This window comes from Schistocerca cancellata, chromosome 5, assembly GCF_023864275.1.
Source record: "Schistocerca cancellata isolate TAMUIC-IGC-003103 chromosome 5, iqSchCanc2.1, whole genome shotgun sequence".
Classification (NCBI taxonomy): Eukaryota; Metazoa; Arthropoda; class Insecta; order Orthoptera; family Acrididae; genus Schistocerca; species Schistocerca cancellata.
Genome location: NC_064630.1, coordinates 717400014 through 717472102, shown reverse-complemented (window position 1 = coordinate 717472102; position 72089 = coordinate 717400014). Strand labels below are relative to the sequence as shown.

General features: G+C 38.3%; 1 protein-coding gene across 2 annotated transcripts; it reads left to right on the top strand.

Annotated features, from left to right (window-relative positions):
• The first annotated feature begins 21023 nt into the window (after positions 1-21023).
• On the top strand, positions 21024-62211 carry LOC126188276 (esterase OVCA2). Of its 2 annotated transcripts, XM_049929858.1 has the most exons (6): positions 21048-21330; positions 34888-35059; positions 47099-47296; positions 54375-54515; positions 61544-61799; positions 62007-62211. In XM_049929858.1, exons 1-5 carry the CDS (start codon positions 21253-21255, stop codon positions 61744-61746), a joined length of 792 nt encoding a protein of 263 aa, XP_049785815.1. In that variant the 5' UTR covers positions 21048-21252; the 3' UTR covers positions 61747-61799; positions 62007-62211. The 2 variants fall into 2 exon arrangements, with proteins under 2 accessions (XP_049785816.1, XP_049785815.1); XM_049929859.1 differs by lacking the exon at positions 47099-47296 and having other exon boundaries at positions 21024-21330.
• Positions 62212-72089: the final 9878 nt, after the last annotated feature.

Here is a 72089-nt window from a genome sequence, read left to right as displayed (position 1 = left end):
CTTAGGAACAATACCATAAGGATTATCAGCCTCATAAGAATACATGTCGAATTCTTTACCATGTCACTTAATTACTTCATATGGATGGCAGTTCTTGATCCAGTAGATAAAGCTGTCTGTATCCATATAAAGCAACTTTGGATCTACGAAATGAGGTCTCGCAAACTCGTAGTGGAATCGGTACATGTAGAATTTTGAGATATCCTCTATGCACATCCTAAAATAAATAGGCTTCATAAACTCTACTGCAGTCTTCGACATCTCCACAGCAACAAATTTTTCATTGAAGATTGTGGCACGCTTAAAATTTGGCCTGCCAATACACTTTCTCACGCCATAACGCCATTCCCATGCAGTTCTAATCAAAATATCACGTTCATCTCTTACATTCTGCATAGTTTTCCCGAAAATGGAATTGTTCATTAATTTATAAAAATCTTTTTAAAAATCATTACTAGCGACCACCCTCGTTTCGGTATTTAGTTCAATATACTCCTTCAGCCAGGGGGATCGCCTGAAGGAGATAGCCCGGGTGATTCTAACAAGCTTCATCCCTAAGCTGAGGCACTGCTGGAGATTACAATAAGGAATGCTATACCTCTGCTTATCTCCAACAGTAGCCAACAGTTTAGGGACAGTGCTTCCTTGCGGAATTTGTTGCACTGGACATAATGGCAAGTCGCTTGTCTCTCCATGCGAATTATTAGGATATGTGATGTCTGCCTCAAGTACATACCCAACATCAGAATTGGCAGCAAGACCCATTGTTTTTCCACCTAATCACTTCAGTTCGTCTTTGGGCATCCATTGAAACACATTAACCGGCAGTGGCTGCATCATGGTGTGGTTATTGACATCTAAGTACATAATGTAACTCGAATCAAGGGATGAGTTAAACCCGACACCCACCATGGGTTATTTGCCTTGGCATGCCTGTGGACGCATTGACAAAGTTCCACATGGATCTCAGGCTCAAAAAATAGAAGCACTGCAACATCAGTCAAAAGTTCAATGCTGCGCCCCATTTTTTTTTAGCATATTGTCCCAGGACAACCCAAGTGCCATGTAATAAAAGGCAGGGTCCAGAGAGTACGTTACTATACATATACTCCATAACTTTTCGAAAACATCTGCAAGCAAACGCACGTCTGTGTCGATGTATAGTCTTGCATATTCTCCCGAATTGGGGATGTTGAATTCCCGCCAGACATTCACGGCATGCTCATAATTTTCTGTAGTTTCATCATTTCCTGTGAGAGTACTGGTAAATGCAGATATGTCGGGAAGCCTGGTTTCATCGAGTTTTTCCATACTATCAACTTACTCGTATGGGAAAACTCCTTTCCTAGTCACAAGTTAGAACTTTTCCTTATCAGGAAATGGATATCGAGTGATATGCATGTCATTCTGAGGTAGAGTTTCAACGAGTTTCTGGAGTGAAGTCTGCATAAATCGTAAAGAGTCAAGGAAGTGGAGTGTAATTTTTGGCGTCATTCGTTTTGAGAAAGAAATGTACTTCTCAACACTTTCAGGCAGGACACTGACCTTATCATTCTTCATAACGAAATTAGAAGTGCTCAACGAGGAAACAAGCGTCATACCCACTCAAATTATGAGAAAAGACTGGTATGTACCGTGTTAACTTATACTTCAAATTGCATGCATTATGAGCTGTACTGCGAAATTTTCCCGTAAGGTGGTAATGATCTCTATAGGGAGTTTCCGCTTTTCTATCTAAAGACTGCCCACAAATATGTGAATTAACCGCCTTTTCATACACTTCATCATCTTCCTTTGATTTGGTCATGGGAATGTTGGTGCCGTAGAGTTTGTCAACTTCCCATGAAAGTTTTTCAAGCTCAGTGAGAAGCCAAACCGCAGGTTCGCCCAGGCATAAAACTCGTAGCTGTTAATTTTAGAATCATATCCACATATAACTTCTAACGCTGCCACATAATGTACGTGTTTTTGTGTGAAGTTTGTGTGTGAGGCTAGGGGATTCCCTTCACAGCGAGTAATAGGGGCCAGCAGACATTCAAAGTCGGCGTACACTACAAAAGGACATCGCTACTGGTGGCGAGCATTTTGAAATTTGATGAAGTTGTTTTCCTCTGTGGGCATAATAACACGTACCAGGTCCTTGGAAGCACATTCCAATAGATGTATTTCTAGTAACTCGTTTGATGAAAAATAATTCATGCACCTTAAACATACATACTTTTTATCGTTATTTTTTGATAGTTAGGAGGAAAGGAGTCTGTCTGATTCAAACATAGTGATGATTATCACCTTCAGAGAAGAGCAGCATGTTTGCATACAGCTCACCCTCACCTGCAAATTTTGAGAAATGGAGGGGGCTGACGAAGGTGTGCTTGTCTTGCTCATCTGACTTGTCGTTATTCTTCTCCAGGCCACAAACTTGAATCGATATTTCGGTATTCTGTGCCTCAAATTTAGGTATGTCCTGGATCTTTATGGGGAACTATATACTATCAAAGTTATAGTATATCTTAATACCACAGACTTTGTAACTGTTCAGATGTTCAGGATGATCTCTGTAACTGTACTTTCATTCGCAAGTCAGGATTGAACATGCAAAAACAAGCATTATCATATCGATTTCCGACATTAATGCACGCCTTCTTGTTAGCTATATCTTAGGGAGTATGATATACCACGGTGTGGTGTATTGCTGAGCGCTTTAGCAGATCCTCGAACTTCCATCTCAGAAAACTGGGCCATAATAGCACTCAAGGTGGATTCATGATACCACTCAGCAATGGAAACGCTCCGAGAAATGATGCCATTATCACCCCATATATAGTGCAGAGTTGTAGCCACTGCAACACCAGGATGTTTAGGTGAGTGATTCAGCTCACAGCAGAGTACTGCGCTGCATTTAATGGCGTTAAATCTCAGATCGTCTAGGACTTTGAGGAGATCGGTCTCTAAGACAGGGAGGCACTCTTCAAAAACCCGCCAGGGTCGCGATACCTCCCTCCTGGATTCTCAATCCATGTGAGTGAGACACGCCCCTCAAAAGTCCTAGCAACAGCTGAGTATTCTAGAGGAGTCATTATACTTTATTCTAATGTCCTTCACTATCAATAGGACTACCAGTAGCCATTGAATAATCAATATTACTTCTATCACTACTACTACTATTAATAATAATAATGCTACAACTAGTGGTCCATCCTGTCGAGGACTGGGCTGGTGAGAGTGCATCTCTGCAGGAAGAGGTATGCGCCGTGGTACACATCTTTCACTGACAGAGAGGACGTGATGTCTTTTCGGTGGACTTGCGCTGCTGACACTTAGTCCGCAGCCACTTGCAGAGGTTCTTGCAGCCACCTGCAACCTCTGATGAGCAGTGATCAATGGAGTGCGAACCAGTGATGCGTGGCGGTGGGGACCTGTCACTTTCCCAATCCTGTGTGCATCTGGTGAGGCTGCAGGAGCACACACCTTGTGCTGAGAAGCTGGTTCTGTAAAGATAAGACAGAGGCGATAATTAGTAAGATCGATATTATATTAGGAATAGAACACTTGTTCATATAATAATAATAATAATAATAATAACAGTAATAATGTTAATTACCTAATTCAGCCAGCCCCCAGGACTGCATCTGCTCCTTGGGCATTTTGTGCAACAATTCAGGCAGTTGTGAGGAGGATGGACGAGGATCTACAGACTGTGCAACATGAAATGACTGAATTAAGGAAAGGAATTTCATTAAACAAACATGCTATAAAGAATACTTGAGGAGGTTATGCCATCTCCATCAGATGTCTATACATATAATATAAAGTAGGATGCGCAGACAGAATAACAATATAAGAAGATAAATAAATTCAAACTCATGGTTTTGAAATGATGATGAAGACTGTTGTTGTTTTTCCCTCATCTTCTCGATAACCTTCGGATTTATTTCTCCTGAAATGTCTAGCCTGAATGCTGAAACGAAAGGGGAGAATATAGTGTAGAGGAGAGATAAATAAAATTTGAGTGAGATGAACACACGAGAACTGAAACAATTTCGAGTTCGAAGTGCAAAAGATTAATCACACATAAAAAAAGATAATGGTAACTTATGGTGTGCCTCGGATGAGTGGACGCGCTTGATCTCATGGGAACTGTGAGCAAAACCATTCCATTCCTCTTTGTCTTTGCAGAGATAAAAGAAATAGTGAATACACACAAGTGAAAAAGTCTGATGGAGAGCGGTTCCTTACATAGATGTGATGATGTAGTATCACATGATCTCTGTGTGAGCCAATGGGTGTTGAACATTTTGCGGGTGTGGGGGTGAGCTCACTAGCACTCCTAGTGGCTGAAAGCTGAACTAGCCAGATGCTTCCAACCTTGAGGAGACCTGAGGCTATGATAATTTATGGATTTACACCAAAATAATTCATACTACGAGTGAAATTGCTATTTGGAATGCAAGCTGGATTATATTTCAATTCAACGTCTGAATTTGGAGCTCATTTGCGGAGAATGAAATTAGATACATTTTTGATCATGGATTTATGCATCTCGCTCTAAGTCTGTGAGCTTAGAGATTTTTTCGAACGTGAATGCTTTGTAGGTGTAATTCTAGGTTCCTGGCATTAAGACTAGTGTTTGTTACATTTAGCTTAGCTTTGTAAACGCTGAAGCATCTCATTTAAAAAGTCTTGAGATGATAGAATGGGTAGTTTTTTTAGTATTTAGGAATTGTGTACAGCTGAAAAGATGAAATTTTGAGCTATTTTGATAAACAGGTAATGTTAGGGCGTGATTTTTTTATGTAGACAAGCTGAGATGTCAAGGAAGTGGACATAAAGAATTTCTGATGCAATATACAATTTTGGAGATTTCAATTTGGTTTTTGTTTTAGATAGCAATGTGAGTTTAGTATAACACTGAGAACGTTGCTGGATGTGTTTGCAGTGGTACATAGCTATGAGCACACGATGAGTCACGTGTACCCTGTTTCAATCGCGAGGGAGAGGAACAGATTTCTAGAGCATGATCTGTGATGTCAGCATGCACACGCAGGCTATACACATCACATGGGTTCCATTAGAATCGTGAGGGAGAGGGACAGATTTCTTATAGAGCACATTCTGTGACATTAATATGCACATGCGGGCTATACACTGTGATGTCAGTATGCGCTTGCAGGCTATATGCGTCAGACATGTTCCGTTAGAATCGCTAGGGAGAGGAAGCAGTCAAACAGATGAGAGGGATGATAGCACACTCTGGTGGTGGTAATATGTACTAGACCACATGGGCCTTGTGGTGAACACACTGTTTCCCGCTATCTTGAATAATGGTACTCACATCATCCGCTGATGTCATACCTCTCATCTTGGACGACAGTGCCCTCTGCTGGTGGCAGCATATACTAGGTCAGTTGGAGTCCGGACCTCGTGGTGAACACACTGGATGGCTGTACTGCATGATATTGTTTAAATAAAGACTGATGCATGCAAAATAAAGACTTACGTCCAGCACTCGTTGAGTCCTTTTCCCACGAATCCCTACTAGGTGCAGGTGGTGGTTGGGTGACTTAGGTTAGTGGAACTGCCCTTTCGTTCCCGCCATTTTATTAGGTTAGTGGAAGTATCCCAAATGACCTATTTCACAGCCAAAATTCAAACTTAGCATCAATTCATATGATGAGGTGGCAGTCGGATGACTGAGGTTAGTGGAGGTAGCCCAATTGAACTATTTACCCACCATTTACTCGGGTTAGCAGAGATAGCCCAAGTGACCTTTCTTTACCGCCAAAATTCAATCTTCGCACCATTTCCTAGGATGAGGTGGCAGTCGGATAACTTAGGTTAGTGGAGGTAACTCAAGTGACCTTCTTTCCCTCGATTTTCTTAGGTTAGTAGATGTTCAATTGTCCTGATGGAATTTGAACTACCCGCCAGAGGGGGAGCATGGATATCGGTTCTTGCGTCACCAGCTGTCGTCACGGCCGCCATATTGCATAAAAAACAGCTATCAACATGAGTAACTTAGAGGTAGATATCCTCAGAGTAGTGAAGCAACTTAAATCATTTAATAAAAGCAAGTCTTCCACTTCAGACTGTATACCAGATGGGTCCCTTTCAGAGCATACTGATGCTCCATATGTGGCAATCATATACAACTGCTCGATCGACGGAAGATCTGTAACTAAGGACTGGAAAGTTGCACAGGTCACGCTAATAATCAAGAAAGTCAATAGGAGTAATGCACTAAATTACAGGCCCATGTCATTAACCTCGATATGCAGCAGTTTTTTGGAACATATATTGTATTCCGTCATTACGGGTTACCTAGTAAAGAATGGTATATTGACACACAGTCAACATAGATTTAGAAAACATTGTTCTTGTGAAACACAACTAGCTCTTTACTCAAACGAAGTGTTGAGTGCTATTGACAAGGGATTTCAAACTGATACCGTATATCTAGATTTCCAGAAGGCTTTTGACACTGTACCTCAAAAGTGGCTTATAATCAGATTGAGTGCTTATGGAATCTTATCTCAGTTATGCGACTGGAGACGTGATTTCCTGTCAGAGAGGACACAGTTTGTAGTGACTGGCGGAAGGTCGTCGAGTAAAACAGAAGTGATTTCTGGAATTCCTCAAGGTAGTGTCATAGGCCCTCTGCTGTTCCTTATCTATTTTAAACGCCTTAGGAGATAATCTGAGCAGCTGTCTTAGGTTGTTTACATATAAGGCTGTCGTTTATCGTCTAGTAAAGTCAATTAAAACAAATTGCAAATCGATTTAGAAAAGATATCTGTAAGGTGTGAAAATTGGCAGTTGACCCTAAACAATGAAAAGTGTGAGGTCATCCACATCAGTGCTACGAGGAATCCTTCAAACTTCGGTTATACGATAAATCAGTCAAATCTAAAGGCCATAAATTCAGTAAAATACTTAGGAATTACAATTATGAACAACTTAAGTTGGAAAGAACACACAGAAAATATTGTGGGAAAGGCTAACCAAAGACTGCGATTTATTGGTGGAACTTTTAGAAGATGCAGCAGGTCTACTAAAGAGACTGCCTACACTAAGTTTGTGCACAGTCTGGGACGCTTACCGAAAAGAATTGATGGATTACATCGAGAAAGTTCAAAGAAGATCAGCACGTTTTGGCTTATCGAGAACTAGGGGGAAAGTGTCACCGACATGATACAGGGTTTGGGTAAACATAATTAAAACATAGGCGTTTCTCGTTGCGGTGGGATCTTCTCACGAAATTTCAGCCACCAACTTTCTCCTCCAAACGCAAAAATGTTTTGTTGACACCAATCTGCACAGGGAAAAATGATAATCATAATGAAATAGGCTAAATAAGATAGGTGTTACTCTTTAGTGTTCAGTGTTTGAGAGTGTAATAATAGAAAATTACTGTGAAGATGGTTCAATGAACCCTCTGCCATGCACTTAACTGTGATCTGCAGAGTATCCACGTAGATGCAGATGTAGGCGTCATTCCAATAGGGGATACATCAGTGGATATGTCAGTAGCGGCATTCATTACTATGTGGATTTCTTGATCTGTTTGTCCTGCACGTGTCACAACAGACCAATGGCGACAATCTGAATCAAAATTATTTCTATAGCTGTACAAATTAGGTGGATTCCAGCCCCACAATTCCACAAGCTGTGAGCCCTCAAGCGATGGAATGGTGGAGAGATGGCATAAAACACTGAAGGCTGCACTTACATGTCAACAGCTGCCATTAGTTTTGTCAGTCCTACAAACAGCAGTTAAATTGGGCATTAGGGCGTCGACCACCGAAATTGTTTACAGAGAAAAGTTGTGTGTGCCATTGGAATTCTTTTCTGGGAAACAGACGTCTATAACCAGAATTGCCATACATTTTACAGCAAGTGAAGATGAAAATAGCCAAACTACGCCCCACCACGGTATCACTTCAAGGAGTTTGTAAGGTATTTGTACCCAGGGACATTGAAATATGCTTGCATGTGATGTTGTGAAGCAATGCTGCATGATTGCCACGGCAACGTCCATACTCGTGACATCCTGGATGTTAAGACACAGTGAACACGTGATTCAAATAGACTACACGGACTGGCCTCTGACAGTAACATGGGAACGGTTTAAGCCTGCATGTGTGCTTTCTACAGACACAGCTGCTTGCTGTGGAGTTATTTTCCCACTGTAAACAAGAGTATCATAAACATCATATAGTAACAGATATGGAGAAGGTAAATAGAGGTGGATATAAGCTTTCAGCACTTGTAAGTAGAGACACTATGGAGAGAGGAGGAATTGCTATATATGCTAAAATTTATCATAGTGTAAAAAATTTAGAAATTAAAAAATGTTGTGTAGAGCAATATATAAAAGAATGTGCATGTGAGCTTAAACTAATTAGTGGTACTTTTACAATTACAGCTGTGTATATGTCCGTATTGGGAAATTTTCAGCAATTTTTGAAAAATTGGATTCTTTGTTGTACTGTCTGTCAGACAGAGGGAAGTAAATTATTGCTAGTGAGGATTTCGGTGTAGGTTTTCTGGATGAGTCTGATAGAAAGCTTGACCTTGAAGTATTATTTGGTTCTTTCAATTTGATGACAGTTACTGATATTCCTACTCAGGTAGTAGAGGAAAGCAGGACAATGATAGATAATGTTTTTATAGACCAAGATAAATTTAATCAAATAAAAACTTTTTTGTTAAGAATAACCTGTCTGATAATGACGAAAAGCTAGTTACAGTATATGAAAGCTCCATACAGTAACACAAAACAATCCTCCAAAATAGTGCATACACTTAATGATTTAACAATTGTAAATTTTAGGGGTAAATCTTGCAACAGTTAGACTGTGCTGAGGTATACAGGGAACCTGATGATAATTTAAAATTTAGTCTGTTTCACAATACCTTTGTGGGTATATTTGAATCAGTTTCACAAACGATACAGTGAAACATAATTGTAAGAAACTCTCTAAAAGGTCATGGATTGCTAAAGGGATGAAAAATCTTCTAAACATAAAAGGGAAATGTATCTTACAGCTAGAAGGAGTAATGATCCAGAAACAGTCAAACATTCTAACAACTATTGCACTGTATTAAGAAAAGTTATTAAAAGGTCCAGAAGTATGTGCATTATGTCTGAGGTCAGCATGCCTGATAACAGAATTAAAACAGTTTGGAATATCGTTAAAAGGGAAACAGGGCAACCAAGAGTACAGGAAGACTGTATTTCTATGAAACTCAGTGAAAAGTTCGTTAACAAAAAGTCAGGAGTAGAAAATATTTTTAATAATCATTTTTTAAGTATTTTAGACAAAACAGGATCCAGTTATTCATTAGAAAAGCTAGGCTGTATGTGAAAGAGGCAATAACTATGCAGTTTGATGACAGTGAAATTCAACCCATCTCTCCTATTGAAATCAGGAAAATAATAAGTTCACTCAAAAGTAAAAGCTGGAATTGATGGCATTTCCAAGCAGAGTACTAAAATCTTGTTCCCAACAGATAAGTAGAATTCTCAGCCACATATGCATTAGCTCACTGAAATATGCCATTGTTAAGCCATTGCATAAAAAAGGGGATGGATCCGATGCTAACAACTACCATCCAATCTCGCTTCTGACAGCGTTATTCAAACTTTGTGGAAAATTAATGTATTCAACAGTAGCATCAAATATTTGTAAAAATGAACTACTAACAAAATGTCACTTTGGTTTTCAGAAAGGCTATATGTACTTTCACTGATCAAATATTAAATGCTCTGAATAACTGAACATAATCCATGATCTGTGAATCATGAAATTCTTTTAGATAAGCGTAAGTGTTGTGGTATGAGTGGGATAGAGACCAAATGGTTTAATTCATATTTATATGGACTAATGAAGAAGCTTAAATTAACATTACAGATAATAAAACTATAAACATCCGACCAGTTGCAATGGATAAAGAATTCTTTACCTAGGTTTCGACAAATATAAATTTGTCTACTTCAGAAGGTGGCCTAAGGACAATGAACATCATAGCTTACATTAGAAAAGTATGAAACTTAAGTCAAGAGTAGATTTTAACACAAATTAGAGAGCTCTTGCATTACAGAAATATGAGAATGACGACTGGTACTTACAATTTTGCATTAGTAAGGACTAATGTACCATCGCCGTTTTTACAGATGTCGGCATAGATCCATTTGTCAAAATTGAAATATAGCCCTAGAATTAGGGTTTGTCACATAAATATAAATTAGTACTTGGATCTTGCAGAGCTCACAACCGACTGAGTGTAATCGGCGAGCGTAATTACTCTGGGACCAGGGCAGGTGGCGCTCATGGCGCGAACCAACTGCCAACTGGCGTACAAAGGCAATGTGTAAATTATCAGTATTAATAACGTCCTTAGATAAAGTAACAATAAAAAGAAGGAAGGCGTTTAACACTCCCATTATAACAGTATGGGAGCATTGGTACAATTAATGTAGTTATACATCAAAAAGGCAGGTGGCGCTTACGCCGAGAGAATTACACACAGTGGCATATACAGCCAAAATATAAAAAATTACATTACTATATTAGTGAAGCACACAAACGGTATATGTGTCAGAACTTTAAAATTGACAATAATGGCTCTTAAGACAGAATTACGAACCCTGGTACACAATACAGTTAATACACATTCTCAGGGAACCAACGTTTTAAAGCCAGCCAAACTCACACAAGGGCCGATGTAGTGGCAACCATACATCGTGAGAAAACCGCATTACATAAAGGGTAGTGAGCTTAAAGCATTGAAGGTGCATCATAGCTTCCTGAGGAAATAGACCACTTAGGTTACTAGCATTAATGTTATACCATAAACAGTACAGGTTTAAAGCCTTCGAAAAATTGTCTACAAGCAAGGTTCAACTGGTCGTTCAGTATATTACCGTCCTTGAGCTCTAGATGTCTGAAAATTTGTAACTCTTCCCACAGATCTAATCTACGTCCTTTGACTTCTCTGTGTAGGATAACAGTGTCTTCTAACTGTTTAGGCATATGACCGGCTATCAAGAGGTGTTCAGCAAAAGCAGAGCTGTATATATTCGCTCCTTTTTTACCTAATAGATGTTCTTTGTATCTTGTTTTCACTGCTCTGCCTGTTTGACCAATATAATATGAAGGACAGTTATTACAGGTTAGTTTGTTTACACCTGAATTGGAAAACCAATCGCTGTCAATCTCTACTGAATGTACAAGATTTCTTTTTAAACTGTTATCTGTAGAGGAGGAGACGTTACAGTTATATTTTTTCCTTAGAAGACGTTTAATCCTATGCGATATATTACCCAAGAAAGGAATGGAAATAAATTTTTTTAGCTTCTTTGCTATCAGTGGGAAGGTTGTTGCTCAAAGTCGAACAGTTTTGGGAAGTTTTCTTACTGAACAAGTAATCAATCATATTCTGATTGTACCCATTATTAGCCACAATCGCTTTGATGACATTCAATTCTTTTTGTTGATCGGCAGGTGATAAACGAGTAGTTACCATACAGTGAATGGCAGAATGAAAAAACGCCAGTTTATGAGCTTTTGGATGAGATGAGTCAGCAGGGATCACATTATCTGAATACGTTTCCTTACAGAAGATATTGAAATTGAAGGAACTATTTTGTATAGAAATTGTTAAATCGAGGAAGTTAAGTTCACCTTTTTCATTCTGAAGTTCTTTTGTGAAGGAAATCTTTTCATGTAAACCATTGAAAGTATTGAAGAGAAGCTCTAACTCATGATCAGTACCATCAAAAGCAATGATAATGTCGTCAACAGAACGTGCATAATAGCGGATTTTGTGGCGTAATTCTGAACTTGAATTGAAGAACGTTGTTTCCAGGGCATTGATAAAAACTTCTGCCAAAATACCGCGAGGGGGCTACCCATTGCTAAACCATCTGATTGCACATACATTTTCCCATTGAACGTGAAATAATTGTATTTTAAAACGACCTTATGCAAACCAATCAGTTCCATAATCTGAATTTCACTCACTTTTTTATGGTTTAGAAGATTCTTTTTTACAAGGGCTATGGTTTCATCGACTGGGACGTTTGTATAAAGACTGACGATGTCAAAGGAAACCAGTCTAGTGTCAGGTGTACATCTTACACTTTGAATATTGTTAATTTATTCCTTGCTATTTTTAACAGAAAAATTATTTTCAAATATGAAAGTATCTTTAATTTTAAAATGGAGGCGCCTAGCGAGTGTGTGATGTGGACTACCTATTCCATTCACTACAGGGCGAATCGGGTGATTTTGTTACAGATAATCTACAAAAATCAGCAGAGTCCATTAATTTGGGAAGTGTCAAGAATGGTGCCCCACAGGGTTCAGTCTTTGGTCCCTTTCTGTTTTTAATATATATTAATGACTTTTCACTCTATATTCATGAAGATACAAAGCTAGTTTTTTTGCTGATGATACAAGTACAGTAATCACACCAATCAAACAAGAATTAGCTGAGGAAATTGTAAATGTTTTTCAGAAAATTAATATGTAGTTCATTGCACATGGACTCTCATTGTATATTGAGAAAATACAGTTTATACAATTCTGTACAGTAAATGGCATAACACCATTTATAAATATAAACTTTCAATGTAAGTCTGTTGTTAAGGCAGATTATTCAAAATTTCTAGGTTCATGCACTGATGAGAAACTGACCTGGAAGAAACACATCAATGATCAGCTGTTAAGATTAGGTTCAACTACTTATACTTTTAGAGTTATAGCAAATTTTGGTTATAGGTGTATCAGTAAATCGACTTACTATGTCTACTTTGATTTATTGCTTTTGTGTGGCATTATATTTTGTGGTAATTCATCATTAAGAAAAAAGTATTTTTTGTAACCAGAATAATAGCTGGAGCCCATCCAAGGTCACCTTGCAGACACTTATTTAAGGAAATCAGGATATTCGTAGCATCTTCGAAACACGTATTTTCACTTAACGAAATTTATTATTAATAAGGCATCCCATTTCAGAAATAATAGCAAAGTGCATAGCTACAACACTAGAAGAAAGGATGAACTTCACTCTGCTGGGTTAAATCTGACTTTGACACAGAAATAGGTAAATTATGCTGCCACGAAAATCTTTGGTCATTTGCAGAATAGCATTAGAATTCTCACAGACAATCAACCAACATTTAAAAACAGATTTTAAAAAATTCTGAGTGATAGCTCCTTTTACTTAATACACTCCTGGAAATTGAAATAAGAACACCGTGAATTCATTGTCCCAGGAAGGGGAAACTTTATTGACACATTCCTGGGGTCAGATACATCACATGATCACACTGACAGAACCACAGGCACATAGACACAGGCAACAGAGCATGCACAATGTCGGCACTAGTACAGTGTATATCCACCTTTCGCAGCAATGCAGGCTGCTATTCTCCCATGGAGACGATCGTAGAGATGCTGGATGTAGTCCTGTGGAACGGCTTGCCATGCCATTTCCACCTGGCGCCTCAGTTGGACCAGCGTTCGTGCTGGACGTGCAGACTGCGTGAGACGACGCTTCATCCAGTCCCAAACATGCTCAATGGGGGACAGATCCGGAGATCTTGCTGGCCAGGGTAGTTGACTTACACCTTCTAGAGCACGTTGGGTGGCACGGGATACATGCGGACGTGCATTGTCCTGTTGGAACAGCAAGTTCCCTTGGCGGTCTAGGAATGGTAGAACGATGGGTTCGATGACGGTTTGGATGTACCGTGCACTATTCAGTGTCCCCTCGACGATCACCAGTGGTGTACGGCCAGTGTAGGAGATCGCTCCCCACACCATGATGCCGGGTGTTGGCCCTGTGTGCCTCGGTCGTATGCAGTCCTGATTGTGGTGCTCACCTGCACGGCGCCAAACACGCATACGACCATCATTGGCACCAAGGCAGAAGCGACTCTCATCGCTGAAGACGACACGTCTCCATTCGTCCCTCCATTCACGCCTGTCGCGACACCACTGGAGGCGGGCTGCACGATGTTGGGGCGTGAGCGGAAGACGGCCTAACGGTGTGCGGGACCGTAGCCCAGCTTCATGGAGATGGTTGCGAATGGCCCTCGCCGATACCCCAGGAGCAACAGTGTCCCTAACTTGCTGGGAAGTGGTGGTGCGGTCCACTACGGCACTGCGTAGGATCCTATGGTCTTGGCGTGCATCCGTGCGTCGCTGTGGTCCGGTCCCAGGTCGACGGGCACGTGCACCTTCCGCCGACCCCTGGCGACAACATCGATGTACTGTGGAGACCTCACGCCCCACGTGTTGAGCAATTCGGCGGTACGTCCACCCGGCCTCCCGCATGCCCACTATACGCCCTCGCTCAAAGTCCGTCAACTGCACATACGGTTCACGTCCACGCTGTCGCGGCATGCTACCAGTGTTAAAGACTGCGATGGAGCTCCGTATGCCACGGCAAACTGGCTGACACTGACGGCGGCGGTGCACAAATGCTGCGCAGCTAGCGCCATTCGACGGCCAACACCGCGGTTCCTGGTGTGTCCGCTGTGCCGTGCGTGTGATCATTGCTTGTACAGCCCTCTCGCAGTGTCCGGAGCAAGTATGGTGGGTCTGACACACCGGTGTCAATGTGTTCTGTTTTCCATTTCCAGGAGTGTAGATAAATTTTTAGATATGAAGTAGTAATTGCAAAAAAAATTAAATTGTGTAGATATAACTTATGTTAAACTGACATGTTCCACATCATTACAAAATGTCTATGGAACAAGTATTTATGTAATGTAATGTAATTATTCAGCATTCAATAGTGTTTTATTTACAGGCTTAATTATGAATTAGCCTATACCTATAGGATGTTGGACAACCACAAAAATTACTTGTCTTTGTATCTGAAAGGAAAATATCAAATGTGGCTTATAAGATATACTTTGAATAAATAGGATGCTATACAACTGAGAAGATTAGCTGTAGATTTTTTACTATTCACCAAACAAATGGAAAAAAGATGAAGTCAGTCAGATCTTGCAGGCAGTAAAATTCTAAAAACTTGATATAGTGAAGCCTCTGCAGAGGCTGGTTACAAATCTCGTGACATGTAGTTTGCCATAATATGCAGCAGTCTCATTTTCTTGTGTTATTTCTGCAATAAGTGTGTTTCTTGCCTGCATTTTAGTCCTGCTTGAAATCCATTTTTGGATTCAGTATTTCAGTTTTCTGGTCCTTGTGTTGAACTTTTGCCTTAGTTGAGTTCTCTGGTCCTTGTATTGAACTTCTGCCTCAGCTCTAATGCCACAACTTGCATCATAACATTAGTACCAGGCCGAATAATTTGAGGCATATTAAACAGCCTATACAGATAATAGCGGAAACTCTGGCTGAGGGTGTGTGACAGCGATTGCAGCATGCCCTGGTGGTTGGAAACGATTACTAACAGATTGGAGTACGTAAACAAACGTAGGAGAGGTTACTATTATGAGAAGTAAAACTTCACATGGGGAGCCCCCTAATTTTGGATCGGAAACTATCGACAGCAGTCGGGAGCTTTCGTGGCGTAGCAGTTTGTACATGTTGCCAACTGTGCGGCGTAGACTGCATTTGTCGTCTGCTTTGTTGCCTGATATGTCACTCGCTTAGCTGTGCTGTTGCTCTCAGTCTGTAGTAACTGTGTTTTCACTGTTTCGAAAATGAGTGATGATCTGGTTACAGGCCCATCGCGGATGTTACTGTCGACTCCAGTTCGGAAAAAGAATCCGGTTATAAGGAGTGTTTGTCGTAAACTGATGATGAATGTAGCGAAGTTCTGCGATGATGGAAAAAAACCTCACTGTTACACCCGATTTGCCAATCTTCACTCAGAGCTGCGATGTACACTGGAAGAGCCTGCACAGTATTGCGAGGGTTAGAGAATTTGTCAGGAATCACCTGGACATATCCCCAGGAACTCCTGGCAAAAAGAGGTTAGTTTCAATTATAATCCTATTATAGAATATTTCTAAATAGCTCCACATTTGGTTGTAATTAATTTAAAATGTGTGCTCTTTTACTGATAGAGCCAGTAGAAATCCATACGCTTATAGTAATGACTAATCGTACACTTCAACCCATTTCTGAAAATATTCGAATGCAATTTCAGTTCATAAAAAAGCGTTTTATTTCCTTCAGCTTAGGAGAAAAAGCAGGCAAATTGAAGCAGTTGTTGATGACTTTAAGAAAAGATTCATCAGGGGCGCAACAGAAGAGTTTTACACTGTGCAGAAGGTTGTGCCCACTGTGCGAAAACTTCTGCCAGTTCTTGACCAGAAGATTGGTTGGATGGAGTACCACATCTCTCAGAAAAGTGTTGAAGTCCATTGGTTTCGTGTGGAGAAAGGCTGAAAACAAGAGGACTTTATTATTGGAAAGTGGCGACATTGTGCATTGGCGGTCCCAGTTCCTCGTCGAGTTGAAAAATATGAGGGAGGATGGCACAGAAATTAATTTGGACGAATCCTGAATGGACAGGAGCCCAGCGGGCGGCAAATGCTGAAAAAAAAAATGTTGTGGGTGTTACTGCATTGGGAAGCGTCTCCACAAGACTAATAGTTGGAAGTGTGTGTTCTAAAAACGGATTTAAATTTCTGTGCCAAATCAACCCAGGGAGATTACCACTGGCAGATGATTCTGCTAATTTAGAAAAATAGTCCTCCACACTCTGTAATAATCATGGACAATGCACATTATGACAGCAGACAATTCAACAAACGGCCCACCAAATACGATAGGAAAGTATCTATGATACAGTGGCTGCAGAATAGAAAAATCCAGTGTGATCAGAGTATGACAAAGGAGGCTCTGTACTCCCGGTTTCGGAAGAATAGGGCAGCAACGAAGTCATCGCAGTTGACATAACTGACAACAAGAAAGGGCCCCAAAGTAATTCGCTTACCACCAAACAATTGGGATTTGAAAGCCATTGACAGAGTGTGGGCAAAAATAAAAAGACTCTTTTGGGAGTGCAACATTACAGGTGACATGTCATCTGAAAATCTGTTGACTCTTTCAAGAGCTTGTTTTCAGGCTGTTACTGAGGAAGACTGGAAAGGTTACTGCAGAATGGTACAACGCTTGAACAGGAGTGATGGAAATAGCTACTGACAATCTCATTGTCGACGTCGGCATTTCAGATACCAGTGACGAGTAAGAGAAAATGATTATGTGTGAAAGTGAAACTGTTAGTGCATCGGTATTATCAGAAGCTTCAGCAAAACTGGCCTGTTTCTTTCTTGCTTTATTATACATTTGTGTTGAACGTTATTATAGCTTTGCTGAAATGTGTGGCATCCAATAACTTAAAAAACAAAAACAGCCAGTTATCTTCCATTCCTAGGGTCGTAAATTGTTCTCTTACCTACTTCTAATTCCGTGTTTATTTTAATACTGTAACTGATAATGTAGGACCTTAATGTCCTTATTTAATATGTCAGTACAAACAGTTCGACGCGCAAGTCGCCGAAGTGGTGTCAAATCGAAAGACTTGCACATGGCGAACGGTCTACCCGACCTGAGGCCCTAGTCCCACGACATTTAATTTAGTACAGACAGTGTTCTCAATTTCGGTAACATCAAGAATTTAACTGACGATTAACTCTGTCCTACACATAGCTGCTTTTGTGGAAGTTAAAGAAACACGTTTGTGTTGCCTGCACTGTGCACTTGCAGTACATGGAGACTGAGCTTGTTCCCTTCCCTACCCCACCTCTCCCCTCAGCAGGCATAGTGCTCGCTCCTCGCTGCCCCCCCCCCCCCCACCCTGCGCTGGGAGATGATAGTAATAAAGTAGTTCACGTATAGTACTTGAAAGATAGATTTTGTTGGTTTGTGAGCTGCAAAAGACTAGTTGTGACATACATGACTGCAATAATTACGTGCAACAAAGTGATGGAAAGTCTTTCTACAGATTCCTGAGAAAGAAAGAAATGCAAGTAGTAACGTAAATTCTGTCTTTCAGTGAGTTAGTTGTACTTATTACAATTGAGAAACTTATTATTTCTAACTTGGTTATTGTTATGTTTAGATATGAACAGTGTTTATTCGTGGTATGGGGGCAAATCAGACGAAATATTTAGAAAAGAAGGACCAGAGCATTTAAATAGGAGTCATGTAGTATGCTCTGATCATTTTGTATAAAAGGTCTTCAGGAACGAGAATTTACTAAGCTAAGACTAAGAACTGATTGAAAAGCAATGAAACGGTCATATTTAACACCTGTCCAGTGATTTGTTACAGTACTGCTGTTACATATAACATTTTTTTACTCCTCATTTGAGTATTTGGCCTGGCTCTGTTCCTTCAGTTTTGCCCAATAGAAAGGAAAGTAATTTCAGACCAAGTCCAAAGGAGAGAAAGCGAGAAGAGGAAGTGGAGCAACAAGAATCAGTCCCTGACATTCATGAAAAAAAGTGTGAAAAATGTTTTCCATTAATTTTAAAGTGTAGAATGTTGTAGAAAAGAATATTGAGACAGAAAGGAGTGATTCGTGCTCTGAGATCCAGGTGGTGTATTTTAAAATGCAAAGTAATGAAGTGAAGCACTGCTAAAAGCAATGTTTCTCATGTTGTGGCAAGCAAGTTTATCAATCTACAGGAAATTATGAAAAACAGGAAAGCTAAGGGAAGGAGGTATACAGAGCAAGACAGGAGCTTTACTTTGGCTCTTCAGTTGTGTTCACCAAAATTGTACAGGTTTTTGCTGCTCCAAGAACAGCGAGGATCTGGTTGCAAAATTCAGAGGTTAAAGTAGGTATTAATAACTTAGTGCTTGTTCTGTTACAACTAAAATTAGAGGAAAAACTGTATCAATAGTATTTGATGAAATGTCACTGTTGATCTACAGTGCACAAAAAGACTTATTCGAAGGTTTTAGGGACACTGGGGTAGAAATTGGCAGGGATTCAAAGTTAACAGAGCGCCAGTTATGTGACGAAGCCATGTTAGTGATGGTCAATTTTAAGCAGATAATTGATTATTATTTGTCCCAAGAAGTCATGTCAGGGGAAATAATAAAAGATATGTTGATAAACATTTTGGTTCAAATTCAGGGTAGTGGTCTAATACCTTAAACTGTAGTTTGTGAGCAAGGCACAAGTAATGTAAAACTGTGAAAACTCTTAGCGAATAGCTCAGAAAATCTATTAAAGTGAATGGAGAAAATGTATTTTTTTCTATGATACTCGCCACTTACTCAAGTCACTGAGAAATAATCTCAAGAAATACGACTGTAAGTGAAAGGAAACATCTGTAGCTGGACTCACATAGGAGAATTTCATTAAAAAGACTCAGTAGTTATACCTAGACTTGGCCCCAAGCTCACAGAACTATGCAACACACTCAATCTATTCTCACCTATGGGGGTGTGTTTAGCAGTGAGAACCCTAAGTCAGTCTGTTCCTTGTGGTATTCAAGTACATATGAGATTTGGTTCTTTGCCACCCTCAGCTCCTGTTACATCTGATTTACTGAAATGTCTGATAACTTATTTGACATTTTCAATTCATCAAAATGTAGCAGTACCAAACAGTATAGAAACCCACTTTGCAGTGGTTCTAAACATTTACAGAAACTGTAGGATCTTAGGGAAAATTTAAAGCAGCTATTTGTGCTTAATGATGGAAAAAAATCCACAGTGGGTTCAAGGTTGGATTGATAACATCACTTCTCTAAAGCCCTTGTGGTCAGAATAAATGAAAGGTTTAATTTTAAATGTCTTTGTACCAGAAGACTGACACAGGAATGTATTGAAAATGCATTTGCCATAGCGAGAGGTAAGGCGGGGAGGGGGCGGGGCAACAATGCTCCCCAGATGAATCAATATTTTGCGTGCTCTTAGGACATTTGTGATAAACAGCTTGTAACTGTCAATTCGATGTTGCAGCGTTTCTTATTACACAGAAAAGTCTGCAGATGAGGAACCTCACAGTTTGTGTCAATAATAGGTCTACCCGTAATTTAGGCGCTGACAGAGTTAAAGATGCAGTAGATGCTGCACTAAGAAATGCAGATAATTATGTTATTTGTTGGGTCATAAGCAGAATTGAGCACAATGAGTGTAAAATTGCGTTAATATCAACTGAACAAAATTATCGGGGCCCAGACATCTTTCATATGTCTGTGAAAAAGTATGAAACAAGCCAAATGTTTATTCGCAACGAGAGTGCAAAATTCTTGTCTACTACAATGCCTGACATTTTCAGGGAGCATTTCAGTAATTTTTTATTGAAAAAAACTTGTGAAGTTACAAACAAATTAGTCCATAGACTGATGAGTCAGCGTCCTGCTGTAGAGAGTGTTTGCAAAAATTGTTTCCTGTTATTGGCCAACAAATACTTTTTGGTAATGATTAAAGCATATGTAAATGAAATAAACGACTCTTCCGTGTCTCGGTCATCGAAAAATAATGTCAAACTGCAAAAAATAATGCATGTGTGATACAATAACTTTCGTAAGACGTCAATTGTAAGTAGTGATACAGTCTCACATTCAGTTCTCTGACGAATAAAATTGTTTATTCTACAGCAAAAATATTTTCTTAATGCCAAGAGTCCCAACTTCTGATTCTTTAAATGCCTTGTTCTGCTCATTACTTTACGTATGAGAGCCAAATCCAAGACATCTCGTACTTCATTTCATGCGTGTATTAAGCGCTAGCAGGCGATCAAAATATAGATATCAATTCGAGTTGCTAGGTGTCACCGCTGCGCGCTGTCTCGTGCGAAACTAATGCATTCTTACTATTATATTTATAGGCTATGAGGGCATATTGAAAACTTTTCCACTACAGAGTTTGTGGCGTACTGTGCGGTAAATGGCATCACTTCAATTACGAATATAACTCGTTTTAGTAACCATGTATGGCTAAATAAACTTACCGAAGAATAACTTATGTATTCTAATCCTACCAATTTTGTAAAATTATGCAATAACAATTTATTTCTGTTTGTAATTCTCTTTCCCTTAAAGCCTTCAGAGGGCTTTCCCGTTTTTGGTGCTCCAGTTTTCTTGTCACAGTAAGGGACAACATAGCTTTTGTGGAAGTTCTTTGCATAGTTCATGTTATTTGTAAACAAAAACCTTAAAAACATTAGGACGAAGATAGCATGAGATATCAGGAGTGTAACAGACACATTTAGTAAGAAATTAAACTGTTGTATAAGTGCGCAAGGCGTTCTTTTTTACGAATTTGTAGTGCTGACAGTTGTTTGTATGGCAAACATCGAAGGATGACGGAAGAGTCAGCCACTACGCACTCTCCGAAAAAGAAGCAGAAGATGTCACAGGAAAACACCAATAAATGGAAAGTGAGTCGTTAAAATGCGTGGTATTTACTTGTATCTGTAGAATTTTCAGTAGTACAGTGGCATTTGATTTTGAGGAGTCCTGTTTGCCGTGGTATTGCCACTTCCGAAAAATTTATGTTCCAGTTCAGTTTTGTTGAAGGAAAACCAACACCATTTCTCATTATTTTAAATTACAATATAGATTAAATGTTTGTTTATAGTTGTAAATCTGATTGTCACACAAGAATTAACATTTCATTAAATCCGAATATCTCAATTAGATCCTAGTGTAGTAAGTGGTTATTCGATGTAATTTAAGTACCTTTATTTATTTATGTATTGACTATTATCCACGTTTAAGCATTAAAAATGCAACTGATGTCGTCTTTGGTATGCATAAACGCCTACATATATAAAGTAAGCAAACAACATACATGGTGTAAAAGTTTAGATCATTCCTGTCTAACCAAGATGCAAAATTGACGTTCGTACTGTACATAGTATTGCCGAGTGAAACAGTATTAGTGTGTAAGGTGGTCTTTATGGCACATTTTGAATTCTTCAGTGTATAAAATGCGTTCTCTCCAAGCCATTTGTGTGTGACGTTTTTGAACATACTCAGTGACATATTGTGTGCCTGTACTGGCACCATGCAAAATAGTTTTACACCCATTTATTTGCAACTATTTTGAGTTATCTTCAGTGTAGTAATTGTGATGTCGATATGCTGTTTTAGGTGTGTGTCATGTTGATGGACGGTTTATCATAGTTTATGACCTTTTTTTTTTTTTTTTTTTTTTTTTTTTTTTTTTTTTTTTTTTTTATGTGTTAGACAGCATAGTATAAACAGGTACATAAATGTTGTTATTTTTTAAGTTTTTTAAAATATAGACTAAAAGACTCATTATTTCTGACTCCACAGATGCATCTGATTGCCTGCTGTTACCATATGAGAACTTTCTTTGCCTCATGGGAATTCCCTCATAACAAAATGGGGTATGTCAAATGGGTGTGGAAGAAGGGATAGTATGCATTGAACTATAGCTTATCACTAAAACATGACAAGTTTACCTAATAAATATGTAACACATGCTAACATGGTCCAGATGTAGTCAGTATGACTGTTTCATATTAAATTAGTCAAAATGGGTGCCAATAAGTTTAGCTGAAGCACAGTCATGGCTTTCTTTAAAACATAATCTAAAAAGCTGCTCTGTTCTTCCATGAGATCCATAGCACTGTAGATAACAGCACTCAAGTTGATGTCATGTTCCATGACTACAGGAAAGCATTTGACATAGTCTTGCATTGCTGTTTAGTGAGGGGAAAAAAAGAAGAGTTCACTGAGTATTGAACCAGATTTGTGACTATATTCAAGACTACCTTGCAGATAAAACTTGATATGGCATTCTTAATGGAACAAAACCAATAGACCTTAAAGGTAATTTCTGGAGTTCCCCAAGGAAGGGTGAGAGGACTGTTACTGTTTACAGTGTAGATGAATGGTCTAGAAGAAAATGTTTGAAGCTCCTTAAGACTTTTCACGGGTAATACGGTTGTCTGTAAGAAATCTGAATTGCCCAAAGGCAGTATCGATTTGGAGAAGGACCTACAGAGGAGTGATGAAGGCTGTGGCAGCTGACTGGAAAAAAAAGGGGGGGGGGTGACATTCAGCACATACATAGGAAAAGAAATCCACTACCATACAATTACACTGTTGATGACAAATTGCTGAAAACAGTATGTACTGTAAATTTTCTAGGAGTAGATATCCAGAGTGACCTTAAATGGAATGACCAAATAAAACAAATATAAAGGAAAAGCAGAGGCCAGACTGAGATTCATGGGAGGAATTTTAAGACTAAGAGGACTGGCATTAGCGAACTATGTAGGACTGCTACCGGTCATTCTGACCGTTTAACTTTTTCTTTTTTGCTTTCAGTTTTACATCTACATCGGTACTCAGCATGGTGGAGGGTACCCTGTACGACTACTTGTCATTTCCACTCACAAATAGAGTGAGGGAAAAACTACTGTCTGTACGCTTCCATAGGATACCTAATTTCTTGTATCACCTCTTCGTGGTCCTTACGTGCAATGTATGTTGGTGAGAGCAGAATTGTTTGGCAGTCAGCTTCAAATGGTGTTTCTCTAAATTTTGTCAATAGTTTTTCCTGAAAATAACAATGCCTTCCCTCCATGGATTGCCAGTTGAGTTCCTGAAGCATCTTTGTAGCACTTAAGTTTTGTTCAAACCTACCGGTAACAATTCTATCAGCACTCGTCTGAATTGCTTCTACGTCTTCCTTCAATCCGACGTGGTGGTACGGATCCCAAAGAATCGATCAGTACTTAAGATTAGGTCTCACCAGCATCCTATATGCGGTCTCTTTCCTAAAGTTCTCCCAATAAACTGAAGTCGATCATTTGCCTTCCCTACCACAGTTTTCACCTCATATTGCTTTGCAATGTTACGCCCAGATATTTAAATGACTTGACTGTGTCAAGCTAGACACTAGTAATAATGCGTTCAAACATTACAGGATTGTTCTACCTGCACATTTGCATTATCTTACATTTTTACAACTTTAGAGCTAGCTGCCATTCATCATACCAACTGGAAATTTTGTGTAAGTCGTCTTGTATCTTCCTATAGTCACTCAACTTCAACACCTTACTGTGCACCACGGCATCATCAGCAAACAGTCACAGACTGCCGCCCACCCTATTTGCCAAATTATTTATATATATAGAGAACAACAGCTGTCCTATCACACTTTCCTGGTGCACTCCTGACGGAACCCTTGCCTCTGGAGAACACTCGCCATCGAGGACAACATACCGGGTTCTATTATTTAAGAAGTCTTCGAGCCACTCACATATCTGTGGACTTATTCCATATGCTCATATGTTTGTTAACAGACTGCAGTGGGGCACCGTGTCAAAGGCTTTCCAGAAATCTAGGATTACAGACTCTGCCTGTTGCCCTTCATCCATAGTTCTCAGTATATCGTGTGGGAAAAGGGCAAGCTGAGTTTCTCACGAGCAGTGCTTTCTGAAGCCATGCTGATTTGTAGACATAAGCTGCTTAGCCTCAAGAAAATTTATTATATTTGAACTGAAAATGTGTTCCAAGATTCTGCAGCAAACAGAAATTAGGGATATTGGTCTGTCATTTTGTGGGTCCGTTCTTTTACCTTTCTTATATACTAGAGTCACTTGCACGTTTTTACAATTGCTTGGGCCTTTTCGCTGGGTGAGAGATTCGTGGTAAATGCGAGCTCGATAAGGGCCAATGCTGTAAAGTGCTCTTTGTAAAATCAAACTGGAATTTCATCCAAACCTGGTGAGTTATTTATTTTCAAATCTTTATATAGCTTCTCTACACCAGGTATACTCATTTGTATGTCATCCCTGTGGGAGTCTGTCAGATGGTCAAATGATGGTATGTTTGTACTGTTTTCCTGTGTGAACGATTTCTTGAATGTGAAATTTAAAACTTCGGCTTTCATTTTGCTATCTTCAACTGCCTCACCAGATTGGTCAACAATGGACTGAATGAAAGCAGATTCTCTGCCAGTTATGACAGTAAGGCATGACAGTGATAGTTGTTCTATGCTTTGCGCATGGATCTTTTCACAGACGCACGAATCTCTACTAACCTTCGCTTGTCGTCGTTTGTGCATCCCCTTTTGAACCTAGAGTGCAACAGCGTCTGCTTCTTCAGCATCTTACAAATTTCATTGTTAAACCATGGTGGGTCACCTTTATCCATTTACTAGACATGTAACTCTCCAGGCCACGATTTACAATGTGCTTAAGTTATATCAGCAGGGGAAATACAGAAGCGTCCGATTCCACCCATCTGCTTTGACCCATGACGTCACAAATATGGCGGAAATGACCATACACTACGACTCCAATATGGCGCCTATGACGTCATTACGTAAACATGACCACAAACACGAAAATACATTGAAAAACCAACACACACATGTTCCACAAAAAACCTAATGAAACTAACAGGACAAGCGTGGGAAATGGGGGGTTTGGGTGGGGACAAAGTAAATATAAACAAATTTAGACACAGACCACCATACCAAACCACACAAAACGACGGAAAAAACCAAAACAAAACTCCCCAAATTCCACTAAATACAATATCCTCTGGAACTGGACACTTCCCTTGACATATATAGCTCCACATCAGCTTCCGATCCCACAAATAACGCTTCCCTTGACCTATATAGCTCAACAGCAACTCCCGATACTGCAACACCCACAGCCACAACCACACATTGGAATCGAACACTTCTCTTGACCTATATAGGTCAACAGAAACTACCGATATCAAATCATAAAACCCAAAACTACAACCATGTCCATAATCATCACTACCTCAAAAAACAACAAATTGGTATCGAACACTTCCCTTGACCTGTTATCCTTACAACATCTCCACATACAGCCATCCCTGGTCCGAGACGCTGGAACTTTAGTAAGCCTCATTTCTTCATGACATACTGAAAACTTCACGACTTCATCCAAAAATCCAAATACTTGAAGAAATTTTGTTAGAGACAACGGACTGTCCCCTATCATTGCTGACAACCAAAAACTGTTGACCTTGTCAGTCATATCCATACCTACCAAAGACATAAAAATAGTAATTTACCAAAATTCACATACGATGAACAGAAAAAAACTACAATAACATCAATAACAAAACTAAAATTGTCCAATCACTGAAAAATATTCCGCTGAAAGCACAGTCTCAATACCACACACGTGCAATGTTATCATGCAAATTAACCCCATACGCTACATAACACGCTACCCATAAACACACTACCAGAGAGAACCACCAAGTGCAACAATACACCACCTATAAACACGCCACACACCAAAAACATCACGTAACACACCACCAGAGAGCACCACCGATCACATCAAAATGACACCTAAAAACACGCCACTCTCACAAACTAAATTCCGTGCCGTCGTGACGTCACACACCACAACAGCCTTACGTCACGGGTCAAAGTCGACGGATGGGTTTGGATGCTTTGGTCGACCCTCAGCAGGTTGTCTTTATAGGTCAGTACTGCATTATGCATGTTGTACAAATGTGTTATGCTTAAAAATTTGTACAGAAAGTGCATCTAATTAAATAAAAAAGATCGAAGTAAAGAATACCAATTTCAACTAAAATTACAAATGCAAATAAATGTATTAACACTTTTTTTATCTGTGCAACTTGCACTTGGTCAAAGCCCCAACAGGTGATATACATATATGTAGTACCAAAAAGAAAGAAAAAGATGAACACAAATTGCTGTAGCAATAATGAGAAAATAACATTTTTTCTCTTTGACATATTTTCAGTCAAGGCCACCATCTTCGTCAAAACACTTTGCACACATATACTGAACACTTCCAGCACATGGACCACGTATGAACTTTTTGCACTGCTCACACAGATTTTTAGTTTTATTCAAACTTTTGCATCCTCCTATCTGGCAGATCTTCTGTACCAGTACCTTACGTATTTCAGTGTTCACAGTGAATGTATGAACAGGTCCTTTCCTTGATTGTACATACACAGAGGAGAGTTCTTCTGTTAGTTTGAAAAGAAACATTTGCCAACTAACTTTTTCCCCTGTTGTCTCTCTAAAGGAACCAGGCAAGGTGTAATATGTTGAAAAACATGTGCATAGGCCATCTGAGGCAGCCAAACTTGACAGTGTGCAGATGAGACATCCAGTCCTGAATACCAGCTCCAAATTTAGTGGAATTGTAGAAGCCCACAGTTTCAGGGAGTTCCTACTGTGTGTTGTTCATCCACTGCAACTGACTGGCAGATTGTGCTCAGTAGAAGAACATTTTTCTTGGGTCTTCACCTGATTGGAAGTAATTGTTGTGTTACCATTCATATAAAGATCCGGCAGCAGTCTTGACTGATGGAGGAACTTCTCTTAAGGTTTTCTTCAGTGTACCCACCATGATTGTGTCATTATGCTTCAGGTGGTGTGCAAGGTGTTTGCCTCTGAAGAAATTGTCACATGTTACATTTCTTCCTTTCAAAGTGTAAAGTTGCGTGAGATATGTAACAACATGCTCTGCAACAGGTATATTAGTGGGTCTTTTACTTTGTTTACCAAAGTGAGGAAATCCGTGCACTATATATTTACTACTGGCATCTCCTGCAAGCCAGAATTTCGAACCAAATTTGTCTGGTTTATTACTTATGTGTTCTGCATAGCAGCACCGATCACTGCTTGGATGGAGCTGCTCATCTACAGCTATAAATGCACCTGGTTTATAGTTCTGGATATAGTTAGATAAAAATAAATTTCTGACTGGAGTAGCTGCCGCAAAGCCATTGGTCTTGAGTCTTTTGGCATAAGTGTGCTTGTCATCAGACTTAAAAATTGCATGGGTTCTGTGAACTTATTTCTTCCCACAGTGTGAGAAAAAAATGGCAGTCCTTACATTTGGAACCACAGAAGTTTCAGGGGGAAAGTCTTTCCTCAATACACTTCACTTGCCTACATTACACCTATGGCAGATTATAATTGGCCAATATCAAGTATCTGTTTGTGATACTTGAGAATTTCTTGGCGTCTAATTTCTGTGAAGCTTTTTTATGTTCTTTAGAATATTATTGTCTATTGACACATGCCATACACTCATGAAACTGCCTATTAGCATTATGTGGTGGCCCAGGAGTTTTAGTAACACATTGTGATGTCCTAATTTTCCAGGTGCATGCCCTGGTGCAGTTAAAGTCCACACTGTTCTGTCGGCTGCAGTCTCTGAACTTCTGAATGCTGAGATGGATGCAATTTTTTCCATTGTTTTCCTCGGCTGCAAGTAGGAATTAGTAGTATCACTAGAATCGAAAGTGTGAGCTTTGATTTATTTGCATGTTGTTGTACAGGTTCTGAAAATTCATCTTGCGAGTCTGATGATTGGATGATTAGCCTTGTTTTGTTTCAAGGGGTTGACATTCTGTGTCAACTTTATAATCTCCATCATCCACCTCATCACATTCAAAAATATCTTCTTCTTCAGAATCTTCTTCTTCAGAATCTTCTTCTGTTAAAACTGTTCATACAATTCAGTAATCCTTCATCCGAATGAAAACACTGGTGCGCCATAATAATGAGGGGGAGTGCTAAACTTCTTTTGTTACAGACATGAAACGTAAGAAAATATCTCACCTGTAAAAGATATCTCACTGGTCATACTGACCGTCTGCTGTCCTTTGAGGTAAAAATGTTTATAATTCATTCAGGTTTTGTAATACACATTTGTCTTTTACAGAAATTATAAATCACCAAAGTACATTAAAACTTGTGAAAAATGAGGACCGTGAATTAAAACATACGCTATTTATTAAATGTTAAACAATGCTCACTGGCCAGACTGACTGGTACGGTCCTTGTGGTGTTAAGGAAATATAATTAATACACTAAAGAAGTGGTTTACAAGGTGTTTGTTCAACTGATTTTCTTTTGTTCATTAACCTAGGGTCCTTACCAGGCAGGACTGATAGAAGAGATAAAGATGTTCTAATGAAGAGAAGCATGTTTTGTCACGGGGTCATTTAGTCAGTGAGAGAACGTTACGGAGATAGTCAACAAACTCCAGTGCCTGATGCTACAATAGCAGCATAGTACATCACGGACAGGTTTATGATTGAAATTTTGAATGAGTGCTTTCTAGGAAGAGTCTGACAACATATTGCTTCCTCCCAAATTTATCTCGCAAAATGACCACGATAAAATTCAAGAAATTAGAGCTGATACAAAAGCTTAGCAACAATTATTTTTTCCACAGATCATTCGCAAGTGAAACTGAGGAGGGGGGCTCAGATAGTGATACTAGCAGTACCCTCCATCACACTCTGTGAGGTGGTTTGCAGAGTATTGATGTAGATGAGGTGACCCTTACTTTCCTGCTTGAATGTTCCTATGTCTCCAGAATGAGATTTTCACTCTGCAGCGGAGTGTGTGCTAATATGAAACTTCCTGGCAGATTAAAACTGTGTGCCGGACCGAGACTCGAACTCGGGACCTTTGCCTTTCATGGGCAAGTGCTCTTGCCCGCAAAAGGCAAAGGGCCCGAGTTCGAGTCTCGGTCTGGCACACAGTTTTAATCTTCCAGGAAGTTCCTATGTCTTTCTCAGCTGTAACAAAAGTTGTATCATATCCAGAAAGTGTGGATTTACACATTATAATGCCCGGTGAGTCATATACTTATATTATGAAGAGCGAAGGTCATAACATAGAATCCTGTGGCATGCCCTGCATGATTTTCAAGACATTAGACCTCATATTGTTGAACTGAACAATTTGTTTTCTGTCATTCTGGTAGGATCTGGTAAGAGGTAACTTTGAGCCTGTAAAACCATAGCAGTAGAGATTTTGTAGCAGTATTCTGTGGCTATGCCTTGTTGAGATCGACAAGGATAACACTAAAATATAATCTCATTTCAGATGATGATGGTATAAATGAAACAACTGTAATGCAAGTCTCTACTACTTCTCATATATATTTTATACCCCCCCCCCCCCCCCCCCCCCACCTGGCCCATCATAGTTTTGGTTTGTCCATAGCAACCGGGTTACTAAGTCAACACCTGGTGGTACATATAACTGCAGGTGATCTTCACTTAACCAGTGTTCACCTGAGATCATTAGTTTCATTTTTTAAAGACTTGATATTAACGTGTACAAATAATAGTGTCACCTTCGCGAAGTGGAAGGTTTGGATTCTTCTGCAGCAGCACATCAGTTTTGCTGACTTTTCTTATACAGTCATTTGTTACTAGCTGATTGTTTATTTACGTCTTTGCCTAGTTTGTTCATCACTCAGACTCCAAATGATTTTATAGGTCTTGTATATATCCCCATTTTCGTAAGTAATTTAACTATAAGGGGCTGTGCAATTGTCTGCGAATAGACCTCTAGTACAACTGAATACAACCTACAACATTCTGGAATTCGGAGAAAACTTGAGACACTTCCAGAATAAATGATGATTATAGCATGTAGTGAAAATATAGGCGGTATCATATTCTGTGACAAATTTGATCCAAGGAGATGTATAACTGTAAATACTTTTCTGTATATTTTTTTAAAAACTAATTGGTACCTTTTAAAAAAACATGTATGTATGTATTGTATTGTGTTTTGGTACCTTTCCTTGAATTTTTTTGACACTGTCTATTACAACACTAAGTTGTTTAATGACAATAAAATTTGATTTGATCTACCACAGTTTGAGAACATCTGTTTACAATGCAGTAGTATTTGGATCAGGCATTTTCTTATTGCTCATTTTAAGTCCTTGATGATCAGCATTTTAGCTGAGATGCAGGTATTAAATACATTTTTAGCCAAATAATGCATAATAAATGAAGGGGCCAGTGTGCAAGTAGTATTTTAAATGATTAAACGGACCAATCTCTTACAAAAACTTCAAGGATGTAGAACAAACATTAACAAAAGACAAAGACTTCATAGTAACTTAACTCTATTAAAAAGCTGCAACTTCAGCAAAAAGCTGCTGCATCCTCAGTTTTACTATATAGCTGCTGTTTATCTGCTGTTAGTAGCTTAACATTTCCTTGACTGCAGTGGTATGTTTTGTAGAACATATTTTTTAAGTCTAAGTACTGGGTCCAATTTATAGTAAATTATTAAATGTCATCCAAATTTGTAACAAACATTGCTATTTGCCATGGAGCTAACGGAACTTTTCTGTCCATAAATCTAGTAGCCTAATTGGATACTTTTTAGAAAGAGCAGCAGCTAAAGTCTAGGTCAGGTCCAGCAGCAGTCATGGTGGTGCTTATCTACTGCTCATATGTTGGAAACGCATCAGTTTCATGTAACCAGTGGGATGTTTATGTGACATAACCAGAGGCAGAAACAGAGGAAATGTGTTTCTAGTGCCAAAATTGAAACCATTGTCTTCTTTGCTGTTTTTTGGTGTATTAGTGAATTTCAAGAGAGAGATTTTTTATGATTGCGGCAGCAAGTGCTCTAAGGTGGACTGGACTATTTAAGTGGTTTAGTTCTGCATCCCAATATTGTCCGTTCGAGCCTGCCTCATGGGTTAATTGCAGAGATACAAAAATGTATCAAATGTGATCGTGAAATGATTCTTAAGAGTAAAAGTTTTGATGGATGAAATCATCTTCAAGTGCAGCAAAAGCCATAACTTTGATTAAATGAATGAATGTTTTTTTAATTCAATCATGGGAAAAGGTAAGTGGATCAATATTTATTAATATAGAGTTGCATGTCCGATATATTAATAAACATTGATCCATCTACCTTCCCCTATGATTTAATTAAAAAGCATTGACCCACCTACCTTCTCCCATGCATTAAATAAATAACATTGATCTGTGTACTCAGTGTGCTCATGCAGATTGATTGCATAGCAACACAGAGCAGAGAATATCAAGTATATTGTGTTGCAATGCAGTCCTTGGTTTTCAGGTACAAGCACAGTTTAAATAGCTACACTCAAAACAAGGAACAATTAAATTTATAATCTTCAAACAATTAAATTTATAATCCTCATTTACATCAATGTTTCATCCTTTCTTCCAAATGTATTACGTCGTCTGCATGCTATTCCCTCACTGGCTCTGTGTAACAAAGAGCTGACACACCTTCTGTTCCCATCATATCTCATGGCAAGTGCTGACAACATTCCTGCAAGAAAACACAGAAGTATGCCACTATTCCTATTCTAGACTTTTACCAAGAGTGGCTAATTAACTATGTTTTTAATTTTCTTTTGAATTTGTAGGCATTCCCAGTTTCTTGTTTCATGTTGGGTAAAAAATGTAACTTTCTGCATTCTGGCCCTGGACAAGCCAATTGGGCCCAGTTGATCATCTTGTCCTCCTCTGCCAGTGGCGTCATTGGTTGCGGTATGGAGGTAATGTGGTCAGCACATTGCTATCTGTCCTGGTTGTTTTTGGGCGCCTGGACACTGAACTGCTATTAATCTGTCGAGTAACTCCTCAGTTGGCCTCAAAAAGCTGAGTGCACTACATGTCAATCCTCCCACAAAGGAAAAATCCAAAACAGCACCTTGACTGAATCCAGGTCCCCTGCAGGGCAGTCGGCTGTGCTGTCCATTGAGCTATGAAGATGGGGGTATACTGTTTTTTATTACATGGGAGCTGACTGAATATCATACCATCTGAGTGTGTAACTTCATTTTTAACCCTAAACAAGGAGGCAAAGCCTACTTAAAAATTAATTTTATAATCATGTTGTGTTGTTGTAGTTCTTCTTCTTATGTCCGTGGTTGCTATGAAAATAGGACGAGGAATTCCGCCTATGGAAGACATTTTTTTTCCGTTTTGTTTTACCCAGACATGTTTCGGCACTTTTTGTGCCATCTTCAGTGGGATATTTTTTATTTTCTTACTGTAAAATTGTTGTTACATATTAACATTTAGCAAAACTTTTGGTACTGATACATAATATTTACATTTGTGAATGAATAATTGTTGTAAAATATTGTATATCATTTGCTCAGAGTTCACAGTTGAGATTTTATTTTTCTGTTTATTATGTATTTACAAACGGAAATGAATATTTATCGTGTTTTTTTGTGTGTAACTTACAGTTTTGATAGTCGGAGAAAGTGCAGTGTCAAGCGACCATAGGTCACAAAATCAGTCTGTTCACTTCGCCAACAACACATGAGAAAGCACTACAAAATCAAAACGATAATTTACACACAAAAAACGTGATAAGTCAAGAATCCAATGTTACGTAGCAACAATAGATACAAAATTCAACAATGTAATAAGTGCCCTGAATAACTGTCATAATTTTTTCAATTAATCACATTAAATGTACTACTCAACATGTAATTATTACAAATAACATTTAAAATGTGCAGTGCATCTCATAAATTGGCTAGGGACTGTAACCTAGGGAGTGATGATCTTAATGGACTAAGCGATACAGGGATCGTAGGGTCTGCGAAATCTACTGATACCGAATGTCAGCTTCCCTCATTAAGTAGTGATGAAGTGGCATTTGACAAAAAATGTGTGTAAACAGATAGAGAACAGAACAATGATAATTATTTCATTTCTATATTAGTTTTTGAAATATAAGTTGTGGGACAGATGCACGTGTAGCATATCCTAGAGTCTAGGCTTCGGTGGAAGGTGACAGTTGTGTTGAGAGTTGGTGAATCCAGCAAATGTGAATACGAAGTCTTAAATGTGGTGACACACTGAGCTGTGGTGTAGTCCGTGGTTGATGATAGGTTGGAGGGTGACAATTTGGTTGTGAAGTGGTGAAGCGGTATCAAATACTTAAGTTGACCCTCGATCATAACACACAGTGGCAAAAGCAAACAACTCTTAAGATAAGAAGTGATGACTTAGTCTTACGAAGTGCGTGCTCTTATCAATCAGTTTTTTGATATTGGCTACAAAGACCTGAGTTTTTGTGTAGAGATACAGTGTGTCAATACAAGCTGGGCGGGCTGCTGTTCAACGATTTAATACTGTGTGTATCTCAACACGGTGAAACGAGACTACACGAAAAACTCATTTGCTCAACTAGTGATGAGGTTTATTTAATGTGATCACAGGAGAAATGCCGAAGAAGTACAACAGCTTCTGAGGATACAACTTGCAACTTAATAATAATCTGCCACAAACGGTACATTCAAGTTATCCTTTAACTATGCACTAAAAATAGGCACAGAAGATACTAAAACATAAAAAATGTAAATCAAAGATTGAACAAACATATAAAACACAGCGCCTCTAGTGTCTGGCGTTGAAAGGTTTGACAGTGCAGTGTTTGTAAACACATGCATACGGTGCATGCGATTCGACACTATGTAATGGCAGATGGTCACTACACGATGTATCAGCAGTGACTTGTAACTTTCAGAGAGATAAAGTGAATTTTACATATCAGAAGGAGGACTACCAATGAAAGTATGGAAATTATGATAAATGCTGAATTCACGTCACAGTTATGTTGATGGTTGTCTATAAAATTTGTTTTGATACAGAATGTTGTACACCATCCAGTAGAAAATAAAATGTGCTGTTCCTATCTTTTGAAACATGCCTCTTCATTCCTCAGGACTTATAGAAGGGGTGGGGTAGAGGGGGGGAGGGTGGAGGGAGACAGATTGACAGGGACCCATCTGGTGTGAGATGAGGGGAGACTGTCCCCGTCCTCACAACAGATGTGTCCCTTGAGTCTGGAGTCTGAATGAACTGCCCTCCTTTCCAACCTTTCCCAACCAAATTCTTTCTTTCTTACTAAGGGAGGACCATATGAGTCCCAGAGGCTGGGAATAGTTCATTTAATGTTCTGCTTCTGTCTTTATCAGTAGTATTTGAAGTCACACCACCTGAAGAATAGTTGGGTTTAGATCTACTGGTCAGTCTTTCTGTCTTCATGTAGTTTAACAGTTTTCCTCAATTGAATTTTCTTTTTATACAATGCATTTATTTGGTTCACCCTGTTGATAAATGTATTGAAATATTATGCTTGAATTCCACAGATTTTATGTATCCACGGGTATCGACAGAACGGTGATGTTTTCAAGCAGAAAACGGGAGCTCTCAGGAAGGTGTTGAAAAAACATGCAGAATTTGTTTTTGTGACAGCTCCTATGAGGGTACCACCTCTTGAAACAAGTGAACCACAGACAACAGATGAATCATCTAATCTAGGTTAGTTATATGCAACTGCCCTTTACTAGAGAGTAACATTCTTATCAGAGAAGAAACAGAAGGAATAAGATTACATGCGGTTGTCGAAAATTTTGGTTATTGTACTGTTGAAATGGTTATCTTTTGTGTTATCTGTTGAGTAACTAAGTTAATTGCATAGCAGATTCTGACTAATGTTTGTTATATCTATATATATTCATTATAAGTTGATGTATAAACTGATTTCAAAACTAATATTCCTGTTTCATCACATTTATCATTTATTTGTTGGTTGTCTGTCATCATATTGGGATGTATTTTGTGGCTTTATGTCATTCCTAATACCAATTAATCTTAATGGAAAGATGCAATTAACTATTTGCCATTAGTTACGAACTGCTGTATGTATCTAATACTTGATACTAAGGATTTATGTAACTTTACTAGTTTATATGTAAAACAAGGAGAAGGCAACAACTCACTTACAGCTAGAGGAGTCACCAGCACTGAATTATTGGTGGGGACGACTCAGTAAATAGGGTGTACATCACAAAGGGGTCTCAACGGGAGATATTGAAACAGTTGAAAAAATTATTAACTAAAAACACTTTCTGGAGCTGTCTGAATGCCTTGGACAACATATTTCAATGACACTCAGTATTCTTAAAGCATGTCAATTTGAATCTGGATGAAAATTTATTTTGCTGTTTCCAAGTATAAAAAGTTACATAATATTAGCATTCATATTCGTTGACATTGTGTGTATGATTATTATGTCTTATGCCCAACAACCATGAAAACTATTTAAAATTGAATTGTTTTGAAACTAAATTGTGCTTGATTTAATTGGGAATGTAAATAAATAGCCTATTACGTACATGATTTTATTTATTTTTCAAACATTAAAAATATATAAGAACACAAATAGGAAAACTATGAAAACTGGGAGTAGAAGTGTAAGTCATTAAGAGGTCAGAAGCGATAATTAAATACATTGTCAGAAACATAATGTAAAATAATCTTCCAAAGTTCATCACATAATGATTCAAATACATTTTGCCTACTGTCAGAAACTGATACATTTTGCAATAAATATTTAATTGCCATAATTCCTTTGCCCTTTAAAAAAGACAATGTTGATGAATTCCCTTGAACTATCTTCCTAGCAGTTCCTCTTGACATGTTCTGCCTGTAACTCTGTTACGATACCAACACCGGTCAGTAACTGGTTATCATGTGGCGTTTGTTTGTTAGCTGCCTGACATGTGGCCACCCCTCCTACAAACTTACAGCAAAATGAACCAGATTTGTGCTTTTCTACCCAGCTTCTGTTGTACCAACACAATTAATGAAAACTTGGAATAACATCTTTTTAATGAATAATATAAGTGGATTTGACTTACTGACACATTGTAAATCCTGCAAACCATCAATTCTTACTGCACAAGAGCATCTAGTATGTGTAATTAGTTAAGCTTGGATTTATTCATTCAACAGTGCCAGTTTTTGTCAACTAACAAAGTTATGCTCAAGTGTAACATTACCAAGACCGGACTAGACAGCAGTACAACACGATCACTGGTATTATGGCAGAATTATTCAAGAATCAATACCAGAGAAGGAAAGTTGCTACTCACCGTATAGTGGAGATGCTGAGTCACGATAGGCACAACAAAAAGATTCATACAATTATAGCTATCGGCCATTAAGGCCTTTGTGAGCATTAGACACACACACACACACACACACACACACACACACACACACACACACACACACACACACACAACTTGCACACACGTCTGCAGTCTCAGAGAGCAGCGTGGTTTCAGCTCTCTGAGACTGCAGACGTGTGTGCAAGTTGCATTTGCGTTAGAGAGAGAGAGAGAGAGAGAGAGAGAGAGAGAATGTGTGTGTGTGTGTGTGTGTGTGTGTGTGTGTGTGTGTGTGTGTATGTTTGTGTGTCTACTGCTGACAAAAGCCTTAATGGCCGAAAGCTTTAATTGTGTGAATCTTTTTGTTGTGCCTATCGCAACTCAGCATCTCCGCTATATGGTGAGTAGCAACTTTCCTTCTCTGGTATTGTTACATTCCATCCTGGATTTTCCATTGTTTGATTATTCATGAATCATATAGAGCAGAATTTTTTTTGATGAAAGCTTAGAGTTGACTAAGAAAATAATATGCTGTTACTGATATGTTGATGATTCCACTTTATTATTAATCGTGAATGTAAATGAATTCAATAACATTGCTGTCAAGTACAGTGCTTTTTACCCCAAGGTAAAATTTACTGTCGAACATGAATGTAAAGGCAAAATCAATTTCCTTGCAGTAACTGTCACTAAAATGATGGTAGACAAAAATTCAGCATTTATAAGAAACCCTCTTGTATCAATCTCATAGTGCCTACATCATGGCATCCACTATATATATAAAATGGCACATATTAACAGAGTACTTAAACTACTGTCAAGTGAGCAAGGTAGGAAAAATGAAATAGCCATTCTTAAGCAGAGTGCTACAAGTAATGGTTAAAAGGCTGAAGTATTCACTTAAATGTTTCAAGAAATTAAAACAGACCACACATTGAGAACAGAGACTATTTTGTTCAAATAGGAACATCAAGTGCAAAAATCTGTGTTCGTGCCTAATTGAGGAAGGGTGAAGATACAGTAGTGGGGGGGGGGGGGGGGGACACTGGTTTAGGAATAGGCTTTCACAAAATTTAATCTCTTTGTTTTAGGTGAAAACATGATACAAATAAATCAAGTTGTAAATTTCGACATAGTTTGTGTATAAGATTCAGTGCAATGACTGCCATAATCAGTATATAGGTCTGATTGGTAGAACTTCTGAGACCCAGCATAATGGACACAGTGCACCACAAAATGATACGACAGCCTTTGGAGATAATCTAATGAAACTAAAGACTTGGTAGGGCCAGTAGAGAGAGGTCATGAAATTTTAGTCACATCGTATAATGGGTGTTTCTTGAATATCTTGGAACAGTTTGAAGCATATGGATGTCACCTGAATGTACCACATAAAATAATCAATCTCTAGTGAGACACTGAGAATTTGGTACACTTCAAGAATTTTGTTGACATATTCAGACAGCCCAGTCAGCAGCGAACTACCAGCTTTTCTGCAGCTCCACTTGGCAAAATAAGACTTTAGCAGCTCACTGCACTCGCCGTGGCAGCATGGCCACAGGCAGTCTGATTCCAATGCATAACACACCTCAAACACCCTCTGGCAGAAAACATTGCTTGTGCTTTATGTTTTCATTTAATTTAAATTTGAACATGTTTCATGTATTCATGTTAGGTGCATAACCTAAATTTCTTCTTAGTTTGAAATTAATTGCATCATGTCTTTTAGACAGTTATCTCTTACCATTTCAATAGCACCCAGTATTTGTATTTTTTCTCTCCTTCTGCCACCTTCCTCCATCCCTACCCTTCATGCATGATGAATGAGACTGTATGATGCATAGAGCATACAGTAAAATGGTAGATACCATGGAATGTTGTCATAAGTATGCTGTTGCCTTTATTTTACAGCTTTGGCTATGTTCATTTTGAAGAATTTTGACTTTCCACAACTTGTGAATAACCAGGTACAATTTTAAGAATTTTAGATTTTGGAAATCTGTTATTTGCGTATTCAGGTACAATTAAAAAATTTAAACTTTAAAAACTTTTAGTCTATGTCATCTATGGAGTTGTTTATTAATGTTTTATTTTATTTTAAGATCTGAAGATGATGATTATATGTGATTACTTCTGTCTGAGCCTGTTATAATAAATAATTTAAATTTTACTATCCATTCAAACAATAACAGCTAAAAACTGAAAGAGTTACTTTTTCACTATTTTATTATCCTGTATTGGGAATCCATGAATCAAATGACAGGAATAAATGCAAATTGGCAGATTTTCTTATAGAACTAGACAGTATTGTTTTCAAAGGTACCAAAAACTGACAGAATAACAGCTCTCTTGAATCTGACACAAGTTTGTGAAGCGTGTACTGAGATCAGTTGAACATGCCAGTAAAACAAGAATACTCAATAAATATTTACAAAGGAAAAACAAGTATGCTAATATACCTTACACAGATCCCAAGTGAAATGGTCCTTATGGATGTGAAATGGTCCTTGTGGATGACAAATAAGTCAAAACAATCTTAAACATATTCTTGTTTAAAAGGTAATAAATAACTTGTCACAAAACATGTAAATGTTCAACACATTGAGGAACATACGGTAATTCTTAAGGTATTGTAGCCGTGCATCATGAAATAGAAAAATCATGTAACAGCATTTACTCACAAAAATCACATTAATCCATGAATTTATACAGAATGCTATGTTTATAAATATATTATTTGACATTATTAGTAACACACACACATTAGTAGATTGTACTAAGAAATTCATCAGTAGAATAGAAGGAGTTGCCCACTAATAAGTCCTTAAGCCTCCTCTTAAACTGAACCTTATTTGTAGTTAAACTTTTTGTGATCCCGGCAAGTTATTGAAAATGTGTGTTCCTGAATAATTAACATCTTTCTGGACCAAAGTAAATGACTTTAAATTTTTCTGAAGGTTACTCTTGTTCATAGTATTGATTCCCATCAACTGAGCTGTTGGTTTGAAAAATAGAGGTATTTTTAATGACAAATTTCATTAAAGAATAAAAATATTGGGGGAGCAGTAGTTAGTATTCCTAGTTTCCTAAACTGGCCTCTGCATAATGTTGTTGATTTCACTATAAATAATTCTTATTATACATTTTTGGACCTGGAAAACTTTAGCTTGGTGTGATGAGCTACCCCAAGAAATAATCCTGTACATTATGGAATGAAAGTAAGCATAATATGCTAGCTTTTTATTTTTATATCATCTATGTCTGACAGCACTTACATTGTAAATAGAGATTTGTTTAGGTGCTTCAGCAATTCTGTGGTATTCTCATGTGAGTTGAACTTATTATAAAACTGCAATCTCAAGAATTTAGTGCTGTTAACTTCTTCTACCTGTCATATTTAGGCATATAGTGGTGGGAAACCTCTAACAAGTTCCAAACTATGGGTAGTGTGTTTTTTCAAAGTTAAATAACAAAGAATTAGCTAGGAACCATTTATTAATGTTCATAAAATTTTATTACTGATCTTTGTAAGGCTAAACTTGATTCACTATTTATTGCAATGTCTGTATAATCTATAAACAAAACAAACTTGGCATCTGGTAATGTCACAGGTAAAGGTCATTCATATACACAAGAAAAAAAAAGGTGACAAAGATGGAATTTTGGGGGATAACACATGTAATTAGTTCCTAGTTGGATAATGTCTCATAGTACACTAAGCGAGGTGGCACACTGGACTCGCATTTGGGAGGACGACGGTTCAAATCCGTGTCCAGCCATCCCGATTTAGGTTTCCCGTGATTTCCCCAAATCACTACAGGCAAATGGTTGCTTTGAAAGGGTGTGGATGACTTCCTTCCCCATCCTTCACTAATCTCATGGGACCAATGACCTCACCGTTTGATCCCCTCCCCCAAATCAATCAACTAATCTGATAGTTCAGTACATGTCTCTTTTCTAATGACACCCATTATTTCCTGTTAGAGAAATAGAATTTGCTCCGTTTTGCATCATTTCCTGTTACACAATAATATTCTAATTTATGTAAAAGGAAATTGTAATTTACAGTCAAATGCCCTTGACAGATCACAGAATATACCAGTAGCTTCTAATTTATTGTCTAATGAATTAAGTACGTTCATGCTGTATTTATAGATAGCTTTCTCAATATCAGAACCCATGAGAAATCTGAACTGTGAGTTTGATAATATATTTTGTTGTTGTCAGGTGGTTAAGAAGCTGATTTGATAGTAGCATTTCGAAAATTTTAAAGAATGCTCGTAAAAATCAAATTGGGCAGAAATTTTACAGTGTTTCTTTATCTCCTATCTAAAACAGATAGTCAACTCTGACAAATTTAAATCATTCAAATAAAGTTCCACTGCTAAAAGACTAGTTACATTGATAACTTAATGAGTTACTAATCCCAAAAATGCACTTTAATTAACTTTGTTGATATTTTATCATAACCAATTGAGCTTTTCTGATTTTAAAGATTTTTATGCTGGACTTTATTTGCACTGGTGAAGTAGGGGTTTTATTCATAGTACTGAAGTTATTTGCAATGACTGGCCTGAAATATTTCATGGCAGCATTTACTGAATGTGACAATTCCATCTTTTCAGTAACAGTTGTTAAAAAGTTTTGCAACACTGCATACACATTATCAATGTATCATTTACTCTTAATGCTACCTGTTCCTTTTCATGTCTGGATCTACCAATCACCACCTTCACTATACGCCATATTGTCTTTATCTTGTTATTTGATGTGATTATCTTTTTTTTTGTTATGCATTTGATGTCCCTATTATTGTCTTCAATATTTTGCAGTATGTCTTGTAATGGGCTAATGGATCAACAAAAGAGCTGCTTCTGGCTGACAGATAAAGTTAATTTTTGTTTTATACAGTACCTGTATTTGCTGGGTAATCAATTGCTTCTTTGTAGACTTTGATCTAGTGTGGGTTAGTTTACACAGAAAACAGATTTCCAAAGCAACTTGACCAATAATTTGACAGAAATATGCAGTTACAGACAAGTATTAGCAGTATGTGCTGGTGTTCTGATGTTCAGTCGGAAGACCGATATGATGCCGTTCCCTTTACTGCGTATCCTGTGCACTGTGCAAGCCTCTTCGTCTCTACATAACTACTGCATCATACATCCATTTGAACGTGCTTACTGCATTCAAGTATTGATCCCTCTCTATCATTTTTACACCTTCCTTCTTCCCTCCTACCCCCTCCCTCTCCTTTTTCCCCTCCCTCCTCCCCCCCCCCCCCCCCCCCCCACACACACACATTTTAACAATACTTGTGTTGTAGATATAAGCAGTTTTGGACGAGAATTATTTACAAGACACGGTATGCACCTGAACAGATCAGAAAAAAAAGCATTAGGTACCCTCTTAAAAACAAAAATATTGGAAGAAGTCCACAAATGTACCCCAAAGTTGGAACGAATCGCACTTAAATGGCTCCAGCCATCAAGTCAGACTCGGTTTCAAACTCAAATGTTTCAGGAAATTGTTAGTAATGAACGTACTGTGTCTGTAGCTACAGATAATTTTTTAGGCAAAAGTTTACATCTGTCTCTAATTCCAAAGAAATGACGATTTTTCACCAAAATGTGGGAGGACTTGGTAATAAAGTAAATGACATTACTGTTCTGTTAGAGGAACCACAAGGAATAAAAGATACTGATGTATTATGTTTTAGTGAACATCATGTGAAAGATATTGAAAGGTTACAGCTAAGTGGTTACTGTCAGGCAGCACATTACTCTAGAACCATCATGGAAAAAGGTGGAGTGGTAATTTATGTAAAAGACAACATATCTTACAATGCATTAGATTTAAAGAGCCATTGTATAGAGCAACAAATTGAAGTATGTGGTGTTGAGATTACTGTAAATGACTTCACGGCTGTAGTGTTAGCACTGTATAGATCTCCCTCAGGGAATTTGAATGTATTTCTTAAGCACTTAGATTCTTTATTATCCATATTGTACTCAAAGTCCAAGAACTTGATAATTACTGGTGACTTTAATGTTGATTTCCTAAAAGAGAGCAATAGTAAAGCTGATTTAGTACATTTAACGGAGTCTTATAATCTGATGGCAATAGTAGATTTCCCAACTAGGGTTACTGTTAACAGTAAAAGTCTGATAGATAATATATTTATAGATAAGTCTAAATGCAATGAGATCACTGTACATCCAATCCTTGGCCTTTCTGATCATGGTGGTCAATTGCTAAGGCTCAATTACATCAGTGAGTGCAACAGTTCCGAGCATTCTTGGAAATCTTTTAGGATAATAAATGAACAGGGCCTTAAAAAATTCAATGATACCCTAAAAGAGATAGATTGGAGCCCAGTTTATAGGGAAACAGATGTAAACAAAAAGTACAATTCATTTTTAAATGAATTCATGTCTGTATTTGAGTCCATCTTTCCCAAAAAAGTAGTTAGAAATAGTCATATAGGCAATGCCAAGAAGTCTTGGATCACTACAGGGATAATAACATCTTGTAGAAAAAAGAGGATGTTATACAGTTCTCTCAGGACTTGTAATGATCCAAAGAAACGACAACACTACAAACTTTACTGTAGAATTCTCAAGAAGGTTATAAATAAATCTAAAAGTATGTGCATAAAATCAGAAATTGAAAGCTCAGAAAATAAAATTAAAACTATATGGAATGTAATAAAGAGGGAAACTGGCAGGACAACAGGGAACATGTCTCAGGTAGAGATTAAAACAGGGGACAGTGTCATAAAGAAACCTGAGTTGGTTGCAGAAATATTTAATAACCACTTTTTGAGAGCAGCAGAGAAGACAGGCTGTAATGGTTCTATGGAAGAATCATTGTCCCTCCTACAGAAAGCTATTAGCAACAGAATCCCACAGTTATCCTTACCTCCAGTTACTGTAAGCGAAGTCATAAGAGTAATTAGATCATTAACAAATAAAAATTCTGCTGGTGTGGACAATCTTTCTAGTAAAATACTGAAACACTGTTTTAAATTTGTTAGTCCCGCCTTATGCAATATATACAATGCATCCCTACAAGATGGGATTGTCCCTGACAGACTTAAGTTGGCTGTAGTGATTCCTCTCTTTAAAAAAGGTGATAAAAGCATTGTTACAAACTATCGCCCAATATCCCTATTAACTACCTTCTCGAAAATTCTAGAAAAACTCATGCACAGGAGGATTGTAGACCATCTCAACTTCCACAGTATCTTAAGCAAAAATCAGTTTGGTTTTCGTGCCGGTCTTTGTACTGAACAGGCAATATTCTCTTTCAGCAACCAAGTTTTGGAAGCCATTAACAAAAAAAATGTCTCCAGTGGGTATTTTTTGTGATCTTACGAAAGGCTTTGACTGTGTAAACCACCAAATTCTTTTGAAAAAGGCAGAATACTATGGTTTAGGTGGTACTGTTGGCTTGTGGCTACAATCATATCTACAGGATCGGAAGCAGACTGTAATGCTAAATGCCTCTTCAGGGGAGCCTGCCTCATCTGAATGGGGCACGATAACGTGTGGTGTGCCTCAAGGCTCCGTTTTGGGCCCACTGCTTTTCCTCATCTTTATTAATGATCTTCCTCTTTGTTCTGAGACAAACAGCAAATTTACCCTGTTTGCCGATGATACCACAATTCTAATTGACGATTTGATTGATCGTGATCTTGAGCAAACTACAAATACTGTTTTTAATGACATCTTAAATTGGTTCTCCTCAAATGGTCTCTCACTCAATGCAGATAAAACTCATTATATGAGGTTCCATACATCACAAAGTAATCCCGATGAAATTAACATAAAATGTAGAGATCAACCAATACAGAAAGTTGAAGATACAAAATTCCTGGGTGCTTACATAGACAGTAAATGTAATTGGTCAGTTCACATTCTTCATCTATGTAAAAAACTTAGCTCGGCAACATTTGCGTTACGGGTAATTTCTTCAGTGGCTGAAGTTGACACTATTAAGGTTGCCTACTTTGGCTACTTCCACTCATATCATGCTATCATATTCTGGGGGAACCAACCACTTGCAAAAAAAGTTTTCACCATCCAAAAAAAAAGCAGTCAGAATAATGTGTGGGGTCCATCAAAGACACTCTTGCAGGCACTTGTTTCGGAAGATAGGTATCCTAACAACTGCCTCACAGTATATTTTTTCCTTGCTGACCTTTGTGTGCAAAAATTATTCCATATACCAAGACAACAGTAAATTCCATGGTTATGACACCAGAAACAAAAACAATCTACATTTCGAAATGAAACATCTCACTCTGGTACAAAAAGGAGTTTACTACTCCAGCATTAAACTGTTCAATGCTCTACCACTACATATCAAATGTGTTCATACAGAACTGCCAAAATTTAAACAAGTTCTGAAAGATTACCTGACAGAGAAATCTTATTATACTGTGGATGAATATCTGAAAGAAAATGTATGCCATCACTAAACTTATTGTGTCTAGAAGTAGTTCAATTGATTTTATTGTGCATTTGGGCATTAGCACACTTTTTGTAACAACAGATTGGCTGTAAATGTATTTACTCTTGTAGGCCTAATATCTGATTTAACTTTGTGCTCTTATCCTTAACCTTTATTTGAAACTCCTTTTTCTGTTAAATGGTTGTTATGTTATCTAGCTGACATTGTATCTGTTACTGTATTTATAGTATGTCTTACTTAAACTATGTACAATTTGCCATTGAATTGCCCTTGTATTTATTGTAAGTTTAAATTGAAACCTGTACAATTTGACACGTTCCATATCCTTGTGATTGACTCACTAACTGGATCTACGGAACAAGAAATAAATCAATAAATAAAATAAATAAATAAATAAATAAATCACTCGCCCCTTGCCATTACCAAATTGATGATTCTTTGATGCCTCAGGATGTGTCTTATCAACCAATCTTTTCTGTTAGTCAAGTTGTGCTTCAGATTTCTTTCTCCCCCCGTGAAATTTGTCTCATTGGGTATTCAATCTACCCAGTTTATTTTCAACATTATTCTTTATTCTTTAGCACCATATTTCAAAACTTCTATTGTCTTTTTGTCTGAACTTCTTATCATCCATTTTTCCATTCCATACAAGCACACTCCATACAAATACCCTAAAAAATACTCCTTAACACTTAAATTTACATTTGATGGTTACAATTTTTTTCAGAAGTGCATTTGGTGCTGTAGACTTGTAGGTCTCAAAAATACACACACATGGTCAAAAAACTCAATGAACAGAAGCACACTTATGATGGAAATGTGTTGGTAGTAATGACAACAAGTAAACCTCTAGCATCAGTCACCATGAGGCAGTTGTAACAATACCAATTATGAAGTAAAACAGGCAATGAAACAAGTAGGAAGATTTAAATGTTCAGGAAATCAGATAAAGAGGTAGTAGTGTTATATCTGGAGGAGGACCTTGAATATAGTATATTGGGAACCTATGGCTCAAGTTTTGAAAAATAATTGACCAAGTACTGGATAGATATGTACCTAGTAGAACAATTCATCAGCTCATGATGGTGAGGGGTAGGGGGTTGGGGCTAACCCTGAGCCGTATACAGTCTCAGTAAAGAAACTGCTCTTATTGTAAAACAAAGCATGGGAGTATACACATGGGGATGCTTCAGGAAATGCATTTGGCTGTCAAAAGGACAATATGTAAAGCCTTCAATGATAACAGCAGCAGACCCTATCAAAAGACCTCTCACAAAACCCGGAAATTCTGGTTGTATGTAAAGACTGCTAGTGGCACTCAAGTAAGTGTCCAGATACCCATAGGTGGCACAACAACTATAATTGGAGGTATGAAAACCAAAGCAAAAATTCTGGATTCCTGTTTGAAATATCCCTTTGTAAAGATTCATGAATGCTGTCTACATCAAATCTCGCACCACTGCAAAGATAAGTGATACAGATTTTGGTGTACATGGCAGTGGTTTGCACATGCAGTGGTAAGTGTGCCATTGGCGCACTCTGACCAATCTCTGTGAGTTGTGGGTGGATGTTGAGAGATCTTGGATCAGGATAGCTCCTCAGTCCTTTCAGTGCCTTGTAGAATCCACATCATGATATATTACTGCAGTAACGTAGGCAAAAAGTGGTGTTTCATGCTAATAATTAGGTGTGTGTAATTAAATTGCTTGTGGATGGAGTCTCCTGTTTTTATCTATGGAAGAATAATAAGAAAAATATGCTGTAATTTGCTCTCTGTAGCCATTTTATCTCGGACCAGAATAAAGTTTATGTAATGTAATTCTTTAGTTTGTTATGTTAAACTGATTTGCCTACAGCATATAATTTTTTTCCATATTTTGTTGCTTTGTTGATTCTTTTGGTAGTTTCAAATTGCTATTTTTCATTGCAGAACAGTATGGCTGGTGGTTCTCAGATGAGAACAGTGGATTTAATTCAAAGAAACCTTCAGACGTTTGCATTGGTTTCACTAAAAGCTTGGAGGTGATAACAAATGCTTTTAAGGAAAATGGTCCTTTTGATGGATTACTTGGATTTTCACAAGGCGCATCTTTTGTCAGTGTGTTGTGTGGCATGCAAGAAAGGGGATGTAAGTTGTCTGCTAACAACAACTTATGCATTAAATTTCTAATGAATGCTTATGTTAAGCAAATAGAATTTCCTGAGTTAGCTTGAGAAATGATTCTTGCTTATTTAGTGTGCTCATGCAAGATGTTTATAAAGTCTGTTGATAATATATAGTGTAATATAATTACTAATTTCTGTATGACCCTTAAATTTTCTCAAACCCCCAATTTTCATACATTGAATATAAATAGGCATCAGCTGTCTCTGGGACTGGAAGGACTTGCAGTTACACAATGGGTTTGTGCGGCCAGATCAAATTTCATTACTCAAACACAAAAGCACCCAACATTTAAATGGATATCTGTGTAATATCAGCCCCTGGTTAACAGTGAGGGTGCCCACTCCCTGTCATTCTTCATCAGAAACCAAAGTAAATGAGAGGGACAGGGTGTATGCCACATCATACACGACACTAGACATCAACGGATAAGAAGAAACATTCAAGAAAGTGCATCCTACTGGAGCCACAATGCTGAGTTTTCAGTAATATTGCTTTGGCATATAAGGAGCAATTAAGTTGCATTGAATGTTGCTCATTAGTGCAAAACTATGCATAAAGTTCATACCTTCAGATTTTTTTCCATTTACATATGCACATATAAAGTGATGTAGAATTAATTCCCAAGATTAGCAGTGTTAGTAGATTAGCACTAAGCTAAGCGGTGGCCGCCTGTGCCTGTGTAATGTGAACTTGATTGGTTCCATATCCCTACGGCTGTCCTTCATGATGGGAATGTGGAACATGTTGTGTGAATAAATAGATAAATAAATAAATACACCAGCCTTGTTTTTTGAAGCAAGTATCCCCAGTCTTTGCAAATGGAAAGAAAATCCTCGAGCTTGAGATGTCCATTCAGTTTTTGCACCATCACTGTGCACACATTTATGATCTTTGCTACATAAATATTTACAGCTCTTGTGTGAACGTTTTCTCAATTCCTCCCAAACTAAATAGTGAGCTCCTTGTCCTATCTTTTTAAATTTACCTTTGGATTATTATCTGGTCTCTTTAGACCTTAGTTCTTTTTGACAGTGTTAACAGTTGTAGGTGACATACACTAGATATTTCTCTTGTTGCCAGCATTGCATGAGAGGAGTTTATATTCTTCACTCAGTAACATTCCCTATGACAATCTTGGTATAAGTAGAAACTTCCGTACTTCATTTTCTCCACTCTGTATCTTCCTGTGCCAAAGAAAAGGTGTGCATGTTTTCCGAAAAGAAAATATCATTCTTGAGAGAATTATGATGTTTTTCACCTACCAGTTAGTCCCGAAACCTGCCCTACTCATCATTGCACAACAGATAGCTGTAATTCCCCCAAGCATGATACTAGAATTTATAATTAATTCAAAGTATGTGTCTTAATGGGATGTAGTTGAATGTGCAGGTCTAAATTAATTTTTCAGAACATTGTCTCCTTTTTTATCCTTTCCACAAAGTGCTATGAAGACATGCAGCTTTTTTGACCACTGATACTTCAGCTCTACGTGGTCAGCCACCATTTCAGTATGAATGAAATGATACATTTATTTTTGTAATAGCATTATGCTTTTCTAATGACTTTTGTCATTGCTGTCTGCGTGTGCTATATATACTAAAATGCTCCGTAATTAATAGCTTCACTCCATTGGGTTTTTTTATCATGAAGTTTTACATTCCAGATTAAACAGTGTCTTCGCAAAATTCGCAAATAGGGTTGAACACAACCTTGAATAAATAAAGCAACTTATTATATTTGAACTGATTGTTGTAACAGGACATGTGTTGTTGTTGTCGTCATCGTCGTCGCCGTCGTCGTTTCTGTTGTTAATCTGGTCTTCACCCCAAAGACAGCTTTCCTCGCTAACCTATCCTGTACAAACCTCTTCATATCTGCATAGTGAGTGCAATGTATGTCCATCTGAACTTGTTCACTGTATTCAACCAATGGTCTTTAACTCCCATTTTTGCATCCCTCAGTTCCCTCCAGTGCCAAACTGATGTGTCCTTGGTGTTTCAGGATGTGTCCTGTCAACTGATCCTGTCTTTTAGACAGAATGTGCCCTAAATTTCTTTTTCCCAATTTAATACATTACCTCTTCATTGTTCAGTCGATCTACCCATCTAATCGTCAATATTCCTCTGTAGCATCACACTTCAAAAGCTTATATTCTCTTCATGTCTGAATTTCCATGCAAGGCTACACTCCAGACAAATACATTCAGAAAAGACTTCATAAAATTTAAATTTGTGTTCAGTCTTAAAAAAACTTGCCTTTTTCAGGAATGTTTTTCTTGCTGCTGCCAATCTGCATTTTATATCCTCTCTGCTTTGGCAATTATCAGTTATTTTCCTGCCCAAATAGCAAAACTTTTAGTATCTCATTTCCTAATCTGTTTCCCCAGCATGACTTGATTTAATTTGATTGTATTCCATTATCCTCATTTTACTTTTGTTGTTCTTCATCTTACGACCACTTTTTATGACATTATCTGTTCTGTTCAACTGGTTTTCCAAGTCCCTTGCCATCTCTGACAGAATTACAATGTCATCAGCAATCCAGATGGTTAAAGAATTTGGTTAGGGTGGACTGATGCAGCCTCAACATTTCTGCTGCTGCCATAAATGAATTGCACTATTTTACTAACAGGCTGTACGATTTTGTTTTGTCTCCTCAAGTACCATGCTATAGCACTGTGATGTGTTGATGTGTACGTAGATTGTAGACACGAACCTCAAAACACATACAATCAAGGAGGTAAAGTCCAGGTTGGAAAGCAACAATATTCTGAAAAGGATAGTTTGTTATTCACCATAAAGATGACACATTGAGTTAAAGATAGGCAGAATGAAGATTGTTACATTTGAGCTTTCACCCAATCTCTTCTTCAAAAGGAAAACAAAATGACACACACACACACACACACACCACACACACACACACACACACACATTCATTTTCATTCACACAAGCAAGCACACCTCACGCATAAATGACTGCTGTCTCTGGCTGTTCTGGCCAGAATGTAATTGTCTCATTGAGTGGAAGCAGCAATCAGGAGTGGTGCAGGGAAGGGGGGAATAGCACGGTATGGGTGGGGAAAGATGAGTCAGTGCTGCCTGATGGAACATGCAGGGACTAGGTGGCAGGACAAGGCTTTCAGTTGCAACATTAGGAGGCTGTGGGACAGTGAGGGTGGCGGTGGTGGGTGTGGGGGAGTGAGGAGCGTAGGAGGAGAGGAGCAGAGAAGGGGAAAAGACCAGTGGGTGCATTGGCAGAGAGCGGCACACAATGAGAGTGGGCGTGAATTGGGAGGAGACGATAGGACCGTGTGGGGACTGTAGGTTGACGCCAGAATGATTTTAGGAGTGGAGTATGTGTTTTAAGAATAACTCCCATCTGTGCAGTTCGGAAAAGCTAGTGGTGAAGGGGAGGATCCAGATGGACCGGGTTGAGAAGCAGCCATTGAAATCAGGCATGTTATGTGCAGCTGCATGTTGTGCCACAGGGTGTCGCACTTTGCTCTTGGCCACAGTTTGGCAATGGCTATTCATCCTGGCAGGTAGCTGATTGGTAGTCACACCAGTATAATAAGCTGTGCAGTGATTACAGCAGAGCTGGTATATGACCTGGCTGCTTTCACAATTGGCCCGGCTGCTGATGGGGTGGGATAAGCCTGTGACAGGACGGAAATGGGAAGTACTGGGAGGGTTGATAGGCGGGTCTTGCAAATGGATCTTCCACAGGGACATGGTACCGGTGACTAGAGGTTGGGATTGGGAGCAGCATAGGGGTGGGCTAGGGCTGAGTGGGTGATGGAACACCTCTTTAGGAGTGGTAGGAAGGATCTTGGGTAGAATTTCCCTCATTTCACAGCATGATGATAGATACTCAAAGCCCTGACAAAGGATGTGGCTCAGCTATTCCAGTCAGTGGTAGTAATGGGTGACAAAGGGGGGTACCCCTTTGTACCAACTTCTTGGAAGTAGATGGAGGATTGGGGATGTGTAGGGATGTGGTACAGGAAATCTGTTGGCTGTTGCCGCTTGTCTGTGAAGACCTATTTGAGACCTTCAGCATATTGTGCAAGGCAGCTTGACATTATTGATACACCATCCCCAGTTGTCCAGGTGGTAGGAAAGGAATTTTTGGTGTGGAAGGGATGGCAGCTGTAGAAATGCAGGTACTGTTGGTAGTTGTGTGTTTTAATGTGGACAGATGTGGATGGATCAGAGGGATGGTGGTCAATGTCTAGGAAGGTGGCACACCGGGTTGAGGAGGACTAGGTGAAGTGGATGACAGAGATGATGTTGAGGTTGTGAAGTAATTAGGATAAGATGTCTTGGCCCGGAGTACAGATCATGAAGATACCATCAATGAACCTGTACCAGATTAAGGGTTCAGGGATTTGGGAAGCTAGGAGGGTTTCCTCTACATAGTCCATAAACAGGTTGGCATGGGGGGGGGGGGGGGGGTGTCATTCAGGTGCCCATGGCTGTGCCACAGATCTGTTTGTGTACTTTCCCTTCAAATATGAACACACATCTAATTCTTTTTCTTCTCGATGTGACACAGTTGTGTTATGGCCATAGTTGCTGGTGTTAGAAGTTGTGTGTGTGAGGTGTGCTTGCTTTTTTTTTTGTGTGTGTGTGTGTTTGTGTGTGTGTGTGTGTGTGTGTGTGTGTGTGTGTGTGTGTGTGTGTGTGTTTGTTTCCATTTTTCTGAGGAAGGCTTTGGCTGAAAGCTTAATGCATAAGAGTCTTTTCGTTGGGACTGTCTGCAACTCAGTGTGTCATCTTTAGTGAGTAGCAGTATCCTTTTCATGGAAACTTATTTATGTAACTTTGTTTCTAAATGATAATACAGAGAAAAATTATGTTCCGTTCTTGCTTGTAACTTTATTCTTTGTGTGACTTTTGTGATTGAGGTTTGTGACTGACTTCTCCTCCATTGGTATGTGTGCTTTCTTTTCTTTTTTCCAAAACTTTTCCTTTGTACTTTCCTTATTTCTGTCTCTCTCATTGTACGATAAGCTGTTTCCTAATACTTTCATATCTCTATCTACTCTGCTGTAGTTACATCAGTGACTGACTGGTACATAGATTCTAGTCTTGTGTGTAACCCATTTTAAGTATTTCTCTGCATAAATGTGAATGAATTTAATTCGCAAATGATGCAAATTCAGAAGGTATTTGTTTTAACTGTCAAGTTATCATTTGAATGAACTCATGTTTTTGTATTTAAGAGGGCATTTCGAAAAGTAAAGATACAATGGCTTGCAGTCCTTAAATAGAACATTTATTTAGAAAACGTCAGTTACATCTTATTAACTGCATTATTTGTTATTTTTCAACATAATCATCCCCGTTATCCAAACGTTTGTTAAGTCGGTGCTCAAGCTTTTGTATCCCACAGTCATAAAAGGTTGCCGCCTGTTGTCAGAACCACATTTCAACTTCATCTTTGAACTCTTCATTGTCGTGGTATGATTTTCCACCAAGATGTGACTTAAGGTAACCGAAGACATGGAAGTCGGTGGGCGCAAGGTCCGGGCCGTATGGCGGGTGGTCCAATACGTCCCATTTGAATTGTTTGAGTAGTGCTTTGGTTACGAGTGCTGTGTAAGGCCAAGCGTTGTCATGAAGCAAGCGGACTCCACTTGTCAGTATTCCCCTGTGATTGTTTTGAATTGCCCTTCGAAGACGTATCAAAGTCTGGCAATATGCAGCAGCATTAATTGTCATATCAGGGGGCATAAATTCCAACAGAAGAATGCCTTGTCTGTCCCAAAAAACAGAAGCCATGATTTTCTTCACTGAAATTGACGTTTTGCATTTCTTGGCTTTTGGTGAATTCGAATGGCACCATTGCATTGATTGTTGCTTGAATTCAGGTGTATGGTGATAAACCCATGTCTCGTCACCTGTCACAATGTGATCAAGGAACTCATCATCTGCTTCAGCATAGCATGTGAGAAAGTCGAGTGTAAAGCCCATCCTTTTCTTTTTGTGTTCTTCCATCAACAGTTTTGGAACCCAGCGTGCACACAATTTCCTGTACCCTAACTTGACAGTCACAACGTCATTAAGATGTTGTTATTGACGTGTCCGTTACGATCTGTTGCAATTCTTTCAATGTGAGACGTCTATTCGCATGAATTGCTTCCTCCATTCTCCGAAGAAGGGCATCAAAGATCACAGATGGCCGACCTGTTCTTTGTTCATCATGAAAATCGGTCCTACCTTCAGAGAAATGACGACACCATTTCGTTACATTTTGTCAATTCATAATGCTCCCATAAACAGAAACAATTTCTTTGTGAATATCCACTGGTCGCTGACCTTCTGCATGAAGAAAACGTATGACGGAGCGCACTTCGCATTTGGTGGGATTCTGAATCAGCGCAGCCATTTTAAACATGACCTACTCCAACCAGAAGCAACGTACAACTGCCGAACGACCGCGAGGAGAAAGCTAACGGTTCAAGGTTAACACCAGTGTTGCCAACTTGCTCACCAAAACTCTTCTGTGTCTCTGGCGTACGGTGTATCTTTACTTTCCGAAATACCCTCATATATGTGTTAATGTGCTCCAATGCAGACTGTGGCATTCTCAAGGCACAATTTCGGTGGATACAGTGACTATAAACTATGTTTATTCATATGACTTAACAATTTAATGTCTAGTAGAAAATGAAAATGGAAACATGAATTTTAAAACCATTATGGACATCTTTTTATCAGCTGCTAATGTAGGGATGAGTAGACCTGGACAGACAATTCATGAAGTAAAATAAAAAGACAACTCGATTTCTCTCTTTCAGAATTTTTAAATATTCTGAAAGCTGGGGATTTAAGCATAGATTCTTTTTAACAATATATATTTATATGAATGTTGGTCAGCTTTGGTCCATTTATTGTTTTTCTGGTAGCTGTAGAAACTTTAAATTACTAAGATTGTATTGTATTAGTAAGGAAATAGTCTTGAGTTACACAAATCAGACAAATGTAATCTTTAGTTACTAATATAACGCATTTTGTTTTCATTTTCTTTACAGGTTTGTCATTTTCTTTCAAATTTGCGATTTTGATAGCGGGCTTCAGATCATTGTGTTCTCCTCACTACAAGAACTACCTGAAGACAGTGAAGATTCCTACTTTACATGTGTATGGTGAAACAGATCAGATAATTCCAAAAGGTAATTGTGCTCTTGAATGTGTAATTAATTTATTGTTTTTCTGCATTTCATTTTATTAGCATTTCCTTCTGAATTTATAAGAGGTGGTCAAATGAAAATGAGACAGACATAAAAAAAAGTAAGTACACTGTTTATTATTTTGTAAGTAATTGCCACAACTGTTAATACTCTTATCCCACTGTTAGACAAGATGGTCAGTGCCTATATGGAAAAATGTTTGCAGTTGCCTATGGAACCATGGTTTTACCCAGGCGTGCACCTCTTCGTCCAAAACAAATTGACAGCCACGAAATTTTTTCTTCAGGGCTCCAAAAATGTGAAAATCACATGGAGAGAGTTTGGGACTGCACAGAGCAAGGGTGGCGAAGGATTTGGCTCATGAGTCATACCTGGGCACGAGTGCCATAGTGTTCAGCCTTGCTGCACATTTCCCCCACTGCCACACTACATTGTCTGAGTGCAAGGAGGAGGTCAGTGGGAAACTGTGAACATGCCACATTTAAATGGTTGTGCACTTGTGCTGCATACAACTTGGTTTTATAATTTATATTTCCCAACAACATAGATCACAAATAAATAAATTTTCGGTGCTACTTAATAATTTTTGGTCCACTGAAGACATAATATAATTTTTATCAGGTACAGACTGTCAGCATACGACAGGTGCAAACGGTTTAATAGATTTTCACATTCAGGTTGCCACATAATTGTGACTTATTTAGTTTTCAAGAAAGGGCTTTCACAAAAATACATCAATTGAAATATTGTGGCACTTTTGCAACCTCATTATGGAGACATGGAAGCTGTACCGGAGGAAGGCAATGTTGATGTACTGGACAATTTAACAGAAGGATTTGTTACTGAAACGGGAATTACCTTGCAGGCCAGTTAGTTACGTTTGCACTCCCACGGGGGCACTTTCAACTGAAATGGCAAACTGTCTCGAAAACAACTCAGAAATAGTTGTAACATTGCAGTGTCCTCAAAACATTTAGGAGATTATCCACATAATTCTTTGAAAGCCACAATGAATTTTTCAAACCTGGTGTTTTCTTTAATGGCTGTGAGCTCAGGGAAATGGAGTTTTTTGTCTGAATTTGCCCCTTGCACAATGTGAAATTCTTTTTAAATTCATTTACAACAAATCAGAAATTAATTGTTCCTCACTTAGCCGTGTCTTACCATGGGCGCAATGTGCAATCAAGTCAACTTGAAATGTGAGGTCCGCAATACATTCCAGATTTACTTCTTTTAATTCCTGCTCTCCTATTTCCTTAATATATTAACAATAGTGAATTTTAAATCAAACCATCATTCCAGGCATGCCTCTTGACTTAACCAACATACTTTGCATTCAGTTCCATTGAAAATAGTAGCAACTGACAGGAAAAGAATTTATGTGAGTTCAGAAATTTTGTTGTTATAACCACCAACTCCTGCACATCCTGTGTGCCTGCAAATTTAGCTCAAACTGCTTCTTCATGTACAGAACAATGAATCCCATCTATTGATCATTGTAATTTATTGCACTTTCATTGTCAACTAATTTTTTTGTGTGTGATTTTGTAATATCATTTCATAGCAAATTTGCAGTACCCATTGCTTATGCAGTTGCATAATATATACTGAGAATTCTTATCCCTCTATTCTGTCATTCCTATTCATTTTTAAAGGGATGACAGATTGTTAGACTGCTTCCTTTTGTGCAAAAAGCCACTGGATCTGTCAACATTCATTCAATGAACAAATAGCAAAGGGTAAACAGTTCAGACTCCATGATTCTGCTAAACTGAATTGAGTGATGCCAGCCAACAAATGCCACACCACTATACAAATGAAATGTCACACTGTACCAAGTAATTCTGGGGAGGAATGAGCAAAGCCGAAACAGGCAGAGCCTTGGCGCACATGCGACCTGCACACTTCGCCCACATGAAGTTTCGCATACCCTGGCTGGCCCTGGTACAGAGGATGTGTAAGGGCTTCCCTGCAGAAATTCTGTAGTGTAGTCTGTTGGCAACATGTGGCCAGGCCTATGTACAATCATAGTCCCTTAGGCAACCTCAAATATTTGTCCAAGAAGACAATGACTGTCTTATCTCACAGTGGGAAAAGTGTATTAACAGTTGTGGTGATCACTTTTGAAATACTAAATGGCTTAATTACTTTTTTTCCATTTTGTCTCATTTTAATTTGACTGCCCCTTACAGATATTTCACCATCAAGTCTATTATATTGCCAGTTTGACTTTTAGTTTTTCTTTGCATAGTTTCTGAATCTGTCTTAGGTTGACAATTACACTTCCAGGGTGGCATAAGAAATTTTCATTTTATTCATAAACTTGTATATCATTTTTCACATTGTATGCATGGTGGAAATTATGTCATATAGCGTCAAGAGCACACCCAAATACATTGGAATAATGCTGGATGAAGGAATGTAGACTGTTGCACAAAACAGGGAAGTATTGCAGATACATTTCAGTGGTCACTCAGCTACGTGGTGGAGTTAATGTGCACAGTACTGAGTCTACATCATAAGTTTGAATGCAGATTATTTATTTTGATGAATAATTGCTAAGTGTTGCAAATGTTTGCATTCCCAGAAAATGTTTAAACCATATCAGTGGCTTTGATTGTACACTTTTAAAAGAGGAGGAGTCAGTGTCGAGTTCAGAATTTCATGTCGGTCTGTACACCACATTGTTTATTCCATACCTTACTTGCTTTCTTGGAAGATTATAGTGATGCCTAAGTTCAAAGCTAGAAACATGGAGTGGAGACTATTGGTTGTCAATTGGGCAGTCAGGGAAGTGGTTGTATAACATAACAATTTGTAAAGTTTTCTTTCAGTTTTGTAAACAAACAGATTCATTTGATATGGGCAAAGAAACAGTGATTGAAGGGCAGTGTGCTGCTGTCTGTATCAAAATTTGCTTCATAATGTTCACAGAGTCTTTTGTAGTGCATTGGCTTTAGAGAAGTGTCATTCTGTAAAATGTGTATTTCCTTTATTGTTTTGATGATTTCTTCACAGAGTTCAAAAGCGCAAAATTATAGCATTATTTACATGTTTTGCATAAAGCCCAGATTGTCTTCAACATGATATCCATACACATTTTTCTGCGTGTTGCACTGCAGTTGTCTTTTGTACCTGCAAACTCTTTTACCTTCTTTCCTATAAAGAATCTGTTTCACACACACACACAAAACACTGTTCACAATGTGGAACACATTCTATGTGATTCAAATTGTATTTGAATTTCTGATCGAAAACACTACTTTCACATTCTTTCTGTATGAAGGTTGAATGACTTATTTTGTAAAAAGTTAATATGGAACTGGGAAAGCAAGTTCGCTGCTTATTTGTTTAAAATCAACTGAAATGGCCAGAAAATCATTTATAGGGTTGGTAAATGAAGTTCTTTGCCTTGAAAGACCATAAAAGATTATTTTATTTGCCATCTAGCTTGTTATTTCATGATGTTACATTAAAATAGAAAAGAAAAAATATTTAATAAATAATAGCAACATATGTGTGAAAAATACAGAGCTCTATACATAATTGTCATGCTGAACTGTGACAGATTGAGGTCTGTAATCAGGGTGGAAATTCCAATAGAGACAATACTATGAAAAGGATAGTTGCCACTCACAATGTAGTGGAGATGCTGAGTTGCAGATAGGCACAGACAGTCAAACAAAGCTTTCGGCCAAACAGGCCTTCATCAGAATAGGCAACACACACACACACACACACACACACACACACACACAGTCTCTGGCAGCCAAAGCAAGAGATAGCTGTGTGAGAGTTGTGTTTGCGTGAGTGTGTTGTGTGTTTATTGTCTATTCTGATGAAGGCCTGTTTGGCTGAAAGCTTTGTTTTACAGTGTTTTTGCTGTGCCTGTCTGCGACTCAGCATCCCCGCTATATGATGAGTAGCAACTATCATTTTCATAATATTGTCATTATCCTATCCTGGATTTTCCATTGTTTAATTCCATTAGAGAAATAGACTTCAGTGCTGCTTCTGCTCTTGTGCCCATAGTACCTTTGACTGTCATCTGTTTGACAGACTTTGCATAACTTTGTACCCGTGTAAGCCATGGTACATTACCCAGGACAAATGTTGGAGATAAAGTGACACCCCAGATTGGTGATGTGTGGCAAGAGGCGCTAATGGCGCCTCAGTAAGATAGTTGTTGTCCGGCATTTATAAACTTCAGACTTTGTTTTACACGATCTCAACCTATGTCCTTGACCATCCAGAATGTTTCTTGAAAGACCATCCATGAATGAACTTTTGGTTTCTTTGACAGAATTTTTAAGTTTTCTCTCTGTTCCTTCAGTTGGCCAGGCAGAGGGCATGTCCCACTGCTTTTTGCATTATGAGTCCCAGATTCCTGTGTTGGCTGACCTTTTGCAGAGTGAGCCAAGAAGGAACTCATTTCCACAGGTGCTCAATGAGACCAGTCTCTCTAGAAACAAAGTATACAGCACCAGTAACAAGATCAGGGGACTTACAGCGAATGATATATCTACAGAGCCCATCTATTGCTGACTACTGTATCCTCATATTGATTTTAAGTTCCTGGGTGTTCCATTACACATGAGTGGTCAAATATCTGCTGTTGCTTAAGCACAATTATGGAAAACAGGTAGTATGTGTGCTTGAAGTTCAGTACAACCACATTGTAAAACATTTATTTTTAATTCCTTTTATTTTGCTATCTGATAGTAAAGAAACATTAACAGAGAATCACGGAAGTTGTATTTTTCTTGATTGAAGTATCTCTGTTTATTCTGATTTTGGATTTGCACTAGTTCTGTTTTTGATTGATATTCAGGTCAGACCTGGGCAAACCAGGTTACTCTACTTCGCCCTAAGCTCATGTTCCAAAGTTTTGGTTAATAAATTGCTCACTGGATTCGTATTGTGCTGTTTTCAGACTCCGGTATGCTACAGTTATTCACAAGAAATAAAACACCCAAGATCTTGGACTGATGACCTCATAGCTTTGTCCCTTTCCCCATCTTTTAAACCAACCAACCAAACCACCAACCCAAGAGCTTGAGCACAATTCACTCACAAAAAGAAACTTTGCTAATAACACACATTATCTCACAAAAGCCATCATCAGGCAATGAAATTCTTAGCAATTAAAGGTAATGGACATGTTTCATGTGTTTATTTCCTCTAATCATTCTTCAGATGCCTGCTAAATGGTGCCACTTATGTAGTTGTATTCTAGTGCACTCTAATGAGAAATTTACAAACTTTGCATGTCTTTCCTACAGTGGATAGAATTACCAATGCCAGAAACAAAACTCTGTCTTTAAAATACTCTAAAAATATTAAAATTGTTGACTAATGACCCATAAAAGTGTAATGACATATACAGAGACAGGAATTTGAAAGCAAATGTTCAGCTGCCCTGTTGAGTTCCTTTTGTTGTAAGCAGTGGAATGTGAAAATCATGTGACAATTGGTAGTAGTCTCTGAGGCTGAATGAACAGAGCCTTTAGCAAGCCCATAGAACTGTACGCCGCAGAAGCGATGCCCCGGTCCTCTGCTGCATGGAGCTAACTGACATTTCAAAGTACAGGCTGAATATTAGCTACTACATGTTTGAAAAACATCACTCATTGTCAACATTCGGAAAAGTGTTGACTGTTATTATTTAAATTCATGTGGGAAATATTCCAAATGCATCCGAATAACTTAAATTCTGCAATACATTGTTTTACTTTTTAAATATCTTTGTGGCAGCTGCGCCTCAGAGCCTTTACCTATGCCTGATCTGGGACGATAAATTTCTTCCAGCTTGGGTGCTCCCTCTGCGAACCTCTCTTTGTGCATTCATTCAGCTTTCCAGGTTTTATATTTTGCTGCTCCCACACATTACATGTGCGTCTGCAAGTTCTTGTTACAAATAATGTTCCATCTTTTACAAACTTTCATGGACAGTAAACATTGGTAAATTCTACTTTGGACACATCAGAGATGAATATGTATTGTTTTCATGATTTTGTCACCAGTGTTGATATGATATTTCTATGAAATATAAACAATTCTTAACAACATGCCTCACACATATTGAATGAAATTTCTGTATATGACCATTGGTTCTTGACCCCAAAATATTTATTTTATCATCCTCTCCTGTTCGTATAGTTTTGCCCTTGATGTCTGGGATATCATGTAGACAAGTATTCAGTCCGTCACAAGTGTAACTCGTCATAAATACTGAACATATATCTTTGGCAATTAATAATCATATTTCTTTTCTAAACTTCATTTACATGTTTACAACAATTTTAAGAGAAGTGGCCTTTATTACTAGAGAGCAAAAAGCAGTAAGTATGTGTTCAGTATTACATAAATGTCACAGGTTTCCTGTGTGACTTTGTGTCGTATGTTAAAATAACTTGTCTTGAATGTGAGGCAAGCAACATGTGCACAGTTACCACATACCAGCTGCCTTTGCTTGAGGGCCATGTACATCTACTCTTGGTATAACATCACAGCATCCTTGCTCATTGATGTGGCCATTATGAGGTGTCTGGCAACAGAAACAATTTCCTTCTTTTAGACATTTTATGCCTTACATACAAACATTTCATCAGGAATGCACATGTGAGCAAATTACTTGAAGACAATATGACTTGTTGCACCACAACAGATGACTGTTTACAGTTGGGCCAAAGCAATGTTACCTGTCTAAAATTTTAGAAATCTTTGCATTTTATTTTTGCCTTTTTTTTTTCCCAAGTTAGATGTTTGTCCTATTAAACAGGTCTCTGACGGGCAAGCCAGAAAATGAAATTCACTGCCATGGCTTAGTTAATTTGAAAGTCTCAACTATTTTTCAGGTTTCTATGCTCTTTCATCACTCGTATTGTTTTTTTCCCTGCAACAAGGCTGGATTAAAATTTTTCTGTGTTAAAATTGTTTTGTTGTGTTTGATGATTACTTAATTTCACTTTTATTGAATAATAATGTTAAACTTTTCTCTGTTTTACAAGAAATGAGTGAGGAACTGACATCTTACTACTTAAATCCAATAAAAATGGTGCATTCTGGTGGCCATTATGTACCAGCATCTGGAAAAGATGTGTACATTAAGTTCCTTGAAGAAGGCATCTGGGAAGTCATGGAAGAAGAGGAATGTGAAGAAAATGAGTCAGTGAGTGGATGTAATGATGAATCAGAGGACAGTGAAACATAGCTGCTGGATTCTGAGGAATAGCAGCATTGTTCTATTAAGTGAAACTATTGCAGGTAATTATTCTTTTGGTTGAAAATGTGATAAAGTTAATCATATCTGAAGTAGAAAGTTGGGGGTGTTCAACAAAGTGTTGTGTTGAAACATTTGTAACATATTCATCCTGCTGGAATCTAATTATTTGTAGAAAACTTAAACTAATTCTTCCACAGTTATGACAGATAATCATTGTTACACCATTTACCCCTTCTGGTTTGTTTCAGAGTCTTTCAATCACAGTAAAAATTGATGTGTGCAGGTCGCATATCGGGTGCAAAACTGGCTGTCTGGAACAGTAACATTGTCGTCTTTCCATGAGCTGATTTGGAATGTAAATTAAACAATGTATCTGGCTCTGTAAAAGTACTTAATAATATTCTGTTTTTAAATACAATGTTTCACTTTTAAATACAAAGAAGACTTCTTAAATTGTTTTTATTTTGCCCCATAAATAAATTTGTGTTTAAAGTAAGTAATGGAGGGAGTGTAAGCTAAGCAACTTGCAGATTAGTGACAAGTGTGAAATCCACAGAGGCTTTTGTTAGTTTTAGTATGCTTGCTTTGTGTAATTATTCACTGCTATGAGGACTTTGTCATTGATTGTGGCTGTCTCCCTGAAGAGACACTTGAGCTACATAATGTAAGCAGGGTAAACTATTTTTTTGTTGTTGGAAAAAAAAACCACACATCTGCCATGGAATGACTCATTTTTGTAGTGTAACAAAGTGAGTACATATTTGGCAAGAAGTTACACATTACGCAAAATGTACCCATATGCGAGGTTGACAGACTTTGGTCGCGTGCAGCATGTTTGGCAACTGGATGGTCAAGTTTGCAGTTTTCCATGGTTTGGTTCTGGACATTCATGCGAGTAAACAGTTGGGTACCTGTTTTGGCCATATAGAATGCTGCACAGTAATTACAGCTTAGCTGATGCATAATATGGCTGCTTTCATCTCTCTCTTTAATGGGTAGGAAATGCCTGTGGCTGGACTGTGGTAAGATATGTTTGATGTGTGCGTGGGACAGGTTTTGCACCTGGGTCATCCTCAAGGGAATGACCCATGTGGTGCAGGACTGGGAGCAGGATTAGAATGGGGATGAACAAGGATATTCCATAGATTGGGTGGGCAGCAAAACACTGCTTTGGGTGATACAGGTAGCATTTTGGGAAGAATGTTTCTCATCTTAGGGCATAGGGAGATGTATTGGAAGCGTTGGTGAAGGTTGTGGTTCAGTTTTTCAAGGTCAGGGTGATACTGGGTGATTAGAGGAGAGTTGGTCAGTGGCTGGTTAACAGTTTCATTGGAGGAGATGGCATTGGAGATCTGTTTAAAAGTGAGCGGGACAGGATATTGTCTGTCAGTAAAGGCTCAGGTAAGGTTATTGGCATATTTTGGCAATTCCTGCTTTCCACTGCAGCTGCGGCATCCACAGGTGGCGAGGCTGTAAGGGAGAGACTCCCATAGAATTGGTGACAACTGTTTAGTTTAGGTGTAGTGGAATGGAGAATTATAATGATTTAACTTGTAACAGATTTTGAATGTAAAGCAATTTAAAAATCTCAGTGACTCATGGCAGTGATTATAGTTACAACTTGCTGGAAAGGGAGTGGAGTCATACCAAGAGGGCAGCAAGGTAGGCCTTCTCCAAGAGTGCAGGCAAGAGGCAATGCAAAACCTGACTGGGAAAAGAGAGACAGGTTAAGAATGAATTGGGAGAGGTACGTGAGTTCTCGTAACCCTTGTGTTCCTGTCTTCTGACTACAAGAAGCAGCCCTTCCCTCATACCGTGCCTGTAAACATATGCTATTGTCCATGTCATGTCATATTATCCACATAGCATCATAAGGAAATGACTGTTCTCAAGCAGACATCTATCACTAACTTGGTTTTTGTACTTGATTCATACAGCTGCCACATAAACAGTTTGATTATGTTTGAAAGTGGAGTTCTTGCTGCTGTTTAGATCCCAGGATTGTGGTATTTCACAAATTGGCGAGGAGATGCTGTAGCAAATAGTCTGTTGATTTCTGCTGACTAGATTGAAGTGAGATGCAATGATGGATTAAGAAAGCAGAAACATTTGAATGGGGAATGTAATATATTTACCCCTGCAGCCAGCACTTTCGCTGCTTACAAATTTTATTTGGTATGATCTGCTATGCAAATAAAAAAGAACTCAAGAATAATACTCCCATGGCTGATTAGTAATAACCCTATAGACAATTGTACTCTGATGAAAGCACACTGTCAATTGTAGCTATCTTGTTGATAGAATATGACACAGCTACTTAAAATAAATAACAGTGTTGCTGTCAAGTTGGAGACCAGGGTGATTGACTGTTTTGAATATGATTTAATTATCTGGCACAATCACATTTATTTGCAATGAAATTGGTGGTTTCACCTGGCATCTTCCATCCTGTATTTTTTGATCTGTGTATTGCTGATGCTGGCTGAAACTGGTATTTTCATTGGAAATAATTATGTCAGATAATTAAATTATTTTCACAGGTGCTTAACTTGATGACAGTAATATGATCAGTAAGTTTGCTTTGCTCAAAACGAGTAAATGCATTCTTCTGTGAGAACATTTCACAAAATGTATGTAATATCTTTGCAAGCATTATTCACTGGATGGTCAAGAAAACAATGTACTGACAGGTTAAATTATCATTCATTTTTTACTGAGTGTCTATGTGTGGTTTATTGAGGAGAAGAATGAAGTGGGGGGAATCCGGCAGAAACAGTTACTGCATGTCCTTTCAGTGTTAAATGTGATATATATCAGCTGGTCTTGCATTGAGAACACGGTTCTACTTAACAGATCCAAGAACAGCATACTGTAGGCTATACAGATGTTTACTGATATTATTATATTGCAATGTGAAGAGTTTTGTTTAGTACTTAGTAATTTACATCTGTGGTGGACAATGGTAGTTTAACTGCAGGGATAAATAGTAACTGCACATCTGTTATCAACAGGAACCATAGAGTTCTACATGAAAAATGATGTGTCTTTGAGCTCCTTATCTCTGGTATTGAAATTCACTTAGTGCGATTTCTACTGACATTCATCTACAAACATTACACCATGACAAAAGCTAATTTTGGTTATAGAAGATGGCGGAATTTGAGGACACTATTTTGACAGGCTATTATGTTGTTATGTATTTAAAGGCAAATTATAGATGGGGGGGGGGGGGGGGAGGGGGGACATTAAATTTGATGTACAATGTTGTTGATTTTACTGTACTTACGTTAACAGATCTGTGCTCATATCACTTTGTCTTTGGAGGACCTCCCCAACTGTGTGTGTTGCTATTAAACCTATGGCTGCATGTTTATCAAAAGCTATGTAATGAGGATAGCATCTGGGAGCAGCATCAAAATTTCAGGAACAATGTACTGTAATTGTGTGAGAAAGTATTTTGGTAAAGCATGTTTATGTAATGCAAGTCCTTGTATTAATGAAAAGTACTAAATTGATGGATTTAACTTTTAGTAGGCTGCATACAGCAAAACTGATAAATTTATTGCTGATGTGAGTGGAAATTTTCCCATGGAAAATGAATATTTCAGAAACTCCCAAGAAGGGCACATCATGTTGGGAAGTTTTTATAACAGTTGGAACTGAAATTAATAATTTTTGGTTTTGCTGTCTTGTGTATACTTCTTTTTATATTTACCTAAGATTAGAAAAGAAAATGTTGATGGTAACTCCTTTAACTGAGAAAAACAGCTGCAAATATGAAATATCATCATCTCTCTCTATATAACACAGGATCTGAAGCCAACAATTCATTAAAAGCTCTCTCAACTTTCATATGTAATTTGTGTTTTGATTGGTTTTATACAATTTTTGAAATATGCTTAAGTTTCATCTCCAAATACATTTTATACCCATCATATATTTACTCTGGTCAACATATTATCTATGTCTGTTCTACAATTTTTCCTTTCTATTGCTCACGACAGTTAACTTATCGTGGAATGCTTATCATGTCTTTTCTTGCAGCAAGAATCCTGTAAATTTGTTTCCGTATTTTACCTTCTAGTATCTCTTAATTTCATATTTATGTTGTAATTTGAAAGTACCCGATGGGTATTAAGACATGAATGATGATAGGTGGTTGATTTGTAACACGCGTATCACCACTGTTAATAAATGTGTTGCAGATAAACACACACTTACAGTTAATAGAAAGGCCCTAATGTCATATTATCGTCTTTACATTGAGATTTTTTTGAGATGAACTACTAAGCTGCCCAAATGGGCACATGCAGAAAGTGATATATCAGCTGGAAATCCCATGGTTTCTGATTGCTCTAGAAACAGTGCTGAATTCAAATGATGGTCACTGCATTAATCAAATGGAATTGCCACACTTCTCCTCGGTGGACATCTGAAGAAAATGACTTAATAGTTTTACACTGCTAAATTCCATTACTAAACCTAAGAACACAAATCAAACAAAACGAAAGTGGCAGGTAGTCCAACGGGAAGTAACACTTACTTCAGTCCTCACAAGTCTCTGAATCTCTCGGTTTTAATACTGCTGAGATCTTTAGTTAAAATGTCTGCTACATTGTCATCAGTTGACACACACTTAAGAAAGCCATGTAAGACAGTCTGCCTGACAGTCTGACTGACCCAGAAGTGTTTGGTACTTTCTGACACACCTTTTTTCTTGGTTATCTTAGTGGCACCTGTGTTTGTCAGCATTTACCTGGAGGAGCAGTTGAACAAATTCAGATCACTTCATCTCATTTAGAAAATATACAAACCATTCCATCTCCATATATGTTTCAAACGTGGCATGCATTCAGGTTCTACTGTGGAGGTCATTACAATGGAGTGCTTTTTACACTTCCCTATGACTGCTGCTCCTGCTTACAAAATCATGTACCCTGTTAGTGATTTACTATTAGCTGAATAATTTGTCCAGTCAGCATCACTGAATGCACAAGTTTCAGAACAATACACTGATACATAAACTGAAATCTGTACTTTGCTGCAGGTAACAAAACTCCCTTTTTACTCTGTCCCAATGAGAAACATTTGATTTAGAATTGATTGCCCCAACATTCTTCCAATAAAGATAACATCAAGTTGAGTACATATGGAGATATATACCAAATGAGCCACTGCCTTTTGTTACAATTTTTGGTCCATAGGTATTTCATTATCGTCTTCACCAAAACAGTTGTAATTCTGTAGTTCAGCTGCACCCTTGCAGTCGTACATTTTAAATTCTCTTAGCATTTTCAGAATGTTTCTGGTTGGTTTAATTTCATCTGCCCTTGAGACCGTTCAGTATCAAGTCTGAGAATAAACAACATGTCATCCATTTCTTTAATGTTAATGTGAGATTTCAAAATATTCTTGAATGATACAATCCTCTCTTCCTCACGTTTTGCAGCACCATTAACATTAACCCCAATGATCAAATTACCAGATAAGAGTAACCAGGGGACCTTTCCACAATGTTTCAAACCTATCTTTATCATCACAAAGCAGAAAAAAAATCATTACAGTCCTTATTCATCTGTTGAAGGTAATACAAACTCTTCTTAATTATTCACATTTTATTCCCCACACTGAAAACAATGTTGGCTGCTCTGTGAAAATGGCACCACTTATAAGACTATTCAAATAAGCAATCTATACACTAAAGTGTTTAATTTCCAATCCCCATAGTACTGTAATTTTCATTAGAATCTTCAAGCTTCTTGGTCTCATCACTGGGCTGTAGCTTTTCCAATAATCTACACCAAACACCTAGCTATAACCCAGAGATACTATCCTAGCTTTACACTGAGTAATATCACCTTCTCAATTCTGCTATGTTGTAAATATCCAGTTATTGCCTGTAACATGACCAGCCAACAAGTTGCCATGTATTGTAGCATTTTATGCTACTCATTCCTGACTGTGAACTGACGCTAAAGCCTCATCTACTGATGCTGAATCAGATGGATTCATTTGAAACATGGTAGCTAAAAAACATGCAGAGATGCACAAATGACAATTCTTTGGTTTCATCAGACATGAAGACTGTCGTAATCCTACTTCACTATTCACACTGTAAATTTCACTCTCCAACACTGTATCGCACTCGTCGCCCACATCACTGTCTGCACTGCTGGTAACTACATGGTCTTCTAAATTGTATCTATATATTTCTCTGACCTCAGATTGACCCCCCCCCCCCCCCCCCCCACCAATCTCCTTGAACTGTTGTTGACTCTGCTGCATCATCTGCTATTGGTTCTGCGTTCCTTGGAGGTGTGTTGTCACCATCTTTTGATAGAACTGAAAAACTGAACCGCGCTGCATATGTTGTCTGGTTTCACCTCATTGCTTTCTGGCTCAGCTATTGTACTCTGCTTCATGTTTACTTCCCCAGGAAGACACAGTTCTTTGCTTACCCTAGCCTTCAGAGGGGATACTCTCTTGTCAAAAATGACATATCTTCTCAAAAGGATTTTTCTCTGTCCAAGGCTCTACAGATGATATTATTTTAATCCTGCTTCCACTTCAGAAGGTACACGCATTCTTATGCTCAGTCCCCGAGTTTATCAGATTTCGATACACTTGTCCAGGCTGTGTAGCCAAACACTCTGAGTGTTTTCAAATCATCTTTAACAAGTTATTTCTGCTTCCAGACTTCATATGGGATTTTTACAGCAAGTAATCTTGGGTGTTTATTTCAGATGTAGCGTGTGTTGGGCACACCACCTTGGAATACCTCACGCTGGAGTAAACTGTGCTTTTCTGATGTAATATGCCCTCTTCCATGAACAACTCTTCAAATTTGCTGTTGATGTCTTTGGTCCCATTCTCCTGTTGGAAACTTTGCATGTACCTGAAACTCCTGTAAACACAGACACATCAGTTTTCTGCTTTAACACATTCACTCATGGTATCTTGAGTTATGCAGGTAAGTAGCATAATTATGTGCTCCACCCAAGGCTGTCTGTGTAATATAACCTACATCTTATTTACCAGTTCTAGAATATGTTTACTTGTAGTGTGGCTTGGTTTGAAAAGCTGTCTCTGGAATTTTCCTTGCACACACACTACACATTTTTCTTCATACCTAGTCGTCCACAGGATTTGGGTCAAGGTTCTCTGTGTCCAAGTCTGTGGTGCCAAAAAACTTGTGCCTATCTGGCTGTTGCTTCATTTTCCACTTGTTCATGATTTTTGTGGCTCTGTGGCACCACTGTACTGTTATTCACTTTGTAATATTTACAATGCACTAAATAGACATCACTGCTTTATCATCACCCTTTCAGTACTCCCGTGTGACCAATAGGCACTCTATTGTCACTGTTTTTGAATCTAATACACATTCCTTTGACATGTGGAACAATCGGGTCTACTGCCGGATGTTTGTGTCGCTCTGGCACAATACCGTATTTACTCGAATCTAAGCCGCACTCGAATCTAAGCCGCACCTGAAAAATTTGACTCGAAATAAAGGAAAAAAAAATTTCCCGAATCTAAGCCGCACCTGAAATTTGAGACTCGAAATTCAAGGGGAGAGAAAAGTTTTAGGCCGCTCCTCCAAATCGAAACAAAGTTGGTCCATTGTAATATGAGACACAATTTAGGTCGAATGAATGACGATACAGCTTCAGTAGTTTGGTTCCAGTCGTAAGCTTAGCAGTTAAGCTTTACCACGTAGCCATTGCTATGCGTCAGACGCTCCGTCTGTATTTATACGGGTACCCTTCCTTTTTCACGTGCTTCGTCTGGTTTGAATCGATTGCTTATTTTGCTTTGATCTGATAAATGCCGTTTTCTTTGTTATAGGTGTTTGCGTCACTCTTAAGCTGAAAATGCATTACTGCACTGTGTCATGCATTGTTTGTCGCATTCTGATAGTGCGTGTTTACGGCCTGTCGCGGCTCGTGGCATGGCTTGCTTTTGTGCGCGCTACCGCCGCATACAATAAAAAGAAGAGAGAGGAATCGTCTCTTAAGCGAAACAATGACAAGACTGCTATTTGTTGTTACTTACACTGCTGCTTTCTTTCATAATGATCAACAAGAATCAAATAATAGACTGCGTATGATAGAACATGCTCTGATCGAGAGTTAGGCGAAAATTTTTCTCCGTTTGAAAATCTTTGCGGCCGCTTCTTTATTACATCAAATTCTGCACAGAAATTAGAGTCATCTTAGATTTAAAAATCTAAGTCACTTGCCGTGCTTCATTTCTGGCTGTATCACTATTAGGCATAAGAATATTACGAATATAAACATGAGACGATACGTATATTCTTCCGCGTTTGCTGTTGCCTCACTCTAGTTTCGTGGTTTATTAGGCAGACAGGATTTAAATGATATAGCAGCAAACACGAAAGAATACATGGCAAAATGTTTATATTCGTATTATTCTTATGGTGAAGAGAATACTGTATGTGATTCAAATTTCATCAGGTTCCTATTAGCAACCATCTCTTCTCACAGATAGGAAAAAATTCAGAACGTAGAGTTGGCCATATTGACAAACATCCCAAACAGTCTTGCCAGTCAGATTTTCGTAGTACACTGAAATTGTGCTACATTCGAAGATGAACAATATGGAATTTGTATTTACTTCGTTGGATAATGTATGAAAATGCAGTGGTCGAAACTCGCGGCGGAGAAAAAAACCTCGTCTTCCACTTTTTTTAAAAAAATTATTTACTGACGCAGAGGTTTTGGCGCCAGTATTTATCTTTGTGCCTACAAAATTGCCTGCGTAGCGCTACATATATTCGACGGCAGAAGTTAGTTGTGGCGGCACCTACCAACATTTTTCAGAACTTCCGCTTGCTTTGCACTCGATTCTAAGCCGCAGGCGGTTTTTTGGATTAAGAAATCCGGAAAAAAAGTGCGGCTTAGATTCGAGTAAATACGGTATTTCGGCCACGTAACTCGTTGCCTTCTTCAAGTGCTACCTGAGACTGCCGTGTTGGAGGATCTTGTCCAGTATTTATGCCCAGAGGGCGCTGGGTGTTTAAACTGAATTGACAAGTTTTACACTTGTATAGACTTAAATCAGAAGTAAACAGGCTGAAAATGAATACGTCTGTTGATATGCTCACTGTTTCTTGCTATGTCTTTCTCTGGCCAAAAGTAAATACTGGCAGGCACAGCAGAAATGAGAACTGTGCCAACTCCAAAGACGCAAACCCACAACTAAGTCAGCAGAAATGAGAACTGTGTCAACTCTGAAGATGCAAGCCCACGAGGAAGAAGACAGAGTGAATAGTCTTCTAGGTATGGTAGTCACACATTTTCCACTGCCATCCGTAATATGACAAACTGAACTTCTCTCCTCAGTGAGTGACACTAGTTACTGTACAGAATGGCAGGCAAACTGTGGGGCCAGGAGGATGTATGTATGTGGTTAGACCAACTCAGTTTGCAACTATGCTCCCTGTGGGAAGATGCTGACCAACACATTGCTAGGATTTGCTGAGCAGAGAGGTTTACTGAGTGGCAGAAACCTATTGTAATGTGTGCATAGCTCAACTCCATTTTTTTTAAATATTTATATAACTTTTTCATATCATAACACCACATAACAGAACATAACAGAAAACAAACTCATTTATAAATAATTATATCCTCTGTAACACAACGGCATGTGGAAATCTGTAAGAAACTGTCCATTCATTGGAAGAGCTTCTGATAAAATTGTGACTCAGTTCAAAAGGTATGACACTAAATGAGCTATTACAGAAATAATAAAATAAAGCTTGTCTTTCCTCACGGTTGCTACGAACATCAAACATAAGCAACCAGGTATTTCAGGGTAACATGTTCAGACTGGCTCAGATTTTACACATGTGGAGCAGGCTCATCATTTGCCATATACTGTAATGAACTTGTCAGCTCTACATTTAAATGTGCAACATAAATATGCAATGGCAACTCACCTTTGACAGCAAACACAGCCTTCCAGACATCTATAAAGGTCTGCCCCAATGTGACATCAATATACTAGAGGCACTAGAAACAGACAAAAGATGTTCCAACCCACTGGCATGCTCAATGGACAGACAGATAGTGAATACAACAGATTACTGTCTCTTGAAGCAACAGCATGACAAGAAGAAATGAATACAATTTTCTTATCCCTGTCCTGATCATAAATACATCCTCCTGTCTCCATTTCACTACCTACCTCCTACCACTTGCCCCCACCCCCTCCCCCTCCCACCAACCCTCAGATCATACTCAGTGTCACTTTCAGTTTCATTTCATTTCATTTGGTACATAACTAGAATAATATGAAGTTATTAC

Bases quoted from the DNA above. Each gene is read 5' to 3' on its own strand.
- LOC126188276 (XM_049929858.1), top strand. From the start codon at position 21,253: ATGACGGAAGAGTCAGCCACTACGCACTCTCCGAAAAAGAAGCAGAAG. The intron at 35,060-47,098 runs GTTAGTTATATG...TTTTCATTGCAG, and splicing joins AGATGAATCATCTAATCTAG to AACAGTATGGCTGGTGGTTC. The intron at 47,297-54,374 runs GTAAGTTGTCTG...TTTTCTTTACAG, and splicing joins TGGCATGCAAGAAAGGGGAT to GTTTGTCATTTTCTTTCAAA.